Raw genomic sequence first — 72,089 nt, 5'->3', positions numbered from 1 at the left:
GATCAGATTTTTGCTGGGTTTTTGTATTGTGGAGAAAGTAAATTACAAAGGTACGCCAACAATTTGTTCTCAATTGTCGCCCTCCACTTGTTTGTTAAAATGCCTTCATCTATTTTGCAAAGTCATGAGATGAGAAACTACACATGGAACCTTTTGCCGCCCTCTCTCAGAACTCTTCGTCTGATTATAATGCATACAAAAAAGCTTGGGATTCCACCAAAACCGCCAGATTCCAAAGTGACAACTAATGAATTGCGGCGGCCAGTGGAAATCCGTCTGCGTCCTCTATTGCTTGCAGAAAACTTGCGTCACACGCTCATATCTCCGCCCTCCTGTGCAATTCCAATTCCGTTTAACTCATTGGGTTTTCCTGTTTCCAATTCATTCCTAGCATCAGGTGAAACATTCTCTGTGATTGTTTTTACTTTCAAAAACTACAGGAACACACTTACTTTTTTCCACTCATCACACTTGACTCTCCCTCCTGTGTTTGTTATCAAAAAACAACAATACAAGTTAGGTAAGGGGAGTGCGACAGAGACTCTCTATGGTCAAGTTTTTGGACAGATTCAATTGTTGGGTGTTTATATGCAACGTTCGCGGATAATTTTAATTGTGACGAGTTTATTTCTATTGCCGATATATATTTTTGCTGCTACGGTTTTGAAACTTCTTGGCCAACAGAAAGATATGATTGATCTTGCTAGAAGTTTTGCATTTTTAGTAATTCCTCAATTTCTTTCACTTTACTTCAATTTTCCAACACAGAAGTTCCTTCAATCTCAAATAATTGCTGTTGATTCCATCACTATATGCATGAAATACAATGGATGGGAAGGCATGATCTTCATCCTGTCTTCGGAAATAAGGATGAAGATATTTATAGGAGCTGCTAGAGGATTGTATTTTTTGCATACTGCAGAAAAGTCTGTTATTTATAGGGACTTTAAATCCTCCAACATTTTGCTTGATGGGGATGTCAATGGTAATTCACATGTAACCAAAAGGATCATGGGGACTTATGGTTATGCAGCCCTTGAGTACATGGCTATAAGTCATCTTTATGTGAAAAGTGATATGTATGGATTTGGTGTTGTTCTTTTAGAAATGTTAACAGGTCTACTGCAGAAATGTTATGCAGCCCCAAATAGGCTAGCAAATGAGATGAATTTGGTGGATTTCACAAAGGGATCTCTACATGACAAAAAGAAGCTCAAAAAGATAATGGATCCAATATTGGATCAACAATATCCATTAGGAGCAGCATTTCTTATCACACAACTTATACTCCAATGTTTAGAAGCTGAACCAAAAAAAAAAAGTCTTCTATGGAACAAATAGTGTTATAAGTCCTATTGAATTCCTATTGTTAGTTAATGTAGCATTTTAGAACCTTGAGGACAAGGTTCAAGTGAATCCCGCGGCAATGATAGAAGAGTATTATAGTATTCATTAGTATTATTTATTAGGATTATTATTAATATTATTATTATTGGGCTCTAATTGTATATGGGCTATTAGTTTTATTATCCACAATGGATGTTATATAATGTAGTGTCTTTGACACATTTGAGGTATCAAAGAAATGGAAAAGTCTTTATTTTATTACTTTATTTTACTTATCTCTTTTATTTCTCCTAGTTTTTCTCTAGTTTGTTAGGGTTTAGATTCAGCTTCCTAACACTTTCCAATCATCTAATCTAAGTATTCAAACCATATAAATTGGTTTGATTTTATTCTATATGCCAAATCTAATTTTTGTTTCAATTCTTTATTAGTAATATTATCTAAAATAATTTGTACCAAAAAAGTCTTATCTTAAATAATGTACTACATAGTACTCAATATCCATACAATATTTTTCTTTTTCATATTTTATATATATATATATATATATATATATATATATATATATATATAATTAGACTTTTTTCTATTGTAAACCAATAACATCTATTAAATTACTATGTTAAATAAGGTGGTTTGGGGTCTTCTTCAAGAATTGTGATTTTTTATGGGTATAAGTTTTGAAGTATAAGTATATCAGCGAATAAGCGTTTTTTATCATGAAAGTTTTCTATGTTTTTAAATATGACTTTGAATTTAGATTAGGAAATGAGAACTCCTCTTTCTAGTTTTTCAATTGGTCTGGGTTAGAGAAAATAACTAAGCATGTTCTGTGTGTGAATATACACGATTTAGAAATACGTGTGAACAATGGTTACTTGAATGAGAATTGAAACTTCGATTTATTATATACTAGTATTCCTCTGGTTGTTTATGACCGCCTAAAAATGCTCCTCATTTAATTGAATTATATGGTGTCTGATCGGTTGACTTGGAAAGATAATTTTGATGGTATATATACATCTCAGGATGGTTATAATTAACTCAGCAGACTTGAATTTGTTCGGAATACAACATACACTAATTCTTGGAAGTGGGTGTGACATATACCTGTTCCCGAGAAGGTGAAATTTTTTCTCTGGACAACTTTACATAAGCCCTTTCCTACGAGATCGATGTTGTGTCATCGTGGTATACTCTAGATGAATCTTTGTCCGAGATGCAATCAGGACGCTGAGACGACTTTACACTGCCTAAGAGAATGTGAATTTTCTACTTGTTTTTGGAAATCTATTGGCTTTCAGGACCCATTATTCTTTCAAGTGAATAGTTTATATGATTGAATTAGACATGGCATCGATGATGACTATCTTTTTGGTTACTTCCTGGTGGTTATGGCTCGCTAAGAACAAACTATGTTTTGCGAATGAAGTGACATCTTCCTATACTTTGAATCTTATCACAGTGAGTTATGTTAATTTGTTAGCTAAATGTTTTCTCAAGCATAATTTATCTCATCCAGCGAGAACGATTACATAGAATGCACAAAAAGGTAGTAATATAATTTTCAGTTTTGATTGCAGTAGCATCGGTAATTTTGGCGTCTTGGATTTTAGTGGATTTATTTGAAATGTTGATGGTGCTTGATTTCACAATTTTACCAGTAATCTTGGTTATTCTATCCTTCATGCCGAGCTGATGGCACCATATCATGGTTTTCGTATGGTCTGAGAACTTGGTATCAAAGACATATGTTCCTAAAGAAATTTTGATTCATAAAGAAATCTTGATTAATACAAGTTGATAAATTATTCCACTAAATAATGTCATCATAACTAAAAGCAATGTTATAAAAACTGTCCCCACAAATATTTCCTTTACTATTGGAAAAAACTCAAGTTTCATATTGATTAAAGATAGAGCCTACAAAAAGTTTATATAGAGTGACACTCCTCACCTTACAAGACGGTTTTGTAAGAATGAATTAGGTCAAACTCTAATTCTATCATGGTATCACGAGTCTATTGATTCGGGCCATCCACTGCTTATATGTGTACCAAGTCTAATAGTGATGGGTGCAAGGCAGTGTATTGGAAAAAACAAGTCTCACTTATTGAAAGCTCGGGCCATCCATCGTTTATATGCGCACACCAAGCTTAATAGTGTTGGACGTGAGGGAGGTGCGTTAGGAAAAATGCAAGTCTCACATAGGTTAAAGGTAGAGCATACAAAGAGTTTATTAAGAATGACACCCATAACCTTACAAGTCGGATTTATAAGGAGGAATTATGACAAACTATAATTCTATCATTCATTATATAGTATATACATGAGAGACTTTATAATAAAAGTCATGTTAACTAAAAGGATAAGCCATCTAGTTTGAAACTTTTAAAGGACACTCATTGGGATAATTTTTTTTGATAAACAAGTAAAGTCTTATTATAATCAAATGTTAAACCATCATTTATCACGACCATCCTAAATAGATATAACGATAATCACCATTTTTATGCAGAGAGAGTTAGAGATATCAAGATATTTAGAAGAAAAAAACTTTCATAAAAGGGTCTCTAAAAAACTTTCCCCCAATACTCTAGGGTTTGGTGGTTTCTCCTCACCTCCATGATGGTCTTCTCCCTCCACCGCTATGGTGGCCACATCCCTCTCTTTCGAGAGCACTTTCCTCTCCATCCATTTTCCTTCTCATGTCCTCATGACTAAGCTTCTCACTGGAATCTCCCTCTCTCCACCACTACCAACCGTCAAGTTTCCTTTTATTCTTTTGGGGCCGCCACTGGAACCACCACCAAGAAATGACAAGTTAGTTGTGGATTTTTTGAACATCTCAACGCGACAACGGTGGAAGCATCTCTTTTTACAGTAGTTACTCCTACACCCTTGCTGCCCATAAATTTTTGTCCACATCTGAAGCCGCCATGGTTATAGAGTATGAAAATCCTAATATGGATGTTTGATTTCGTTTTCTTGATTTCCGTTTTGTGTTTTTGTGTTTTTGTGTTTTAGTAGTAAATGATGCACTCTTGGTGTTTGACAAAATGACTCAAAAGATTTTTGTGGCTTGTAGTATGGTTATGTGTGCCTATTGGGATTTTATAGTGATTAAAGAAGTTTATGAGTTCAACACACATTTCATAACTATCTCTAGTCATCTATTAGTTTGTGAACACTCAAATATGTTGGTCAATTTTGAGACCAGAGAATGTTGAATTGTGCAAACACAAGTCAAATAAATCATCCTTAATTGGATTCAGAAAAAGACTATGGATTCTCACTTCCACAGTGTCATTGTTGGTGTTTGCAAGAGAGTGGATTGATGGATGATATGTTGTTGCTTTTGGTTTAGTTGTGCCTTAACTTTTGAAGATTCTATGTATAATATGTTATGACTATGTAGCGTTTTCTCTTAGAATTGCTTTTAGACTATGTATGAGGTATGTTCTATTTCAATTGTTTCGTAACATTTGTAATCACTGCTTGTTTACATATAGTTTTCGTCTGATGTAAAAGGAATCTACATTCTTTAAGATTGGTTTGGATTGATAGAGGTCCGAAAGAGCAAAGCGATATGAAATGAAATGAAGTGGTATTTCATTATTCGAATCATTAAAAATTTGATGCATCAGAGCAAGCATAATGAAGTTGTATGAATTACATTCCATTCAATCATTTATCACCATGTTTCTTCCATTCGATTTAAGCAGAATAAAAAAATTTATCTTGTTCCGTTCAAAATTCTCAAATGATAGAATGAAATTTTCATTGTATTTAACTAGCGAATAAAATCACTTATTAATTTTCACACATTTTAAATAATATTATTTCTATAAAATGAATTTTTACAAAACCAACTAAAAAAAATCACAAATTAGTAAAAAAAAACTTATACACAAAATCAACTTTTCAATGTTCACAAAATTATTCTTTTAACCCTTTCATTTATTTCTTTTTATTCATAAAATAACAAAGTGATAGTTGGAAAAAAAGAACTTTTAAAAGATCTCAAGCATCATTCTCTTCATCACTTGTCACTTTTCACAACTCACACCCTCGTGCTCTGTCTCTCACTCTGTTTTCATCAATGGAAAACCCAACAACCGATTATCGCCAATTCTTCATTGAAGACACCGACTTCTACAATCGCATTGTTCTCGGCTTCTTCCTCCCAAACTACTTCTGGGTCCCCCTCCCTCGCTTCATCCAGACATGGCTTCGCAATTACATTGGCGGCGTTCTTCTTTACTTCATCTCTGGTTTCTTATGGTGCTTCGTTATTTACGTTTGGAAACGCAACGTTTTTCTCCCAAAAGGTTATTTTTTTATCGTTTCTGTTGTCTTTTCGGCTTAATTTGAAATGGGGGTTGCTTAATTTTTTGTATTGGTTTGTTGTGAAATGGGTTTTGCTTGCTCTGTAGTTTTCACAATTTTTTTTTTTTAGGAAAAGATTTTTTTTTTGTGTGTGTGTTCTTGTTCTTGATTTAGTGTGTAATTGGTTGATTGATTTTAGGTTTAATATTGTGGGGTGGAAAATTGAAGTTCAAAGTTTGATTAGATTTCAGTTGTTGACTTTTTTGTTTATCAACAGTTGAGGTGATAGTTCTACAAAATCACTTTTTTCCATCTCACTTTTAATCGGAATCAATTCTAGTCACTGCAGAACCAAACACACTTAGATTTATAAAATAATATTCTTTTGGATCTGTATTTTGAATTTTGATCTTTTATAACCATTGTTTGCTTGGAGTTGGTTACTGAATTGACTTTACCAGATAGCCTTTAGAATTGATTCTAGATGTATAAAATTGATTTTGATTTTGACATGTTTATGTGTTAACAAGTAAAATTGATTTTTCCTTTGTATTAGATAGATTTATAACTTGAAGGTGAGATTCAACTCATTTTTGTCTGGATATATCCAAACATGTCATAAATCAACTCTACATATGATTCGTGAGAAATCAGTATTCGTCACCGTGAAACCTAACCCACGCCTTGGAAGCATGGTTTTGTTTTACAGTTGATATATTGAAATCTATTCTTGCAGATGCGATTCCGTCACGTAAAGCGATGCTCTTGCAAATATCAGTTGCTATGAAAGCAATGCCTTGGTACTGTATGCTTCCGACTTTTTCAGAGTACCTGACAGAAATTGGGTGGACAAAGTCCTTTCCTAGATTCGATAATGTTGGCTGGGTTGAATACATTGGTTATCTAGCAATTTATATGGTTATTGTAGAGTTTGGTATATATTGGATGCACAGAGAGTTGCATGACATAAAACCGCTTTACAAATATCTTCACGCGACTCATCACATCTACAATAAACAGAATACGCTCTCCCCATTTGCTGGTGAGTATGTTACATATTCGATATTTCAACACCACAATCATAGTCATGTAGTATTGAAAATGTATATGCTGTGTTAGGTGATTCTGATTTTAAGGATTAGAGCTTGGCTAGAATGCTAAATGTGTTAACCAAGTGTTTCCTTAGTTTGTCTGTCGCATTAAAACTATAAATGCTGTTGTCAGGGAGTCTAGTTCTAGACTCAACACTGGTATCCGATTCCGAGCTCATGGTTCAATTAAAAAGAACCAGCTCCTTGTGTTGAAAGTCTTCCTTACAATAATGGTCAGGCGGCATGTCCCGTTGATGCAACAACAACAGCAACAATGGTGCAAGTGTATGTGGATGAAAAAAACTTCCACTTTGAGGGGAAACATATCCAGATGAATCATGAATGGACAAAATCACTTGATGGTGAGATTATTGTGTGGCAAGTATGAGTTAGAAGTTTCACATTGTTTGAAAAAAGTGAAGGTTGAATAGTATAAAAGTGCGAGGACTCATAAACTCAACGCCTCAAAGTTTTTAGTGAAGATGTGATGTCAGTTGCTCTTGGTCCAATGTGAATAATCCCCTTGGTTCCCCTCATGACCCAAACAGAGGGTCACTCCTATTGTAGTATAAAATGATAGTTGAGTCTTGTTGTTCAAGTTGTTTAAAGTAGTTGAACCATGATTCGGAAATCTTGCCGGTTCAATATCTGGTTCAGTTTTTAAAGCATTGCTTTCGTCTCTAAGATATTTAATGATGAACTGACTAGTTTTTCGTCAAATATATATCAGGTTTGGCTTTTCATCCTCTTGATGGAATACTTCAAGCATTACCACACAGTCTAGCTTTGTTTATTGTTCCAGTCCATTTCATCGCACATTTAGCGCTCTTATTCATCGAAGGTGTTTGGACTGCAAATATTCACGACTGCATTCATGGAAAATTGTGGCCTGTTATGGGAGCTGGTTACCACACCATTCATCACACTACATACCGACATAACTACGGTCATTACACCATATGGATGGATTGGATGTTTGGTACTCTTCGCGACCCAGAGGAAGACCAAGGCAAAGCGATGTGATTAGTCTGCATGATGAAATCCTGTCTCGTCTCGGTTTTGTTGGTTGAAAGTTATCTTGACTGGATTGATTGTTGTTGAAATGTGGTTCATTGCATGTAAAGCATAAAACAATGTGTTTTTCAATGTATGTTTCTTGTGTGTTTCATCAAAAGGTTGATGCTATTAGAAAGTAGAGATAGGGTTGATGTGACTCAATTGTTACTTTGTATACTTCATTCTATTTTTTGTGCTTATTTTCTTTCTCAAATTGTTTGGCAACACATGAATAACAGAATCAGATATCCAATTATGTTGACAACATTTTCACATTCTAAACATAAACAAAACCAAATGTCAAATCCAATGTTGTTAATCACAAATAGAGGACCGGTTAAATTCCGCTTTGAAATAGTGCTATATCGTTTTATTGCTACATTGATAAAAGAGAATTTATATTCGAGTTCACTCGTTTTTGTGATTAACTAACTTGTTTTTGTGATCTAGAATAAGTTTAAGAGTTAAAGATTTAGAGCAGTGATCATAGCACAAATATAAACAAAGGGAACTTGCATGCAATAACATAATAAGATTCAATTTTCAGTCCCAAAAAACCATAATAAGCAATATATCAAATTAACAAGAAAAGAAATTCATGTGTCTATATAAAACAAAACCAAATGAAACAATATTAAATTAAAAAGCTAGAATAAATATTCAAAGTATTAAAAGCTACTTCCTTCCATCCATATAGTTGAAGATATGATGACCTTGAAGAAAATCCATATCATAAAATCCATTAAGTTGGTATCCATGAGGTAGGTTTTGATGATTCTGATGAGGAAGAGTATGCATAGCAATAGGATATGATTGCGTAGCATTTCCATTGTAATAGTATGGTAACATGTTTTCATTATTTTCAACAGCTTCATTATTCTTCATCGTACCGATACTTGGTTCATAAGTAACATTAGCATTAACTTGATTGCTCCAATTCGTACAATTAGCATCAATTTGCTTATATGGATAAGGTTGCGTATATCTACTCTCCACAGGCTCGACCTGATATGAGCAACCTTGTGCGTTGGTAAGCATAGAAGAAGACTGCGAGCTTTGCCCGATTTGAAATGGAAAAAACCCTAAAGAGTTTAGGTTTTTATCATTAATATTCATCAATGGAGGAGGGTAAATTTGTGGTTGAGGCATGTTGTTTTGCATGAGATTGTAGTAGTTACTTGAATTTGAAGCAATGTAAGGAGCATTCATAAGTTGATCAACCTTGTGTGATTCTTGAGCTATTGCTTTTTCCTTAAAATCTCCTTTTAGCATATTCATCTTTTGATTACAAGCATCAAGCTTAGCATCCAATATTCTAGCAAGTAGCCTCAAATCTTCCCCTCCAATAGAATCGAAAGATGGATCCCAAGTTGGATACATGAGCTTTAACTTATCTTTGCGCACTTTGGAAACCTCAAATTCAATTTTTTTCACTCTCTCTTTGTAATACTCATGAACATCATAGATCTTAGGACGTCTATCGCTCGTAGTATTATAGTACTTTTCAAGTATTCTTTCTACCTCTTTCGTGTCTCTAGGCCATGTTTCAGGTTCAACATATCCTTGACCTTCAAAGTTTGGAGCATAGAGAATTACACAAATATCAACATCACAAAGAATGGAAAATTCATTCACTTTTTTCAACAATCCATTCTTTCTCTTATGGAAGGTTGTCTTTCTTGCTTTCTCATTTTGAATGAGTTCCATAGTTATTCTTCCACGGCCCATTTTCTACAAACAAATTACAAAATCATGCATCCATAACCTAATATAGTATATTTGATTGAAAAAAAACATAGTATAGTATATCTATACAAATAACATATCTTAATAACAAAAAAACTAAATAAAATATTTACAATTATATATTAGTGAAGTGTAATAAAACAATTTTAAAATTTTAATAATAGACATCAAATTTATCATATTCATGGTGCACAAAAAATATCAATAAACAGATTTATGAATTAACACAAACACTATTGATCGTGCTTAACAAAAAAATTCCAATATATGGATCAAATTTTCCCTACCACATTCAAAATTTAAAATAAACGCAAGTGATTGAATAAAAAATAAAAGAATAATAGAATGAAGATTCATAATATGAGCAAGAATATAGATATGAATTTAAGAAAACTTACCTCTATGCACCTTACAATTCTCTCTTTCTGTTCTTTTAGTGTATGAATGAATCTTAGGGGAATTGGAACTCTAATATAGAGTCGCTCAATTCTCTCCTTTTACTTTTTTTTTTGTGTGTGTATTAATGTTATGTATTTAGAGAATTTTTATGATGCAAGTGAAAAGGGAAGGTATAGATAGAAAATAAAATAATTGAATATAAATCAATCAACAATTAAGCTAATTTATCATATACAAATAATATCTTTCCTTTTTGAAAGTTATTTTCTATTTTTGTTTTATATAGGTTTAGGGTCAATTATTATTACTTTACCAAATAATAGGAGACAAAACAAGTGTTTGTTTAAATTATAAACTGTAAATTTTTTTAATAATATTTTTATAAATTTAGGGTAAATATATTTAATAATAATTTATCAAATAAATATTTTTAGTAATATTTAAATTATAATATTTTTAACGTGATTATCAAATAAATAATACTTTAAAATTATATTATTTTTAATAATATTTTTTAATTATAAATTTATTTTTTTTAACTATATAATATATTAAAAATTAATGTTATAGAATAAAAATAATCAATTATGTTTAAAACCTGCGAAATAGCATTCATTTTTACGTGCTTTTTCAAGTTTTTTATTTGGTATAAAATTTAATTTAAATTCATTGATATTGATTGATATTTGAACCCTTCTCTATACACCTCAATCAAAAGTATGTTAATAATTCAATTAAATAAATAAATAAAAATGAATCTAACAAATACTATTATTTAGTTTTTTAATTAAAAATAAAATAGAGTAAAATTTTCACGACAAAACTTAAGTTTAAAAGCTTTATCTAGTCAACAAGTAACTAATCAATTTTAATTTATAAGTAATTATAATTTGACGATTACAATTTATTGAAAATATATAATTTATTGATTAAACTAAATTAAATTCATTATATATCATAGTACAATGAATATCTAAATAAATTTAAATTGCTAATAACTTAATTTTAATTATAAAAAATATTAAAAATTACGTTGCACTATATAAGCAAGCAACAAAGCAAAAGAATGGTAAGCACTAAAAGATAGTCCAGTTTTACTTCATTTAGATACCTTCATTTACTTCATCTATCACAATATTTTCTTAAAATTGTAAAATATCTTGATTGAGTACCATAGAATTTTCAAAAAAATTCTATATTAACTTAATTGAATATCACAAAACTTATATAGATTAAATAAAAGTTTAATTGAATAGTAAAATACTTTTTCATTATAAAGTGTCTATTAAAATTCTTTAAAATAAATTCCTTAAAACTACAATATTGAAAATGCTCTAACACAGTGAAGAAGTAGAAGAACAAGGTCTAAATATGACTTAATATTTGTAATATGATCATTTTTATGACACCTATTTAAGTGAAAAGTCTATTTCAATATCACAAAATTTTTTATTTGAAAATAGGTTTCACATAAAGTGGCAAGACTCACACATGTTTCAACCAATAAAAAAGAGAGTGAGAGAGTGTTAAAAAGAAAGTGTTCTTAGTATTTTTCATAGTACAAAATATTTAGTCACATTTGAACTTTGAACTTTGAGTTTTATTGTACATAAAACTTATCAGAACTTAACATTTTTTTTTGTCATAAATTGACGGAAGAGACCAAATTAAATAATTGAAGTAAAGTTAAAAGATTAATTTGTAACTTTTAAAAAAAAAAAACTAAAGCAGAACATTAAATTTAAAGTACTTGGGACTAAATATGCCAAAAAAAAATTGCTTGAGAAAAATAAGAAAAGAAAAAACAAACTCACATTTAATTTTTCTTATTCTTGGTTGTGTTTCCTAGCCCCCCTTTCTTGTTTCCACTTCTTGCAAAATTTTGTTCCAAATATAATTTTTCTACACTATATATTCTACCATATATAAAGAAATTAATGTTAAAAAAGGGAGAAAAATTAATCTTCTCATTCAAATTATAGTGTGAGGAAATTGAGTTTGTTATTGGATTTAATTGATTAATCTTTTCAATAATTCAATATATGATTATGATTATAAATATAATTTTATTCAAAATATTAGATCTTAAAATTTTCAATTTTATTATAATTACTTTTAAAATCACATGTCCAAGAATGATTGAAATGTGATGAGAATATAAAACTTTACACCAAGAATATGCATGGCAATTAAAGTTATATAAATTTAACCATTAATGAGAGAACAAGTCATTATAATCATTAGATTTTAATTAATTCAAATGATTGAATTATTATTTAGTTAAAAAGGTCACAATAAATTTATCCGGAGAATATATTTTAGAATCTAATTCATTAATATGACATCATGATATTTGATTTGATTTATATGTAAAATGTATTACTCCGCTAGTGTAAAACTATTAATTTTTCTAAGAAATTAATCTATATTTAATCTCACGTAGGCATTTTAAAAATAGTTTATAAAAGCGACATTATTATGTGATGTGATTTGATTGAATGTAGGAGTAAATTTACCACCATTCAAGGTGGACCCAACCAATTTAGAGCTTAAATTAAAATTTGAATGGAAAGCTCATCAAAACTAAAAATAACAAAACTCCATTTATTTTAAATCAAAAAATAGTTTGTATAATATTACAAAACACAAAAAAAAAATTTAAATGTATTTAAAAGATTGATTAATTTTTTAATAAATAAAACTTTAACTAAGAAATAGGGGTGTTTGTGACGCCCTTTCGAAGATTTTAAAGAAAAAAAATCATCTAATAAAAGAAAAAATTATTTGCAATTCGGTTTAATACCATCAAATTCAATTTTGTGATTAATTTAAAAATTTTAATGATAGTATATTAGGTGAGTAGGGTGAAAATAGGTCAGACCGGCATACAAGGGCTTATATAGCCTAACCTACTTAAGGTCACGTCAGACTTAGACCTTTTTAAAAGCCTATTTAATTAAATAGGTCAGCATTATTAAAAAAACCTATGAAATCTTATAGGTCGGTGTGTATATATATATATATATATATATATATATATATATATATATATATATATATATATATATATATATATATATATATATATATATATATATATATATATATATATATATATATATATATATATATATATATATATATATATATATATATATAGAAAAAAAAGGCTAAATAGGTCACCCTATATATGTATATATAGGTCGGACTATAAGGTTTCTTAAGCAATATGGATTAATTGAAAACCTTAATGAAAAACAAATTTTTAAACATGCTTTTAGGACAAGTCAGACTTTTAAAAAGGTCAGGCTATGCCAAAAAAAAGAGCCTATAATAGGGCATAAGTCAGGTTCAGGCCTTTCAAGTTTATCATATGTCAGACTCAGGTCTTCTAAAGTCTAGCCTAGCCTATTTCCACCCCTATGGATGAGTGTCAAATCTGCGGCATTTTTTCAAGTGTATTTGAAACAGGGATGTACTATACTACTTATATCACCAGAGTGGGCGAATCATTATACAATCCAATTTGAGACTTTGTCGGACCAATTTATTGAAAGTAGAGTTGTCAATATGGGTTACCCGGCCCTAAACGGGCCGGCCCTGGTGGGCCCTGAGCTTTTTAGGGCTGGGCCAAAAAGGCCCGGTATAATATGGGCTCGAGGTTTACTACCCGAGCCCGGCCTTATATGGGCTTCGGGCTACCCGGTCCTAAATGGGTTTTTTTATTTAAAAAAATAATAAATAAAAATTCATAATATTTATTATAAATAAAATTTTAAATTATGCTATTTTAAATATAATACATTTTAAGTACTATATTATCTCTTATAAATACTATAATGTGTTTCTAAATACAATATATGTCTAAATTCTATAAAATAATACTTGAATATTTATTATAAGAGAAAACTAATATAATGCGATGAAAAAATGTTGATTATATTAATGTATAATATTTAAAAGAGAAAGATTGAATAAAACAGAGATAAAATTTAGTGAAGTGAGAAAAATCGATATGCTATTTTGGAATAAGATAATATAAATATTAATATATTGTTTTAAAATTTATAATTATGCGGACGTAATGGACTACCCACGACCCATATGGGTTAGCCCTAATGGGTAGCGGGCTTTTCAGGGCTGGGCTAAAAAAGCCTTGAAAAATATGGGTCTAATTTTAAGGCCCAATCCCTATGATTTTTCGGGCCTGGTGGGCCAGCCCATATTGGCTAGCCCATTTTGACAACTCTAATTGAAAGGATGCAAGAGTACACCAAATTAAACAACATTGAAAATAGAAAAAAAATAAGGAAAAATCAAAGGGGTACTACCTGTAGATTTGGAAGGCGACAATTATTTTAGATCATTTAAGTAGTTATTTATCATTTTATTGTATATGACATTTTGTTAATGTATTATGCATTTTGTAGTTTGTCCAAAAATGTCAACTTCATATACAATTACATGCCTCGTTTCCGTTCTCTTTTTGTTTTTTAATACCTGAGAACTTTTTGGAGATGCATCTCCGGAATAAATAAGGGTGATTCCGGAGTTACATATCCGGTACATTCTCTGTCAACGGATAGAATTTGTGTGGTCCATAATATTATCCCACTACTATAAATAAGCTCACTTGACATATTGTTTCATACCAAAACAGCAAATGTCATATGAAAATCATTTGGCATGTTGGAAATGTTAACTTTACCAGCAATACACCATTAAGAGAATTTAAAATCACCGAGTACACCCCTCTTGAAGATCTGGAATATACAATGCAAACCCTTATACCATATGGTGACAATCGCAAAATTGTGAAAACCGAGTGTCACTCACCATCCATTGACAAAGAAGGGAAGCTTGAGTTCAGCAACCATGAGTTGTGTTGAAGTATGTCGTAGAAGCTTCGTTGATGAAAAGAAAGAAAACATGTTTTGAGATTTCCATAAATCAAAAAGTCAAAAGATAGTCTAGTTTGAGAATGATCCATTCATTAATGTTATAATATTTCATATTAATTTGGAGATCATATAAATTAGGGTTAAAGGTCTTTTACCCCCTGTCATATAGGCGTGTTTTGATTTTCCCCCCTTAAAATTTTTTTTGTAACAGACCTCCCAAAATATATTACCATCATTAAAGACCCTGTTCTATTTTTTTTGTTTAAAATATGCATAGGTGGACGATAAAAAAATGCTGATTGTGCATACGCTGCACACGTGACATTTATTTTATTTTTTTATAATTCCACGTGGAATTTTGTAATTTTTTAAAAAATTTTTTTAACGTTTTTTTATAAATTTTTTAATTTTTTAAAATTTTAATTTTTTTATTTAATTTTTTAAAATTTGTATATTTAATTTTTCTTTTTATTTTATATATATTATTTAATATAACAATACTTAAATTAAATGATATATAAATAGATGATGTGTAAAATAGAATTTGATTGTTTGTGTGTGTCTATATATATATATATATATATATATATATATATATATATATATATATATATATATATATATATATATATATATATATATATATATATATATATATATATATAACAATTTGATGGTACATATATTTCTTTTGATGTGTAAAATATAACAATACTTATATGTGTTTCTTTTATATTTTTTTAAATAAAAAACTATGTTTTTTTAAGCCTCTTGATACTTCTTATCTCTTCGCCGCGTTCGTACTCCCCTTCCAAAAACCTCAGGAGAGTCCTCTTCAGTTGGGCCATGGAATTGATATTCCAAAACATTACCGGCATGGGAGGTTTCACTGCAGAGTATATGACATGCCCGCTCCTTCTGGGGTAATCTGGTTCATAGTCGAGACGTTTCTTTGGTGGTGGGGACTCTGATTTCCGGTGTGATCCGTCTGGCCTAATGCGAGCTTTCATTGTTGTGTTTGTGTTTGGTGTATGGGGTTTGTGTTTATGGGTATGCATTCAACCTTAGGAACCCCTAATTTATAATAGTTTTGGGTAGAAAAAGAGTATTATTGCGTACTGTTTACAAGCACGTCTAAATTGAATGATAAATACAAGCACACTGATCAATGCCTGACTTGACGTGACTAGACGAAAGCATGCGTATTTGACTGTCCAAAATACAGACTGACAATATGGATCATTAAGACAGTTTCATTACAAGACAAATACATGAGTAGTTGATTTAATTAAAGATAGTACAAATACATAACTAGTTGATTTAATAAAAGATAATACAACAATAAAATTTTGATTTTTCCTTTTACTTTATTATATATATATATATATATATATATATATATACCATCAAATTCTATTTTACACATCATCTATTTATATCTATTTATATGTCATTTATATTAAATAAAAATATATATATATATATATATATATATAATAAAAAGAAATATTAAATATACAAATTTTAAAAAAAATTAAAAAAAAATAAAAAAAATTCCGAAATTCCACGTGGAATTATAAGAAAAATAAAAAATAAAATAAATGCCACGTGTGCAGCATATGCACAGTCAACGTTTTTTTATTGTCCACGTAGGTATTTTTTGCACAAAAAAATGGAACAGGATCTTTAATGATGGTAATATATTTTGTGAGGTCTGTTACAAAAAAAAAATTAAGGGGGGAAAATCAAAACACGCCTATATGGCAGGGGGGTAAAAGGCCTTTAACCCTATAAGTTAATATAAAATGATATTTATAATATTTTAAAAGATATTATAAGATATATATATTTATAATAGTCACAAAGATATTATAAGATATGTATTTATAACAGTCTAAGAGATATTATAATATTATAATAATATATTTTATTCTAACAATTAAGGAGATATTTTTTGGGATTTGTTATGGATTTGTTGGATTTTGGCTATTATAAATATATATATATATATATATATATATATATATATATATATATATATATATATATATATATATCTTCTGTTATTATATTGTGACAATCTTAGAGCTTATAGCAACAATGGAGAATAAGGATTTAAGGAATTCAAAGGAAAAATTTAGAAAGGCATAGGTTTTTGGGAAACCTTTGGAGTTATCTAAGGTAGGGGTGCTCGCGGTGCGTATTGGGCGGTTTTGACGAAAAAAATCATCCGAATCGCAAGAGAAAAAATAGTGCAGTTTGGTTTGGTTCGGTTGACTTTTAAAAAAAATCCGAACCAAACCAAACCAAACTAATGCGGTTTGGTTCGGTTCGGTTGGTTCGGTTTTTTACAAATATTTTATTGAGCCATACATACACATATATACGACAACATAATTTTATATTTAGACATTCATACACTCACAAATAACAACAAAACTCGTCATATTTTGACAACAATTTTCCATGTAATATGTAAAAATTAAATTAGACAAAAGTGGAATATTAAACATAAAATAATAACATAAAACAATATAAAATTATTATAATGAAACAAAAAAATAGAAGAGGCGAAAAATTAGTGAAGGTGAAAAAGAAAAAGAAAAAGTGTTGAGAGATTAGAGAAGAAGATGCGCGATAAAAATGAAACTGAAATACGAAACATTTACATAAAAATGAGAAGGTGAAAAAGAAAGAATATAGGAGAGTAAAGATTATAGAAGAAGAGGGAAGATGTATGTGGCAAAGAAGGTGAAATAATGTTATTAGAGATTTGAGAAGATCGGGACTGAAATTATATGTGTAAGGATGAGAAAATTGTTCGTATTCATAAGACTAATGTATAATAGGTTTAATTTTGGGTTGAATGTGAGTTAAGTAAAATTTAGGTTGTAACATAATGCGGTTTGATTCGGTTTGGTTCGGTTTACAAAATACAAACCGCAAACCGAACCGAACCGTGCGGTTTTGTTAAAAAATGACCCAAACTAATCCGAACCAAATGCGGTTTTTTGCGGTTTCGGTTTGGTTTGGTTTGGTTTGCGGTTTTCTATTGGGTTGGTTTGGTTTTGAGCACCCCTAATCTAAGGGGATTGGAAAATACTTCTAAACACATTGGGGTTGAGTGATTCTTATATTGAGAGTTGAAGAGGTTGGGAAACACTTGGGTAGAAAAAAGAGTTTATTCTTTGAGAATCTTGAAGGCTATTTTCTTGTAACTCATCTGTAATATCTTGTAACAACTTTCTGAGTTAGTGAATTGGAGAGTTGCTCTCTCCCCCAGGCCCCAGAGTATATCGTTTAATTGAACTGGGTAAACAAATCTTCGTCTTTTTCTCGCCTTATTCTATTATATTATCTATTTACGGATTATAATTATTATAAACCATTTATTTTGGTTACTACTATTCTTTGCCTCACAAATTAATATTGAATTTTGTCGTAATTCACAACAAGCTGAAGACGGGCGCTAATTTACGGGCCATGTGGTCAACCTTCTTCCATTTAGAATCAAAAGTCCCGATCGAGCTGAATGTGACTATTTTGAGTTCGGTCGATGTAATGTCTTGCCATGAACGAAATGGGTGTGAACGTTGATTCATTTGATACCATAGTACCACATCATGATCTAAGTGTACTTATGAAATTAGCAATTGATCCTCATCAGGTATATTATGATAATCAAAAAATTGCTCCGCCTTGAAAATCTAGTTTCAATACATTTTCCCCATCAAATCACGAAAAATCAAGTTCCATGGATCTGACCTGAAATGAATTGTTCGAGTTCAACTCACCATGGGAAAAATCTGTTGCAGGTGATTGTTTTTCAAGAGTGATTCAATAGCTTCATGTAACAGGGTGAACTGTTCCGCGTTGGTCACTTATGCACATCAAAAGTTAGCTTGCATCTCCGACTAGATTTAATCTATCGCTTCGGTGTTGCATTGAATGTTATTTTGAAGCTCTTTAATATAGGGATGTGTCTCCCATGGTATAAATGACAGCACCAAATGTAATATACTTTTACGGTAACAATAAAAAAGAGGTAATTATTATAATATTATTAGTGGAAAGGAGAATTATCACTTCTAAAGAAGGATCAGGTACAATGAAGCAAATGGGAATAACATAATTTTAGAGAGAGAGAGAGGCTAATGGGATTCCTGAAGTGCGTACACACTAATAACATTAAAGGTATCTTGTTCCACAACAAATTTTAATGCTAAGAGTATATTTCCTACTCTTTTACTAGGGGTGTATTGGAGTCAGTTTGGGTTGAATTTAGTCAAAACCATAATCCAACCATACATGACATACTGGTCCCATACATGATATACTGGTTTGGGTGAGGTAAAATAAACCACCCATGATATCATTTGACCGATTTGGGTAAAATCCCAAATTTGTGGATTGGACTGGGTTGGGTAGTGGGCTTCCCAATTTTCTCTCTTTCTTATATAATCATTAATGATGTGTCACATTTTTTTCATAATAAATTGTTTAACATATTACCGCTATTGTTTTAAACACAAATATCTAAATGCACGATAAAATTCTTCATAAACATATTTGCAAAAATCAAAGTTACATTACTGTAATACATATAATTGCATAAAATACTTGCAACTTACAAGAATTAGCATCACATAATCAAAGTGTGGCATCCTAAATAAGTTAAAATCATTACTTACAAAATTAAATATGTTCAAAGGTCAAAATTGAAGCAACCAAAATTAAAAACATCAAAGTTATCACTTATATAATTACAAAAAAGAGTCACTCAATAATCCATGGGTTATGTGGGTTGGGTGTGAGTTTACCCATAACCCAATTATTTTGAATGGATTTTCATTTTTGAAAACCGTATTCATCCAATAACCCGGCCCAACCCACTTTTTTGGGTTGATTTGGATGGGTTTTATTGGGTTTTTTGGATTTACCCAACCCATGTACACCCCTACTTTTCACATCCACAATATCTTTCTTTCACTCCTTATCCATAATAATCCCCACTCTATTTCTTGATTTAATTTTTTTGGTGTACCAAAGATTAAATCCCGAGTTGTCTAATTCTTTCACTTTTTCACCTATCTATTTAATTTCTTATAGGCACAAAAAATTGATCTTCCTCCTAACTATAACGTGAACTATTTCCATATATTTTTTAGTAAGTGTGACAATATTCCATTATCCAAAGCGAATCATCCTCTCATTAACTAGATTCTTTACCCACACCAATTTACAAAAATGTAGGAACCCTTACTTATTTTTCACTACATCCAAGCGGTGATATAGCAACCCTCACTCTTTTGACACCGTTCTCAATCCGTACATCACGTTGCTTACAGACAACGGCCTAACATTCACATTATTTCATAGTAGATCCATGTCATAGAGATTCGACTATGTTGGTTGTCGAAAGCCTAACACGACCATCTCCTTTTACCCAGACTTAGGACCGTCTATATATAGAAAAGCTAATCTAGGTAGGATTACTATATATATGTGTGTGATGTTGCTATCATAATATATTTTGGCCATGCGCTATTTGTGGGGTCCATCCATTGCCACATAGCCAACACACATTTGACAAAATAGAAGGTTACATGTGAAGACAAGTATGATGTACACTTGTTATGGTGCATGTGTTGCAAAGGACACTTTCTATGTTGCATGTCTTGCAAAGAACACTTGGTGTTTTACATGAAAGGAAAAGAACAAGTGTCTTCATGCATGTAAGACCCTTTTGGCTTGCTTCTCCTATAAATAGGACCAAGAGCAAGCATTCAAAACACATATAAAAACACAAGAGAAACTAGAAGCAAGAGACATAGAGCCTTGCTCAAGAGAGAAAGTTGTTTCTTAGAGAGTTTTCTTGTGAGAGAAATAGTGAGTCAATTTGTGAGAGTGTTTCTTACAAATTGAGAGATGCATTGTAGAGAGTTCCACCTAAGAGTGAAGTTGTTGTATTCTCATTATCATTATAGTGGAATTTTTAAGAGTCCTAAGGGTCCCGTGGTTTTTCCTTTCTCACATTGAGAAGGTTTTCTATGCTAAAATTCTTTTGTGTCATTGCGCTTTTATTTTTCACATTTCCGTTAGTGCCTATTTTTGAGCTAACGGAGGAGGAAAATTATGGAGGTTAATTCCCAACAATGGTATCAGAGCACTGTGTGAGCTTTGAGATACCACGGTGTTGTACTTATAATACAGTTCTTAGTATGCTATGTGGTTGCAACATTGTTTGATCTTCCATGTTAGGAAAGAAATATTATAGTTGAAATTAAATTGTAGTATTGCAAAAGTGTGTCTTAGTAAGTTCTGGCTAAGGAAAGACTTGGTATTTAAGCGTGTCAATATTGACCTTTCTCTCTTTCCTGAGAATTTTCTAGTTTCACTATTCATAAACTACAATGACTTTTCCAGTGTACGACACTATTTACAAAACTCATGGTTGAAGGAACTACTTTCCCGTGTTCTCAAGATGGAGGGTTTTATCAGTTACGATGGAGATATGTTCAAGCTGACTGCTGATAATTATACTTATTGGAAGCTGATGATGGAAGACCACCTATATTGCAAAGATTTGCATGAGCCAATTTTTGAAAAGGATAACTCCACGGAGAAGAAAGATAAAGAGTGGGAGCTCCAAAATCGGAAGGCAGTTGCCATGATTAGAAAATACATAGATAGAAGTTTATTCGAGAATGTATCAACTTATACCAATGCGTATGAGTTATGGACCAAAGTTGAATCCTTGATTCAAAAGAAGATGTCGAGAAACAAAGCTCACATTGTTAGACAATATGTGAAATTGGAGTACTCAGATGGCCAAAATATGATCGAGGATTTGAATACCTTCAAAGGTATTGTGAATCAACTGATAAAATCCGACATGAAGATAGATGATGAGTTACAAATTCTTCTACTCCTAACTTCTCTACCTGGGAGTTGGGATACTCTAGTCGTCACTGTTAGTAACTCTGCTCCAGACAGAAAACTTGTCATGGATTCTATTACAGATTACTTTCTAAATAAAGAGTCAAGACGGAGGGAAAGAGGCTTCAACAACCAGTTCGAAGCCAACATTATTGATAATAGAGGAAGGGGTGAGAATCGTGAAATAGGAGGTCGTGGGAGATCACAAACTAGATCCAAGTCTCGCACAAGACTAAATTGTTATTATTGTGGCAAGCCTGGCCATAGAAGACCTTAGTGTAGATTCTTGAAGAGAGATCAACATGTTGGAACAGTCCATCCAGATTCGATAAACCCAAATAAGAATAAGGAAGATGGAACAACAATTACAGTAGTATCGAATGACGAGAATATTTTCCTTATCGGAGATGAAAATGATCTAAATGTTGCATTCGATGATTGTACTTGGATAATAGACACAGGAGCATCTTTCCATGTTACACCCCACGAAGAACTATTCTCATCATACCAAAGAGGAAATTTTGGTACGGTGAAGATGGGAAATCATGTCATAAGCAAGGTTGTTGGCATTGGTGAAGTGACTATGATCACAGAAAATGACAATAAGCCCGTGTTGAAGGAAGTAAGACATGTACCAGAAATGCATCTAAATCTTATCTCAGTAGGAAACTTGCATGACCTGGGGATGATAAACCAGTTAGGTGGTGGTAGATGGAAACTTAGCAAATGGAGTATGACAATTGATCGTGGCAAAAAGGAAGGCTCCCTGTACATCATGCAAGGAAAGATAAACAAGGTAGAGACTAATGTTTCTCAAGATGCAACCAAAGAATTATGGCACAAACGACTTGGCCACATGAGCGATAAAGGTATAGAGATTCTTGCTAAAGATCACCTCTCAAATATCAAAGGACAACCACTTGAATCCTGTGAAGACTGTCTAGCAGGAAAACAACACAGAGTATCTTTTCAAAGATTATATGATGTAAGAAGACGAAAGAAAATAGTAGATTTTGTTCACTCAGATGTTTGCTCCACATCTTAAAGGTCTCTTGGTAGTGCACAATACTTTGTTACCTTCATTGACGATCACTCTAGAAAGGTGTGGGTGTATCCATTGAAAAAGAAAGATCAAGTTCTACAAGCTTTCAAGGAGTTTCACGCCTCTGTAGAACGAACATCTGGAAGAAAGTTAAAATGCTTAAGAAGTGACAATGGAGGTGAATACCTAGGCCCGTTTAAAGCATATTGTAAAGCTCATGGGATAAGACATAAGAAGACACCTCCTATAAAGCTCATGGGATAAGACACGATAAGACACCTCCAAAGACTCCCCAAATGAATGGAATAGCAGAAAAGATGAACAGAACAATTGCAGAGAAATTCAGAAGCATGCTTTCTCATGCAAAACTTTCCAAACCATTTTGGGGTGAAACGGTGAGAACTGCAATGGATTTGATAAACTTGTCTCCTTCAAGGCCATTAAATGGAGAGATACTGGATGTCGTATGGTATGGAAAGAAAGCCTCTTACGGTCAATTGAGAGTATTCAGGTGTAGGGGATTTATCCATATTCTCAAAGATGAAAGAGAAAAACTTGATGCTAAGACGAAGGAGTGCATATACATTGGTTCTCCAGAGATGAACTTGGATTCAGACTATGGAATTCTGCAAACAAGAATATTGTTTAAAGCAGAGATGTGGTATTTTATGAAGATAAAATAATCCATGATATTCAATCTAAGAAGCCAAAGACCATTATAGTACAAAACTCAGGGGGAGATTCCTCAACAAAATATTGAACCTGGTCAGACAATACAACCCAATTATGTGGAGCAACCTGACCAAATAGAACAAGGTCAGGAAATATTGGAAGAGAAAATGATAAAGACTAATCAGAGGGACCAAGAAACTCAAGAAAGAAGATCCATGCGAGTAAGACAACCATCAAAAAGATATTCCCCAGATGAGTATGTCACTCTCAAGTCTCACCGATGAAGGAGAACCTTAAAGCTTCATGGAAGCCATTGAGATGGATGACAGTAACAAATGGATGCAAGCCATGCAAGAAGAATTACAATCATTGAAGGAGAACCAGACGTATGACTTGGTGAATTTACCAAATGGAATAAGGGCTTTGAAAAACAAGTGGGTGTTCAAACTCAAATCTAAATAGAACAACCCAACCCCATATACAAAGCATGAATTATCGTGAAGGGGTGTCATCAAAAGAAAGGGATAGATTTCGAAGATATATTCTTGCTAGTAGTGAAGATGACATCCATAAGAGCAATCCTTGGTATAGTTTCAATGCTAGACTTGAATATAGAGCAACTTTATGTTAAAACAACATTCTTATATGGAGATTTAGAGGAAGAAATATACATGGAGCAACCCGAAGGATTTGTAGAACCAGGCAAAGAACACCTTGTGTGTCGCTTGATGAAAAGTCTATATGGGTTAAAGAAAGCTCTAAGGCAATGGTATAAGAAGTTTGAACTCTTCATGACCAAACATAAATTTGAAAAGACATCTGAAGACCACTGTGTGTTTGTGAATAAATATGATAATGGTGAGCCCATCATACTTTTGTTGTATGTTAATGATATGCTCATTGTTGGGAAAGACAAAACAAAGCTAGCTGCTCTGAAGAAGGCATTGAGAAAATCTTTTGCCATGAAAGAGTTAGGTGCGGTAAAGAAGATTCTTGGAATGAAGATCATTCGAGATCGTCCTAAAAGAATGTTGTAGATGTCACAAGAAGATTATATCAAGAAATTTCTTGAGAGGTTCAACATGCATAATGCTAAACATGTGCATGTACCACTATCTGGTCACTTGAAACTCAGTAAGACACAATGTCCAAGCAATGAAGAAGAAAAAGAAGAAATGAGCAAGGTACCCTATTCTTCAGTTGTGGGTAGCCTTATGTACGCAATGGTTTGTACAAGACCAGCCATTGCTTATGTTGTAGGAGTTGTGAGTAGATTCCTGTTGAATCCAAGAAAAGAGCACTGGAATGCTATGAAATGGATATTGAGGTATCTAAAAGGAACTGCTAAGCAGTGTTTGTGCTTTGGAAATGAAAAGCAATTACTCATTGGGTATGTAGATGCAGATATGGCAGGATATGTATATTCAAGAAAATCTACTTTTGGGTATTTATTTACTTGTGCAGGGGAGCTGTCTCATGGTAATCACGATTACAAAAGTGCATTTCCTTGAGTACCACAGAAGCTGAATACATCGAAATCACTGAAGGTTGTAAAGAGATCCTGTGAATGAAGAAGTTCATGCAAGAGTTAGGCCAGAATCAAGAAATTTATGTTCTCTATTGCGATAGTTTGAGCGCAATTCATTTTAGCAAGAACTCGACATATCACTCAAGGTCAAAACATATTGATGTGATATATCACTGAATTCGTGATGTGTTGGAGAGTAAACTATTGAAAGTAGAAAAAGTTCATGCTAATGAGAATGTAGAGTTTTGCAAACATGTTGCTGGATTGGCAGCAACCCCAAACTAATCAAGGTCATTCCCCATGGCTAGATGGGAAGAAATGTGGGGTCCAACCATTGCCACATAGCCAACACACATTTGAAAAAATAGAAGTTTGCATGTAAAGACAAGTATGATGTACACTTGTTATGGTGCATGTGTTGCAAAGGACACTTGCTATGTTGCATGTCTTGCAAAGAACACTTGGTGTTTTGCATAAAAGGCAAATAAGTAACAAGTGTCATCATGCATGTAAGACCCTTTTGGCTTGCTTCTCCTATAAATAGGACCAAGAGCAAGCATTCAAAACACATATAAAAACACAAGAGAAACTAGAAGCAAGAGACATAGAGCCTTGCTCAAGAGAGAAAGTTGTTTCTTAGAGAGTTTTCTTGTGAGAGAAATAGTGAGTCAATTTGTGAGAGTGTTTCTTACAAATTGAGAGATACATTGTAAAGTTCCTCCTAAGGGTGAAGTTGTTGTATTTTCATTATCATTATAGTGAAAGTTTTAAGAGGCCTAAGGGTCCCATGGTTTTTCCTTTCTCACATTGAGAAGGTTTTCCATGCTAAAATTCTTTTGTGTCATTGCGCTTTTATTTTCCACGTTTCTGCTAGTGCCTATTTTTGAGTTCATGGAGGAGGAAAATTATGGAGGTTATTTCCTAACACTATTCCCGTTTGCAATTTGCAAATCTAAAAATATTAGACGATTCGTACACAAGAGTTTTGAGGTAGGATCTGCTAGAGTTCTAGCTAAAAAAGCATTGAGTATTAGCTCTGAAGCAACTGTAATAATATTAAGAAATTGCTTAACACAATCTAAGAATTGCTTCCCCACCTTTGAAAAACAAAAACAAAAACACTTTTAGAATTCAGAAAAGCATCTCCGGACGCATCTCATGCACACATAGCTCATTTGTTTTTTAGTCACACTCCAATTTTATGACTAAATTTATTTCAAAAATATATTTTTAAAATGTTCAAAAATGCATTTCCAAAACCTAGTTAAGTCAACAACACATATTACTCTACATAAACTTTATCGTTGAAGTATATTAGTCAATTGAGTGAATTAATGCGAGTAAGAGAATTTACTTCAATCACCATTATTTTCAAACAAAGATGCCAAGAACTTCAATGCAGTGTTGTTTATTCAATCAAGACATTGCAAACTCGAGTACTCCACTCAACAATTAAAATCAATAGTTAATATTAACTCACAAGATTCAGTACCCCACTCAACAGTTAAAATCAATAGTTAATATTAACTCACAAGATCCAGCCTCACTTCATAAGTGATCAACTCTTGTTCACTTCTAAACTTGGGATAGTGATAAATGAATTGCTTCTTAATTTTTCTAAAACCACTCAAAATTGTCAGCTGTTTTCTACAAAGATGAATGTGAGTTTTAAGAATCAAACATTGGATTCTTATATCATTGCAATCTCTTATACACAAGAACATCCTATTTGCATTACTCAACTAACTCCATTTTTTAATTCATTTTATTGGAATGTATTAGGAACCCGAATTCGAGATATAGAAATTAATGTAAAAATACAAAATAAAGAAAAAATGGATTTAAAACGCACAAATATAAAAATAGTGTATTATTTCTGAAAAAGAAAAGTAAATGCAAGAGGATGAATATCCTAATGCCCCCAGAGAAAAACTCGTACAAAGGCATGAAGCCAACTGTCCATAACAAACTATAATTTTCCATGATAATCTCAACCTCCTTCATCTCACTCTATATAATATATACTACTAAGAGGCATAACAAACTTGCCAACTAAGCAGTCTACCCTATTCATTATTAACCAAATAACCTCACCACATTCTTTATTACAATAATAGCATTTTTCCTATATTTCACCACACTATTACAACAATAGTCCTTTTCATATATCTCTATTAGAATGTTTTAAATTGTTGATTGATATTCCCAACACATGTAAATACTCAATACACAGTACTCGGGTCTCTATTAGAATGTTTTAAATTGTTGATTGATATTCCCAACACATGTAAATACTCAATACACGTGTCTGCAATTCCCTAATATTAGAAGGTTTCAAAAATGTATTTTCAGAAATACTATAAAAATTCATTCAAAATAAATCTAGTCATAAATTGAGATGTGACTCAAATAAATAAATTGTGTATGCATGAGACAGCGTCTAGAAATGCATTTCTAAAATCAGAAGTGCATTTATTTATTTCCATAGAATACTTTCCTACCTGTTAAAGTGAGATTAACAATTCCCTAATATTATATATTATATGTGCCTTACAATATAAAGAATATGATGATGCGTATCCTATCAAGTCTATTGAACTTTATGCATATCAAGACTGAGAAGAGGTGCATCTTAAAAGTCTTCGTATCAAATGGCATTACCTAGAAGATAAGCTTTTTGTTTTCAAAAAAGATTTTTTTTAAAGAATTTGGAATATTTCCAACATTAAAAGAGACAAAAGGCTACTCTGGTAATCTTGCATTTTATCTTACTCTATGTTTTCTATCTGTTAATGAAGATAAAGATTGAACTCAAAATGAAAGCAATATCTGAAACACATGAAATATATCAAAAGAAAATACATTAATGATTTCATTTACTACATCAAGATGTTGATTTTACAGGCCATAAAAATGCATAAAAATGCACATGTTACTTTGAATCATTTAAAGTACAGAAAACTCAATCAACATATTCACCTTAGAACAGACATCATTACCTAATGGGTAGAGAATTTGCCTTTCATTGCAATCAGAGGATCCCGCATTCTTCATGCAGACGGAGACATTAGTGGTCGTACGATCAAAGATAACTAAAAAAAATACATAGTTTAACTTTAATTTTATAATTCAAAATATCAACTTAAAATTTGAACGTTATGATCTTGACCAAACATCCACGACATCCCAGCCGCATGAATGCAGAGAATCCCGACTATTGGACAGTCAGATCCGTGGAATAGTGGATAGGAGCGGATAAGTTATCCTGGACACAGTTCATGTGAGAGACTACCAAACTAACCCCTTTCTTCGCCTAAATCTATCAACATGATCTGTGCTCATTCGAGACTTTTCTGGTTTGTCAGGTTTTTTAGACTTTTTAAGCCGGCTATCTAAACTGTTTCTAGAAGCTTCGGGAATTTCTGTACTCAATTCAGAAGTACTAGAAGTTCCAGTTTCTGATTCTTTGCTAGCTTTGTTGCCTTGATTCTCAGTTTCTACATTATCCTTTTCAGAACCATTTGCAGTAGTTGCTTTAGGTTTTCCAACTGTCTGTACAAATTTCTTTAGGTGTTTAATGAACTCGGGGTAAAGCTCAAGATTACAATGTCCACCGCCACTTACCCACAAGGGTTCGTACTTTACCTTGCAAAGTTCCCACAGCTGTTTTCCATGGGACACGTCTACAACTTCATCTGCTGTACCCTGATCTTGGATAAAATGAAAACATTACTACAATCTATGAAATTCTGAGCGGATTAATAACAGATTACATATTTGGGGGAGGGAGAGCGATACTTACATGGATAACCAAAACAGGGCATTTGACCATACCAACTTTATCAATATTCTGAAAGAAGTAAAAAACCAACCACATAAGTCGCGGTGTATTGAATGAAGCGTGTTGAAATACAATCAGTAAGGAAACTCTACCTTGTAAATATCAAACCAATATGTTCGTTTTACAGGGTATAGTACTCTCAGCCCTGACAAAATTGGACTATGCAACACAACGGCTCTCAATTCTGATATCCTTGAAGCAAGATCAAGTGTGGGACCACTACCAACAGATTGACCATACAATATCAATTGTTCATCTTTTACCCCGTATTGCTCCTTCAGGCATTTATAGGCAGCTTCAATATCTGCGTATGTATTATATTCAGATGGCTGTTTCAAAAGAAAAAAGGATGACTGTCAACATACAAGCAATGTCACTCTGAAAGAACCATCAAGAACATGATAGTATTAAAAAAAGAAAAATAGTTTCTTTATTAGATGGAGATTAAAGTCATCAGCTTATATACTAGCATGCAACCGAGATCCTTGCAAGTTCCACGATTTTGGGGTTCATGTTCAGCCAAAATTATGAATTCAATTGGCAACCTGCAAGTGTACTTGCCCATTAACTAGACAAAATTCAAATAGATGAACTACATAACCTCAACACAAAATTAGGATAGATTGACTTTCTAAGCCTAAGGCTAGGACTTAGAGCACGATTCAATCAAAGACAGCTCACGGATGACAAAGCTAGAAAGCCTATTTACTGAAGCCTGGTTCAAAATGACTAATCGTGTGAACGAGCTATTTGTGGCCCAAAAATGCTTTTAGGGTTTGAAATGGTTGCTTTGATTTTTGTCTCATACTGAGATTTCAAGCTGGGTATCAAGCCTTTGACAAAGGCTCTGATTTGAATCTGAAAAGTAGTTTCGTGTGGAATGTTCTTTACAGTTCTAACAAACTTAATAACCAATTGTTGGACATTGCAACCTTTTAAAACTTTGCAAAGTAGTGCTTTGCTATTACTTGCATGACTTGTAGCCATGTAATCCACAATCTTGAATACAAGATTATAACAGGGTCTTTTGAAGGGAAGAAAAACCTCATTCAACTATGTCTAAACAGAACATAGCAATTTTGTTTAGAAAAAACTAGATCAAACTTGATTGAGAGAGTTCAAGAGAAATTCTAAATACAGGGCAACACTTTCGGCTGATGACTTAAGTATGTGTGTGTTCAGATGATTGTTTGGTAAATGTGATTTTGAATGAATTTACGTTTGGTTAAAATTGAATTTGAAGTTAAATAATTTCGGTTTGGTTTGTTTAAATCTAAAAGTAAGTCGGATATATAATCTAGTAAAAAGTTTTCGTGTTAATGCAAATGTTTACTTCAAATCACTTCAATTGAAACTAAGGGTTGGAGGGAAAATCAATTCTGTTGACAGGTACCAAACAATTGTATTTTTACTAAAATTTTGTTTAAGACAAGGCAAACTCAATCCTGATACTCTCCAGTCTCCACCATAAAACCAAACACGCACTTAAGTTCTTTGAACTCTGCAAATTTGGGCAAATCATGTATAGAAGATAATTGATAAATTACTAAAACATTTTCTGGGAAATATAGCATTTTCCATATTCCAATTGCTCTACCTCTTATCTCATCGCATATTAATCCCTCTCCAGCTTCCTCTCTGCCTTCACTTTCCACTTCTTCCCCTTCTCCATCTCTACCTGAACTCATGTTTCTCAGCACGCCTGATTCAATTCTCCCATATAACCACCTCCCTCCCGTTCCAATATTATTTTAGATAGTCCCCATATTTCCTAGTCTACCAATCTCATGTATATATGCGCTACAAATCTAGAATTTTTCTATCTCGTTTCACAAGAGATTTTCTCAGAAATGGTAAAACTAATACAGTTCACATCATTCTTGCACTGGCTTCGCCATACCTCTTCAGTGGCCAGTTCAAGTACTAGATGTGAATAACACCCCCTACATGGGCTACATAGACTAATACATCTATCTATACGCACAGCTAGCAACTTCCAGACTTTGAATCCACTGATACATCAATATTTTACAAGCTTCAGAAAGCTTTATATGGACTGAAACAGGCCCTTGTGACATTTGACAGGCTCCCCAAAGCCTTTCTTGGTTTACTTTTCACTCAAGTAAATGGGATCCTTACCAATATCCCAGTCTACATTGATGACACTCCCTCATGTCCCAATCATAAGAGACAAAACCACAAAACATCAAAACCAATGAAATAATTTATACTTTTTGAATCTAATTACATATAATATACCCTACTGATAAATTGTGAGACATTAACTGCACCCACTAATATTGAAAAGACAAACATTTTAAATCATGGTAAAAATATAACTTAATTTAAACAATAAATACACCTTAGGTTGTAACTTTTTCTTATAAATGGAACCAAAAAAATCCTCTGAAAATTCTCCTATAGTTAGAACCAGAGAGAGTGTCATATAACAGGCACTAATTCAGCCTTAATTGAGCAACTAATTGTTAAGCTAAATGATCTCTTTAGTCTTAATTGAGCAACTTGGGTTCTTAATAACATTCTTGGCATAGAGGTAAAAAAAACCTGCCTACCGGCTATCTTTAACTCACCAGAACTAAATACATTTGGGATTTGCTCACTGAAGTCAATATGGCTTATGCCAATTGCATTTCAACACCTATGGTAGGTGGTTGCAAGTTCAAAAAATTTGGCAACAGCTACATAGTGAACAAGTGTCTATAGATCAGTTCTGCAGCCTGATTAAAAAACTCTGAAATCATGGATAATGCAGGTTCCAGAGGTTGGTGCATAAAATGTTTATCCAATTAAAGAGATCATGTCAAGGGGTTAAATGTATTAGGACCTAGTAAATCATACATCAATTACATGGATATAACTTGAACTGATTTCAAGTTCAACTGCATAGGAAAACGACCGTAGAGATTCTAACCCTAGCTGCATTAACATATTGAGATTCTTAATTTTTGTAGATTTAATCTGTTTCTAATTTACTTAAAAATTATTTGTTACCTTCTCCATTCATAAATTAGTAATTACAATTTTAAGTTCAAAAATAAATAATGTTTGATTGTTGGCACTTAGCATAGTCCTCCTTCGGAATGATACTTTACTTCTTGCTTTATTTCTTAGATGACTAGTCTAGTACACTAGTCAAAGGACGAACAACAGTTAAATGAAAGAAGCCTGTTCGTAGTTAACGAATAATGAAGAATCCAACAAATAAAAGAATTACTTCTAGTCTCTTTCTTGGTATTCTTTTCCTGCATATTTTTCAGTTTGCTTAATTCCCTCTAAATCTTTTGATACCATGGCCCAATGGATTTGATGACTTAACCATTGGGCCCAAGTCATACACCTCACACACTTACAGCTTCTAGAAGGCTGTGGAAGCTGAGGGAATAATAATTAGTTTGGATAATCCCTAAAGTGTAGGGAATATTCTGTTATAAAAGGAAGGGGAGGGAAATGAGTAATTCAATTAGAAAGATTGTTAGGAGAGATACTCTCTGATTTAAGAGCAATTTTGCTCTGGTATAAAAGTTTTCGGAACTCTGGTTAGTCTTCTGTTTCATGCACCATTGTGAGAGCCCTAAGCTCCGCCAATTGCAATAAATAATACAGTGTTCCCCATAATTTTCTGGCCTCTATCAGCTTCCAAGGGCAAACACTATTTCAGGTAAAGATAAGATGCGTGTAGGAAGAAACTTGGACCGATATGAATTTGCTAAACATGAAATGTAGAAGTTTGACTAAAGGAACATCTTAGTATTAATAGAGATGTAGACTTAGAGGCTGAAAAGTTAAACAACTAACCTTCCCTGTCGACTGTCCATAACCAGAATAATCATAACTGAAGAAAGAAAATAAGTTATTAATATATAATATAATTCAACAAAAAGATATAAAGTAGAAGATTTTGAAAGAGAACATGAGAATATTTCATATTTTACACAAATGAGAATAGGAAAAGCATTATTACTTTAAGATTGACACTTATTACTTTATTACTCCCAGTCACAATTTTATGTCACTAAACATAAATCTTTTTGAAGAAACTAAAAAAGGAAACTGATATCTTGGAACTGCAAATTTGCAATAATCTAATGGTACAACAATATTAAGCAAAAAAAAAAAAAAAAATCCATCACACCATGTTCGCTCGAGCATAAAACATAGTCGATCTATATAGACAATATAACGCAGAAGCTTGATTCACTCATCATCAGGTACTGCTTCAAAAATAGTTGCAGGAAGATAGATAACAACATGTAAGCATTTATTCACTCAATCTTTTCTATAAAAAAATTATTATGCTATAATTCATCTAAACAGGAAAAGAATGAATCATGTGTATGATGTGATGTATCTTAGGAAATCAAATTTGGTATCACTGTAGCAGACATCTTCAATAAAAAGTTAGATCCTTTCCTCTTTTAACACCGATACCATCATTAATATTAGGAAACTATAATTTACCTAGAAATGATTGAAACCTACCTTAAAGCATTTACTCCATGATCACAAGTTCAAAACCACCACAAAAAGCATCTTTACCAAATTCAAGCAAAAAGTATTTTGATTAAAAAAACAAAGAGAATCAATCAAAAACAACAACAAAAAACACCATCTTCACTTTAGAAAGATCCAAAAGAAGGGTTGCATCCATTGCAGATCTACTATAAGCAATCTTATCTTAAAAAGATACCAAATCCATAATCTCCTAATCACACAATATTAACTTTCATCAAATCTCTATTCTCTTTAATACATTAATTAATTAATCAATGAAACTAAAAAAGGAAAATCAATTAATGAACAAAAACAGCATATTCCCATTCCAATATCATAGTAGTTAATCACCCAATTATTGCAAAAAAACAATAACATCTATCATAATCCTGAGATAATTAATATTTGACTTTAATCATAATAATTAACCATCATATAGCTAAAAAAAAAAACCATAAAAATCTCAAATAGCACAGCATAAGAAATCAAAAAGTTAAAAATAGGAAAAGGAAAAAGGAAAGTACCCCATGACATTAAGGCGAAGTCGATTACTCAATTCAACAAAGAGTTCAAACATTTGACCTAAATCCGCGGCATTTCCATGAGAGTAAAGCATGGTGCATGTAGGTCTATGGTACTTAACATACACCGCCGCGATTTCGTTTCCTCTCCTTGTCTTAAGCTTCACTATATCCACGTTCTCCTTCATCGGAACCTCCGGAATCGAGAGCTTCGTCGCCGGAGAATCATTTCCAGTGGAAGTTTCAGAAACGGTAATTGTGTACGACGGTGGTTGCGGCGGGAAGAAAGCGAACTTAGCAGCAATCGAGGACGTTACTCCGCCCATGGTTGCTTTGATTCATAAAGACGGCGGTGACGACGGTGGTGGCGGCGTGGCGGCGGTAAGATTTCAGATTTGGAAAGAAAGAAAGAGCGGCGCGTGGAGTTTTTGTTTGTTGTGTTGCTGTAATAATTCAAAGTTTTTTTCTTAAATTCAAATTGAAACAGAAAAGAGAAAGAAAGAAAGAAGAAGAAGAAGAAGAAGAAGAAGAAGAAGGAAAAGAAGAAGAAAGAGACTATTCAATTATGTGTTGTATTTGTCGACTTTTGCTTCTTGCTTTATTTTTTAAATTTTAATTATTGATTTTTTATTGTATGATGATGAGGGGAAACAATGATAATAATTTAGATATGTGGATGTACTATTGGTAAATTAAATTCTAGTGTATATTTTTTTCAAAGTTACAGATTTACTCAAGAAAAAAATAGAAAAATAAGGATATAAATTTGATTTTTAAATAAAAGAAAGATTTTATTTGATATATATATATATATATATATATATATATATATATATATATATATATATATATATATATTTACACTTGTCATGTCATATTAATTTTTTAAAATTAAAATTATATTTTAATTAGATACATAATTGTGATTAATTAAATTAAAAATATTTTACACTGTCATTATTAATTCTGGAGAAATAATGTATACAGAGTCATCATAAACATTAAATTCTTATATCTGTTTGACTTTTTTTTATTATTTTCCAATGATTGTGACGTATTCATAGTATAAATATTTTTACACCAATTAATCTCTATAAAGAAAAACAAAATACTATAATATAATTTAGATAAAAACATTTGTATTAAATAGATTTTCTACTCTTTGACCAAACAGATATAGATCATCATATTAAAAATTAAAATTTGCCTTTTAAAATTTTTAAAATAATTCAATCATTTTTTTTTCATTTTAATGGACGGTCTAATCTGATTTATAAATAATAATTTAAAAATAGAAAGTCATGTGAATCAAATTGAAGTTTAGTTGAACTAATTTTGCAAATATAATTTAAAATAATTATTTACCATTGATGAATTTGTGAAAATCATATATTTTAATTTTTAAATTAATTTTATGTAGATTTAACTGATATGATTTTATCATAATATGGGTATAAATTTATCATTAAAATATACATTAGTTATTTTAAATTTTGACTTCATCTCTCTTGAGCTTCTAGAAATATTTTGATCAATTTCAATGAGAAATAAAAGGTCGGATCACAAATCGCCATGTTTCACAAATCAATAAATTCTTACGTTTTCAAATATAGCCATTGTTTAATAATATCAATAGTATGATTTAAGACTTTTCTCTTTCCATTATATATTATTTTTGAAATGGATATATGGCATTGTATCTTCACAGAATGGTATAGATGTGTTTTGGTTGTTAAAATTTGTCTATTTGATTATGCAATAATGTACAATACAATCAAGTTGGCTTATCATGTTTCAAACGATGATGTTACTAGTGCTCATAATCAAGTAGGCTTCTACTTTTACTTATATTTCCTGGCTTGATAATTGAAGATGGCAACAAAATTTGGCTTCTATTGATTGGCAATAGAGTTGGCAAAGAAATTTCAACCGATGTTAAAACAAATCTAACAAGCAGCAAGACCTTTTATATTGATTCTAATGGACTCGAATTCATTGAACGGGTATGTCAAACAATTTTTGTGATTATTTTTTAGATATAGTTTTTCAATGATACCAAATACGATGAAGTTTTAACTGGTACAGGGATGCATACTTTTAAAGGTTTGAGACTTTAGAAAAAACTGGAACTTAGAAGTAAATTAACTTGTTGCAGAAAATTATTACCCTGTATGGAGTATATTGAATCATGTGTGTCACAATATTTCACGTGTGTTATGTTGAATCATGCGCATTAACGAAATACCGAAACATATATTCTTTTTTCAAATCAATCTTGGAATTTACCTAAAACATATTTGTGTATCATAGAAGGAGAAAAACAAGCTTGTATTAGGGAAAACCTCCAAGTTACTAAATAAGACTCTGAACATCTATCCAAGGGCGATATCTGAGTAGGACCGATGTTGATTGTGGTAAGTATCTCAAACTCGAATGAGATAAAGGGAAATATTACCCATAAGTCTTAGATCACGGGGGTATACATATAAAAGAAATTATCCTCCGAGTCTTTAGGGGAGGCCATGCACACTCTCTCGTCCTTGGATCAATGATGTAAGATGGCATCCTCCTCATCTCTGATTATGGATAAATTCAAACCTTCACATAAGGCATCAACATTCCCTGATTACTTGGAAGAAGTAGACTTCGTCAAAAAATTTGTGGTGTCTGATAAAGTAGAAGGGAAAGGGAGTCACAATCACTCAAATTTTGGCTATCAAAGTTTAAAGTGCTTTCATAACTCCTAAACACCCTTGTTTCTAACAGCCTTTAGTCAATTGATCAATCCACTCGCTCAATATTCTTTGTACAATACAAATACATATAAGCTCAAACTTTATCGTTTGATGGTTCTATCACCTTACCGCTCTCATCTAATTTCCTAATAATCACTATGATTGAAAAGGAAAAATATGAAGAGAAGGAAAATGGTGTATACACGTGGGCCAGCCGAACAAAGAATCCTGAATATGGAGAAGACGAACAACTTGTTCAGATGAATGAGCAATTGAAAACGTGCTCGAAAATGAAGTTGAACTACCCTTTTTCTAGAAGCGTATGCTGTGAAGAATGGGCGATAATGGCCTCTTTAGTCACGCCAATGGTTGCTCTCCACGTTCCTCAGCCGTTTTACTTTCCCTAGGAAGTTATATCATTACGGGCATTTAATAATGGGTGTGCTAGTGAGATTGACATTTGAGGGACTCGCCCCTAAATTATGCTTTAGGGATAAGCCTTAAGCTCTATTTGATGGATTTTCCCTAAGCCCTATTTGAGGGAATCTCCTCTAACTCTTCTTAAAGGACTCGCCCCTAAACTCTTCGTGAGAGACTCGTCTCCAAGCTCTTATCGAGAGACTCACCCATAGCTTTGTGCGAGGAACTTTCATGGGTTCGACCCAATTACGAGGACCTAAAATACTCAGTTTAAAACACTCTGTCATTTTCAAGGCGTCGTGCTTTAGGGATTGCATATTAGAATAATTTTACTAGGCAAGCGCTCTAAGCGGTCCTAGTCACCTAAATTTGCTTGGGTTGCCCGATCCGATTTATATTTTTCGTACACTTAATGAGTATAGATGATTATGTGCCCAAGCAGTATTTGGCTAGAGACAGATTCAATGAAGGAAAACTTCATCCCCATGATTCAAGGGAGAACCAATCCTCCTTTTGCCACGTTCTTCAACTCTTTAACCCAAGTCCAATGAGCTTCCTATAGATACATCATCCATGAAATAAAACAGGTTCTTCAATTTTTCTTATAAAAAACCATATAACGAGTTTCTGGCAACTGTACATGAGCTAGCCATAAACACATCCAAATACCCTAAGACCACAAACAACCATACACAATAAGGATTGTCCTCATTGTACTTTTTTAGCAAGTTCATAAGTCCTCCACCACAAGGGTATGAGTGAGATTTAATTTTATAAGAAATTGGCCAAGAAGGAACCAAGGACCAATAGATCATAGCTACCAGATCTCCATAAAAAATTATGGCCTCTAATCTAAAATCATATTTCAAGATGTGGCAATCCTTCCACCTTTCAAATTTGGAGATCACATAAAACCACTCTCATTATAGAATCCTAAGGGTGCAGGGAAATTTGACCCTTACAAATAAGTACCCAAAGAAGTGAGAAGAATAATTTTAGATAGCATAACTGCCTTAGTCAGCTCCTCTGTCGCCACCCTTATTATATCTAAGCATCATAAATGCCATTTATGACTAACAAGAGGCAATCTTTGAATCAAGTGATGTTTAGGACATTCCTATAACACCAATAAATGAAATGTACTAATACTTTGATAAATTGGCTAGGAATACATATGAAAGTTGTAAACCAAGAATAATACTTTTACTATTCACTAGTTGGACTCTACTAGTACTTATAAATAAAGACAATTTCTTTATCCACCCTATACCTTCATAGGAACTCGCGGCGAAAATTTCTTAAATGTTCTTATATTTCAGAAGTGCATCTTTGAATACATTTTTTTTTTAAAAAGAGTTATTTCGGAAGTGCATATCCGAAAATATCTTTTTTTAGAATGTGATTTTGGAGATGAACTTCCGAAGACATTTTTTTTAGGAAATAGATGTTTTCAGAGATGCATATATGAAATATTTTAATTTTTGGTCTAGAAATTTTTTGGATACGCATATCCGAAAAAACTCAATAATTATTAAAAAATTAAAATCAAGATGAATCAATAATCAATTGTATTAATTAAAATATATTATTAAATATATATCATTATAATCAAGATATAATAATAACATAAGCCTAATAAATATTTAAATCAACACCTTATTCTTATATATAAAATTAATAATAATAATAATAATAATAATAATAATAATAATAAAGATATTTATTTACCATTTTTTATGATACATAAAAAAATTATTTCATAAACTAATTTTCAAAAATAATTTTATAGTTAAAAAAATTCATTTTATAAACAAAATTTCCAAACAAAATTTAAAGTTAAAAATTATTTTACTAACTTATATAATTGAAAAGTATTTTTATTATATTTCATAAATACATTTTAAATTATATAAAATTAAATATATAATTTATTCACTAAATAAAGATAAATCTTCTTGTAATTTTTTTAAACTAAGTGAAAAATAATTTTTTATCATAATTAATTATTAAAATAATTTTTATATTTTATATTTTTATTTATTATTTTAAAAAACTAGGTAATTCGGAATTTATATTAAAATATGAATAAAGTAGTAAATAATTTTATTCTTACTTGAATTTTTTTATTTTAAATTTTTGTTGAATAATTATTAATATATTTATTTTTTATATAATTGTTGTGTATTTGTTATAATTTTAGTAATTAATATGAAATTTATCAAAAAATAATTAAATTTTTTATGAATTTTATTTTTTAATTTATAATTGAAAATAGAATAGAAATATCAACAATATAATTATCATTATTACTATTCATAACTTATAAATTATATCAATTTTATAATATCTGAATTAGTCAATATTCTAATTTTTTTAATTTTTTAGAATTTTTTCAAATATGCATATCCGAAAAAACCTCTCACCATTTCTTGCGGTTTTTTCGGAACTGCATATCCGAATTAATCAAAATTTTAATTTTTTTTGGTGTTTTCAGATATGCATATCCGAATTAATCAAAATCTCAATTTTTTTGGAGATACATCTCTGAAATGTATTTTGAAATTTCCAGCAGGGTTCTCAACCTAAAAGGGTGGATAAAGAAATTTTCTAAATATAAATAAAAGAGAAGCTTTATAAGCTACTTATTTTTCTTCTTCGATCTTGTGAGGATAGATTGAAATTAGGACACCTTTGGCTTACTTTTGAATATGACTTACCCAAATATATTGCAAATATACTTTAGGAAATACACATTCTATTTGGCACCCCTACAAACTATTATAAAATCATCAACGTGCATAATGTGAGACATAACATTAGTACCTCTTAGAGATTTGATCAAAGATAAAGTTGCATGAGCCATACACTTTGAGATTAGTATCCTCAGATCCTCCGCAACAATGAAAAATATAAGAGGTGGCAAAGGATATCCATGTCCCACCCTTCTCGTGCAATAAAATAAATCATGTGCCTTACCATTGTCCCAGATAAAACACTTAGAAGACTTGAGAATGATATCAATCTAATTGAGTAATTTCTGAACAAAACCAAATGTGCTTTAGAAGAAAAATATAATTGATAGAACCAAAAACTTTCCTAATATTAATTTTAAGGGAAATGTTACCCTAGAAGATCTTTGATTCAAAATATTAATTGCTTCACAAGAAAGGTAAATGCAATCCTTAATATGTGTACCGTGAATAAAGCCTCTTTTGTGAGGTCAGATTATGTTTGACATGATATTGGCAAGTCTACATGTAAAAACTTTATAAATAATTTTGAGTTTGAAGTTAGAAATCACATTAAGATGATAAAGTTTTGTTGTGGCAATGTTAGAAGTTTTAGAAATAGGAGTCACAAGGGTTAGAATTGAAATTAAGTATGTAACAAAACAAATTGCAAAACAATATTGAAAACATGCTTTCTCATTATATCCTCAAAAAATTGAAAGAAAAAAACCTCCAAATCCATCAATAAAGTCAGCGTAAAGACTGCATTTTTCACTTACCCAAAATCAAGAATTTGGTTAGAGCATTTCACTCACACTAGTGTTCACCATGAAAGCAACCATACTATCAAGGCTAGCCTACTATCAATCAAATCATTATCCTCAAAATTGTTTCTAGTGGTAAAAATGGATCCAAAATAATTTACAAACTTATTTTCAATCCTAGAAATAATTTACACCTGTCATTTTATGAAAAAAAAAATTAGTATTTCTATCAAACTGTGTGGTGTATAATTTTGGATTTTTGTTGTCAAAATTAGTTTTCAAACTTGAGAGTCAGATTAAGATCCAACTAAGCATTCTTCTCTTGAACCTGTTAATGATGCTTTAAAACCTAAGGTGATGAAGTGAAAGAAATCATATTTCGAGATTGCGCAAATCAGAAATCAACATCGAAGTCGATGAAGATGGCATATACGCGAAGAATGATGGTGGAGGAGATGTGTAAGATTGGAAACGAAACTGAACCTGCTTGAGGCTGGCTGTAGAGATAACACAACGGCGTAGAGTGAGGTTGTCGGTGGAGTCGAGACAAAGTGAGGTTGGTGTGAAGTCAATGTGGCGGGAGACTGGGGACAGAGCAAGTGGGAATACTGGTTTAATGTTTGGAGAGAGTTTTAGTTTGTTGGAGCTTAGGTCTGAATTTTTTAATTCACGTGTATTAGACTTCGTTGTTTTTTTATTCATTTGTTTAAGGGTTATGTTCTTGGTTTGTTATGGATCTATTAGGTTTCAAAAATTATAAATATGTATCTCTTGTATGTTTTCTATCTCAACCTTCAGAACTTTAGAGTTGAAGACAAAAAGAATGAGTTGGGAATTCTAGTGGCAATCTTAGAAATGTAATGGCAAATTTATAAGAGTGTGTTCTTGGAATTCGGGAAACCCTTAGAGATAGCTAAGGGGGATTTGAAAACTTCTAAACACTCTAGGCTTGCGTGATTCATACATATATCGAGGGTTGGAGTTGCGAAACACTTTTGTAGAAAATATGGTTTTTTCTATGGGAGCTTGGTGGCTATTTTCTTGTAACTCATTTGTAATGTTTTGTAACAATTGTTGGAAGTATAGTGAATCAAAGAGTTATTCTCTTAAAGAGTGGATCGTTTGATCGATTTGGGTAAACAGGTTATTGTGTTTATTATCTTTACTGTATCTTCTTTTGCCAAGTTAAATTAGTGTTTATTACACATAGAGTTAGTTTTGCTAAAGACCATTTATTTTGATTGTCATTGTTATTTGTCACCACACATCAATTTATTTTTGCTACTGTCTCAGCTCCTATCGCCATGACCCGCAGGGAGTTAGATGAGGTCTTTGCATACTAGAGCATCACATGGTCCCTGAGGAGGCACGTGCGTCGCTAGAAGAGCACGACTAGAGCTGTCCGATGGATACATCTCTTGGTACTACAGAGTCTCACACCCATACATGCTTCTAGCTGTAGAGGGAGGTCCATCCGGACCAGCCCACGAGGAGATTCTCCTTGCGCATCAGGCTCAGTTGGACCACACTTATGATCTTCTTCCTCTGTGTCGTCAGATAGTTGACACGGGCCTCAGAGCCATTGTAGAGGGTTTATTCTCTGAGGGGACTGCTTATAGGTGTGTGCTGAATGATATGATCACGCTGGCAGAGAGTGCATTTTTGTACCGTTGACATCGTGCCAGGACCCGTGGGACACTTGACGGTAGGGGTAGAGTCAGCATAGCCTTGATGGACGCGGAGGCAGAGGTAGAGGAGATGCGCAGGATGATACTAGACATACTCAGTAGTGATATTTGATGATGTATTTATATTTCATTTTTTTATGTATTTGATGATGTACTCAACGCTTTGACCGACATTATTTATATCTTGTATTTTTATTGGTCTACCTACCGTTGTCTTTAAAATGCATTACTGAATCTGAAAAATGTATATCTTTAAAAATGGAGTTTCTGAATGACATGAATTCAAAAAATAGCAGACTGTTCCATAGATGCACCTATGGAACACTCTATTTTCACCACATTTTGTAGATGCATCTACGGAAGTATTGCTAAACTGGAAATAAGGTGAAATTAAGTGTGCTTTCTTTTGTTTTATACGCTTCCGTATATGTATCTACGGAAGGAATCAAATTTGTTCAAAATATGGAGTGCTTCCGGATGTGCATCTACAGAAATTATGGGCAAAAATGGAATTTTGTGTGGTGTTTAAGAGATCCATGAAATTGGTAGAGAAACTTTCAAGGAAGAATATGATGTAGAAGTTTTTATTTGAGAAAAAAAAGGTTAATTCAATCTATAAAAAAAATTAAAAATTAATTAATTATATTCAACTCAAGTGTGCCACGTCATCTATAGCAAAATATAATTTTGGTGTAGCTTATTTTTCTTCCATTTCTACCCTTATTTTTTGTGTGTGTAATTTACATAATAATTTCCATTAAAACTACTATTAGTAACTTCCACATAACTATATACTATTAACTTCTACATGATATATTATTTTAAAATCAAATTTAAATAAAAAATATTGTTTATATTTTTTCGGTTATGCATTAAAAAAGCGAACATACAGACACATGAGTATCCGTCTGGACGCTAGTTAATAATAAGGCATATTTTTTTAATTTAATATTTGTTTAATAAAGAGTCAAAAATAAGTTTAATTTTCAACAATTAGAAAATAGTTATTGATTTTCAAATCTGATCCAATTTTTTTAAAATTTCATAAGAATGGCTAATAAAATGTAAAAATACTTTTTATCAAATAAATAATTTAATTTTTTTTTGTTAATCCTTCAAATAATTTTAAAAAAATAAATAAAGAGAACTCAATTAAAGTATTAAAATTATTTTAAAAAATTCAATCACTTCAGCCAAACACATTTTAATATCAAAATGAATCATATGGTGCAGCAATTGCCAGACCATTAATTCAAAGTTCAAAGATTCATTTATATTAAATATCATAACCTTATAGCTGTAGGTAACTAAGATATATGAGAGTTGTAAATTTCAAAATATAATTTTAATAATAAAATATGCAGTTAAAATAATTGTGATTGAGGAGCAAGACTCTAAACTATAGAAAAATCTTTATAATAATTGGGATGTGAGACAGTGACTAAAGTAGATAACATGGGCCTATAAATCTAGAGGAAAAAGAGGTGTGATAGGATAATGGTGGAGGAAGTAAGCGAGAAAGAAATAGATGTATTGGGAAGCATGTGAGGTGTTTTGAGTTTTGCCAAGGAATGATTAAATCATAGATTGAGACCTCAACTTAAGTCGGTATGTTGGGTTATCAAAGCTAAGATAGACATAAAAATTACATTGTAAATGCTAAGTACAACACAACAAATGTTAGGTTACATCATAAAGATTTGACTCATACTTCCTATATCTCTTATTGAGTGTTTTTAAGGTACACACACTTCTTTCTTAAAACAAATCATGGAGTACAACATTTTGTAATAAGACATTGCTAACAAGTGTCTATTAGCTCTTTGTTAACGAACTAAAAATAGAAAGAAGATAAAAGATTTTGTGTTGCAAAAACAAATTTTAGATTTTTAAGATATTAAATACTCCCTTGAAATTAATTTTGTAGGATTGATAATGTTTATGTGTCTTGTGATTGTAGAAGTAAACAAGATTTAAGGAGTAATTGGAATAGAGAAGAGAGAGGAGGGATATCTAGATACACCTTAAGGTCCAAATTATTGACTATAAGAGGTACACCTTAAGGTCCAAGTTATTGACTATAAGAGGTAAATGAATGTATTTTATATTTAAAAGATTGTGTAAGTGAGTTTGATGTTTGTTTTTCCTTTTACAAGTGGATTCTAGGATTTCGAGGACCTATAACTTTCTTGTACAATATAGCTATATGAATGGACGGGTGTTAAAGTATTATTTGTTCTATTGTATGACGAACTTCCTTCACTCACTCACTTTGATTAGGTGTTCCTTAGGGCAAGACCGTGTGTGTTCTCGATATTCCATGATCAATTTCGCTTGGGCATTTTATTCGCCATGTTCGTTGATCTCTTGGTCTTGATTGTATAGTCTCTAATGTTAGAGATCAAATGTTGTAGTTCTTGGTCATGGACCTATATTCTTGTTGGGCCATTTAAAACATATATGTTAGCCCATGCGAGAACAATAGTCTACCAAGCCTGGTCCGGCGAAGCCAAAACATGGCTTGTAATCTCGGTCACTTTATAGCATCCCTTTGGTCTTCTTTAGTTTGAGGTTCATTCTTGATTTTTAGGTATTCTTCTTTTTCCCTGCCAAAGATTCGTAGGACTCCATGAGTCTTTGTTGTTTCTTATGTGTCTTTTAAAATGCATAAAATGATATCCTACTAGTATGTATAGTAGGATCACCTCATAGGAAGCATAACTGCCATTATTACTTCGATGACATTAGCTTTGGTGATGTGGTGCTTGTTTACTAGTTTATACATGATCCACTGTCGCACACAGGTAAAAAACGAGTAATTAAAATTTGTAGATGGGGAAGCGACACTCGAGTCGTATCGCAAGGACTCTTGAATGATTTAACCAATTGATTGTTACAAAAGGGGTTTTCGATTTCGATTAAGAATACATTCAATTAAGATTATAAAACTTGAATACGAATGAGAATAACAGGTTAATCTACTGATTCGACTTCCAACTTATCATTGATTATTACAATTCCAATTCCCTAAGGGGTTCCAATTCTTATTCAATTGCAACATTGATGAAACTTGTGTCGCCAATACTACATGAATTTTGTTCCTATTCACCGAATTAAGCAAACAGTTTACCGAATTAAGCAAACAGTTACAGATTGCACGAATTAATGAAAAAACTATGTTAAACGCGATTAATTTAAGGAACATACATCACACAAATTTAATCCAATCTATTCTATAAGAAATGATTTAAGCAAACAGAATTTCATAGAACAAATTAGAAAGGAACAAAATTAAATTGAAAATAATAATAACCTCAAAGTTTTGTGGAATTTGAATTCAGCTAATTAGTCATTAGGATTAGTTCTCCATGAAAAAATGTAAAAAAAAAAAAAACTCCATTTTCTCCTCCAAATTCAGCATGACTACAATAGCACTATGTTTTCACTTAAGTACTACAAGAGATAATCGGGCTTAAAGAGCAACTGACCCGATAAATACAAAAACAGGCCAAAAAATGTATTTTCTTAAGTCTGGAACTTAAACTATTTTTTGACTCTTCTACACTTTAAATCAGCTTTTAACTTGAACATGAAAGTTTTAGCTTATCCTATCAACTTTCTAAAAAATATTAGAACGCGTCAATCTGATTCCCGTATCTCAAGTTATGGTCTGCACAATGAGAAATTATCAATTAACTGTTTAAGCTGGAAATAAAATACGAAAAATAAAATAAAGGCAAAAATAAAATAAATATAAAAACATACTAAAATAGTAAAAATAATAAAATAGACTATAGAAATACCTAAGTACAATAGTAGAAGAATGTGCATCAAAATACACTGATCAATACGCGACCCTTGGGATGTAATGTTTTATGATCGTCGGATCTTTTCCTCTTCATCTTCTAGTCTCTGAGAAAAATTTACCTAAGTATACTGGAATGAACCATTTTCTTACTTTTCGCTTTCGCTTTGAGTTAATTTCTACTCTCGCTCTTCATGCATCTCTACCCCCATTTGATTTTCTCGTTGATAATAATTTAAGGAAGTTGCTTATGTTTTAATGTTACCATTAGACCAACGACGTTTTTGCGTTTATTCCTTTCACATGAGAGGGAGTGGGGGCAGGTGAGATTGCCTTCATAGAACTCGTTATAATCTCGTGTAACCTTGTACCATGCATCATGTTATCAAATAACTTTATTATGACCATAGTTGCATACAAGTAAATGACATAAAAGTAAATAGCATAAAAATAAATGGCATAAAAGTAAATTGCATAAAAGTAAGGTTAGTACAATAATAATGTTAGTGTTAATGTTATAGTTAATGATCCGGTTCCGGATAAACTTAGCATTATGTTAAGCAATCGTAGATGTACTTATATAGAAGTAACATCTACGAGGTTGATCAATAACAATTTATGTACCATACTTGTTAGAGAATTGATAGAGATCATTATCCTAAAACAAGTAGCACAAGTCAAAACCAAAACAAAAAGGATCAAGCACAAGGCAAGGCGATTGGTCCATTACTTCAATTAGTTTTTTCATAATACCTTGAGACAAACTTATCATCAATCCAAAGTACCTCAAGTGATCAAATGATCACTAGAAGATAGATTTGAAATGATGAAAGTTCATCAAGCATCAATCTAAACCTAAATGAACAAGATGAATCCATAATCATCCATTTGATCAAGACAAAAGAGAGAAGGAGATGAAGAGAGAAGTAATCAAATTGAATCACAATATTGATCTAAGTTATCATCAAGATCAATCACCTCTCTCGATGGGGGGTAAACCGAAACACGCTCATATTACAGGGGGATAAATTACTATTAACCCTTAAATGTAAGCTAAGTTAGCAAAGGTTTAGGCATATCGTAATCATCAAGACCGACAACTGCTTGTTTTGTACAAGTCTTACCTACTACTGTAGGTCATTCTGCTTGATTTATAAAAGACAAACAATTGAGCTTTGTAACTAATTTTCATGAACTAAAATTCTATTATGATGAAAATAAAAACATGCACATTACTTTATAATACCAGCGATCTGATGTTCCATTTCCTTCAGTGATGGATGTTTAGATTCCTCTAGCTGACACATTAGTTGTATCTTTGACATCCTGGTACATATCACATGCTCAATTATCCACGCATGGCAAACCTCATCAACAAAGTCTCTCCAAAGGGACTCAATTATGTCTTTCTGGAGGGACTAAACGATGTCTCGCCTGAGGGACTAAAGGATGTCTCATCTGAGGGACTAAACAATGTCTCACTTGAGGGACTCAATTATGTCTCGCCTGAAGGATTCAAACAATGTATCTCATAAGGAACTTAACAGTGTCTTGACCGAGGCACTTAACAATGTATTGCTTGAGAGGCTCAATAATATATTGCTTAAGGCACTCAAAAAAGTCTTGCTCGAAGGACCAAATTAAAACTCATCACAAGAGTGGCGAACAATCCTCCTTGAGGGATGGGGGCAAGTGTAATGACCAGTCTCCTCTAAAAGGTTTGAAGGTGAAGAGTTGAAGAACTTCACCCTCTGCGAACCCTCGTTCTTGAGGGACTATATAATGGAACAATTAAGGAAGACCTTGGGGACGGGGGAGAGAGAAGTAAGTTTTGTCCTTCCCGAGTCGCCCCTGTAATAGTTCGGGTGCCCTTCACATGGTTCGATCGCTCCTAATCCGAATCAGTCTCCCAACTTCCCATTTATCCATCCATAAAACACGTTTGTGGATGAAATATGTAATGGGTCAATAGTTACTACCTAGGAAGTCGTGGGGTCTTACTATCTCTCATGGATTTCGGGATATTAACTATCCACTCCCTTGAGAATCATGGGGGAGGGGAGGGGAAGGGAAGAATTGGTTCGATCTATCTAAGGTCTTTGGAAGGCTATAAATGCACCTGAACTTCAGTGTTGAATGATCAATCTCCGATACACAAAGAAACCAATATACAAAGCTTTTCACTTGGTCGTGTGTGAGCTTGCTCTATCCCTTGACAAACCCATTAAGGGTTGTAATGCTCATTGTACTTTTATCTAGTACAAATATTAAGTCCACATTCCAATCCCAATCCATTCTAAAACCAATTTCACCAAGACACCAACATACCGCTTCACATAATGGTAAATCAATTTATCCCAAAGGTGTATTTTAAATCTAAAAATTGTTTTTCTGCTACCTCACACAAAACAACAACAAGCATAACATACATTAAAGACCATAACTTAGTAATAAAATAACTACAAACATAACAAAAATTGGGGACCGCAACTTAGTAATAAAATAACCATAAGCATAACACTTTAAAGACCACATGCATGAGTTTTAGAAATCGGGACAACAACTAACCTCATTACAAATTTTAGACATTTGGGACCACGAGACATACAAGACAAAACATACGGGAAACTTCACTATTGAATCAAAATATGCAAAACTAATACCATACATAACCAAATACCTAGAGACATGGGACAAGTTTGACATTTTTAAACTCAAACAAAGAAAATGAAAAGAGTTTTTGAGGACAACGAACACATACATTATCGAGAAATTGAGACCGCAAACACGAAGACAAACACGTGTGTTGTTGTAGACTTGATGGTTTGGCAATTTAGGAAGAAAATGCAAGAATGATTTAGGGTTTCAAAATCGGAGAAAATGATGCAACGATGAGGTAAATTTGTAAATTGATATTATTAATTAATTTTTGTTATTTATAATATTAATAAGTTATTATTAATAATGAAATATATATGTTTTTTTAATATCATTAATAATAATATTAATAAGTAAATGTGTGATTTTTTTAACACTGATAAATGGACGATAATGTGAATTTTTTTATCAATAACTAAGTATTGAAATTAAAATACATCAATAACCATGTTTTGAAAAAAAATACACAAATAATCAGGTTTCATAAATGAAAAAAAGCGTGCACGCCAGTTCATTTGACGCACGCACTTAAATTAATAAGGATGCACCAGTCCATTTGGTGTATGCACTGCATGAAAGCCAAGTCAAATGGCGCATTCATGCATGCATTAGAAGGATGCGTCAGTTGAGATGACACATGGGTGTATCTGTTTTTTCTATAAATAATTTTCCATTCCTCCACCATTCTTCACACATCTACTCTTTTTCTCTCAATTTTTTTCCTCACGACATCTGAAATAATTTTCAAAAGGGATGTGCATGTTGTTTTTTCGGCTATCAAAACCCAGATTAAAATGAAATTTTATAACATCCAAGATGGCGAAGTCATTAGAAGAATTCAGAGACTTGTACTTTTTATGGATGCGCTTTCTTGTTCCAAGCATGGGGTTGGTGGAGAATGGAGTCCCTTTCTCCATCAAGAACAACACCTTCATGTCCCCTATGCGACAAAGTAAGTATATAACACTTTTTCAATTTTCTCACTTTATGCTAAATAGTTGTAAATAATTTGTATTATCTCTGTTTGCTCTAGGTTTTGTGTACAAGGGATGAATTACAACAAGAATCCTAAATGAAATGTGAGCCTCTAAAGCAATCTTTTTGATCACATTGGAACAGATGATGTATTACCACTAAATTATGCATCTTATAAATAATTTATTTTTAAAGTTATCTTTTTAAAATAATTTTTTCTATGTAGTTTTTTTGGAGACCATATCTGAGATTGAACCATCAACCCAACCCCGAGGATGCAGCAATTTGGACTGCAAAAACTGCGATCATCCGATTCAACATTATGAAGATGCACCATAGTGACCGGGTCAAAATGCAATTCGACATGCATCGGGAAATCCCAATCAACCCATTGTGTTTGTCACCATGGCATCTCCTTAGAGTCGACGCCCAATGTGCTTATGTCAATTAGAAAGAATACGCTTTAGAATGGTGCCGAATATGGAAGAGACGTGAACGTTATGTCCTACAATTTCCTGTTGCACCCGAGAACTAAATAATGCGACACACAGATGAATATATGAGTTGGTACAAATCGGTTACTACGCCTCAAATTTTTGTGTCTGACCCGAGGTAATTGGTCGACCCACACACTCAAGCTACGTCGTCATAAAATACACAACAACATTACCGACAAACATACACCCCTAACAACAAACCCAACGCACTTCCACCACTCAACCAACACAACAACGACATCGATCCACTATCAGCCAACCACATCACCATGACCAATACCAAGACTAACACATGCCACATATTCAAACTCAATATCAATAATATATACCATACAACCAACAACCCCATGTGGGTCCATCCACTACTCACCTTATCCCCGACCTATGCGAACATGCAAAATATTCCCAAACCAACCCAACATACATGCAACCATCCTATCAGCGTAGCACCCAACACACATATGCCACTAAACTCCACAAAACCAATTTCTTTTTTACCCCACTTACTCAAACGACCAGTGTTACCGACCACCAATCGAGCCCAAACCTCCACCAACACGATCAAACTTTGAGAACATGGGTAACCGACATTTCGAAAGTGGGTATTATGGATATGCTGACCTGACGGGTTTCACGGACCCAGATCGCATTGACTTTGCGGGGCCCTCGACCCAACCGCAATAGGAAATTCATAACGAACATGTTACTAAGAGAGGACGGGAACAGAGAAATTAGGTCTTGCTGTAATTTACATTCCCACTATGTAATCGTTTACTTACATTAATATTATTAATTTTTTTAGTTTTATTTTTAAATATTTTTTATTATTTAAAAAAAATAGATACACCATGCACCATCTCAATTGACGCATCTCCTAATGCATGCATGCATGTGCCATTTGACTTGGCTTGCATGCAGTGTATGCATGCATGTGCCATTTGTCTTTGCTTGCATGCAATGCATGCATCAAATGGATTGATGCGTCCTTATTAATTTAAGTGCATGCATCAAATGAACTGACATGCATGCTTTTTCCATTTTTAAAACTTGATTATTTATGTAATTTTTTGTAAAATATGGTTATTGATGTATTTTAATTTCAATCTTGGTTATTGGTAAAAAAAAATCTGATAGTGTTGTGTATTTTAATTTGAATCTAACAATTTATCATTTATCATGTGTATGATATTTTAATTAATAATACTTTGTTTGTGTATAATAATTATTTTAAAATCACAAATAAATAAAAGAAAAAATAATTAATCACTTTATCTAAATATAAGTATAATAAAAAACTTTTTTTTTTCATAGGAAAAGTAGTCTAATAATTGAGATACATATTTCTTAATAGTAAAAAAAAAAATTAAAATTATGAATTAAGTAAATACAAAAGGAATTTTTTTTTTTAAGACAACTTTTCTACCCATCACAAAAAATTGGGTACTGTACATTCCACCCATATGATTGTATCATTTAATTTTATCTTATTTAATTTATTATTAAATAGTATATTTTTTAGTTATTTCCAAAGTATTTTACACTAAGGGTAACACTACCCTCAGTGTAAGATACTTTTGGGTAGATAATAATTCAATTTTTTTGATAGATAGGAGGATAATAATTCAATTTTTTTTGATAGATAGGAGGGCTTAAGCCCAAAGAAAGAAAAACTGCAACAAAACAAAACTACCCTAACAATGAAAAAGTGAAATTTAAAAACGTTTATTTTTATTAAATTTTTTATTAATCGAGAACAATGGCATAAAACAGCGTTTAGAAAAAGCCATGCTATGAAACAAACAACACCCTTTTATAAATTACTTTTTATTTTTCCTATGCGTTGGGAATAACTTTTCATTATTCTCTCGCTCGCTATCTTCAAATCCTTCCATTTCCATGAACCTTCTCCTTTCGCTTCAACAAACGATTAGGTAGTAAGAATCACACCTTACCGTTCATTTTCTGTTTGCATTCCCCTGTTTTATTTGGATCCGGTTGCATTTTATCTGCAAATTTTTCGTTTTGATTTTTCCCTTTTTGACTGTGGTGTGCGATTTTTATTTTATTTTATTTTATTATTTTTCTAGTTTTTTAGCGGAGATTTTTCATGATAGCGTTCAAAGTTGGTGTGGTTTGTGTTTGTTTTGATTGTGTGGTTATAGAACAAGTGGTTTTGGCATGATTCGTGAATTTCATGTATTTGTGTTGTGTAGTTGTTATATGCTTATGTAGCATCAAAACTTCTGATTGAAGTTGCGTGACACTGATGATAACACTGTAATGTAACGTGAAGTTACATTTCTTCTCGTATATTTTTGAAAATCATTATTGGCGTCTATGTATCAGTGTTACTAGTGTCGTGTCCAGTGTTCTGTTAGTGTCTGTTCTTTTGTAGTGTATGAGTTGAACAAGGTACTAGTTTGTGCGTGTTGTTGAAGATTTGAAGGGATATAAAGATATCTAGAGATTGCTGTTCTAGAGTATTTTCCTTGAATGAGGAGAGGATTAGTGAGTTTATAGCGGGATAAAAGATTCTGTTCTCACTGTTTTTATTAGTCTTTGAGTAGTGCTTCAGTTTATTTATCTAGTCGTTGCATTTGTTTCATCTGTCGATTACATATTTTTGTGCATAGTGCGTGTTTATAGACAGAAACACCGTATTTATTATTCGTAGTGGTGTCAATCGGGGATCATGGAAAAATGCAAGTTGTTCAAATTTCGTTACGCCGTGGTGCAATAGCCAGTGCTGCTAATTGACAACATATTTTACTCAGAGTAGTCAATCCTGGATAGCGGGCAGAGCGGTCGACCCTATAAATGAGATAGCGGGATAGATCCTGCCAATTGTGTTTTAAGTCTATTAGCGCCTTTCGTGTGTGCACGTGACTTCGAGAAATTATTCGAATTTGTGTCTGAGAGATTGATTGAATTTCACTGTGACTAGAGTGGGAATGTTTTTTCAGGAGTTGAATAACTTGCTTATCCAACTTTAAAAGTTGGTATTGGATCAAAGAATAAGAACAACAACTTATCTGCAATCAGGTTGTTTGATTATAGATGTAATTGAAAGTTTTTCACGTCCTTTGAATTTTTAAATTTCTGATGCAAACTCTCTTAAACAATGATTTATGCTAATAGTTGAAGGTGAAAGGCGCCCACAAGGCATTAGTAGGTTTTAGGGCCTATTTGAGAAAACTTATGGAAGCAACTTATGAATTCAATCTGGGCTGTAGCTTTTTTACTGGCTATCTTGCTAATTCGTATATTTTATCCAGTTAACTTAATATTTTTCTTCAAATTTTCGCAGGTTTTACTAAGGTTTAGCCTGTACTTGAAGCATATTACGTAGTTTTGCTTCGAGAGAATGGGTTATATCGGGTCTCATGGTGTTGCAGCTCTGCATAGATACAAATATAGTGGTGTAGATCATTCCTATGTGGCAAAATATATACTACAACCCTTCTGGACTCGCTTTGTTCATTTTTTTCCCCTATGGATGCCGTGAGTACTTTTTTTCTTTTCAAACTAAGTTGTTATTCTTTTTGCTATAACTTAATTATTTTATATTAAAATAGATGTTTTGCATTTTCTGACTCTTACCACACACAAACATTTGTGGAGACAATACTACTATTTACTCTTCTGTTGATACAATAGTTTCATTATTCGGCAATCTTATTTTTTAATTTCTTAATTTACTAACTTATACCTTTTTCTGTTGTTTTTAATCCTCATTATTGGGCGTTTTGGCATTCTTTGATATTTTGCAGTCCAAACATGGTACTCATTTGCTTCCTTTATTTTTGTAGTATCATTTTTTATTGTTACTCTTGTTATGGTCATAATCTATATTTCCTTGGCACTGATATTTCTTAAATTGTTTGGTTCCAGATAACGCTGATGGGCTTTATGTTCTTATTATTGTCTGCAACGCTTGGCTATGTGAGTGGAATCCAAGTCCATTAGTTTTCCTGATTCATAAATTGGAAAACACAATAGTGATAGTTTTCTAATGCCTCATATTAATTTTCATTTTTCCATATGATATATGATATGAATTGAAATCTGCAATTTTTTGAAACAAATATAAGAAATAAATCTTCAAGGTTGCTGGTTAAGTTCATGGTTTATTGAGATTTTCTTTAGTGGAAGTGTTCAGTACATAGCTGCGAAAGGGAATTTGGATATAGTGAATGGCTTTGTTGAAACAGTAATTTTTTGATCGATTATACTGAAATCTATTTATTTATTCAGGTATACTCACCTCATTTGGACTCACCTCCTCCAAGATGGGTTCATTTTGCACATGGGCTACTTTTGTTTTTGTACCAGGTTTGTTAAATTATCATATTATGGTACCAATCTCTTTATGGTAACCAATTCTGGTAAATTTAATTTCTGAATATATTTTTGATCTTTGAAAAAGAAGTCTTTTGACATTAATTCTTATTTATTTATTCTTTTATTTTTAGTTCCTACAGTTAAAGAAATAGCGTGCAGTGCTTTAGCCTTTTTTTTTGTTGCGCAAGACTCCCACTATCTGGAAATCACATTGGACTCTATCTGAGTCAATCTGAAGCTTTTTCAGCGCCTATTTTTAATTCTCACCAAGGACTTAAATCATGCTTTTAACACCTAAAACACACTATTTATGTTAAGCATTCTTTTGATTATTGTTTCCTTTATGTATGTGTGTTTACTTATATGTAGACATTTGATGCTGTTGATGGGAAGCAAGCTAGACGGACAAATTCTTCAAGTCCATTGGGGGAGCTGTTTGATCATGGTCATTTTCCTTCACCATGTTTTACATTCTATTAATTTTCATCACGTATACCTGTATGTCATTAATAGAGATATTTTCAACTATATTGCAGGGTGTGATGCACTTGCTTGTACAGTATGTCTCTTTTAGCTTTTTGGCTATTGTTTTCAAACCATTAAAAGCAAATAAAGACAGTCATCTATTAGAACTACTTTTCAGTTTGAAGCACTGGCTTTTGGGAGCACATCCATGTGTGGAAGAAGTACTTTCTGGTGGTGGTTAATATCTGCAATTACATTTTATCTTGCAACCTGGGAGCAGTAAGTTATCACGATCAATTAATATTTAGTACAATTAATCTTTTTCCAATAACAATAGTTTTAAGCTATTATTACAAAAGTAGCTTATATGATAAGCGCTTAATTAAGGTGTGTATCTAAATAGGGTCTGATTATTTCATGTTGCACTCTGTGGAGCATAGGAATTTTTTTAACTATCCTTTCTATCAAATAAAGGATGGTTCTAACTTAGTTGGAGCAATCACTACGAAAAATGATCATCTGTTTTTGTCTTGTTTATAGTGTCGTATTTGAGTGAAATGTATCTGATTCTCTATCATGCATCTATTGCACCGGCAATTTGGCATGATTATATACTTTAATACCATAATCTATGTATACTTTTAGACATTATTGTGATATTGATTTTCTTTTAAATGTTGTTGTGGATGCAGCTATTTCACCAATACACTTATACTGCCTGTTGTAAATGGACCTACAGAGGGTCTTATGATAATATACTTTGCTCACTTTTTCACTGCTTTCGTCGGTACGTCCTTTCTTTGAGTTTTTGTTATTATGTTATACATGCTTAAAATCTAATGCATATTGTTACTAACTATTTTTCCACAGGTGCTGAGTGGTGGGCCCAGCAATTTGGAAAGTCTTTGCCTTTTTTGAATTGGTTGCCGGTTCTTGCTGGTAAGATTCTCCATCTTTATGTTGTGTTCTTCCTATATTTGGTACAAAGCCTTACATTTCTCTTTTCTCTAATACTATTTCCAATAATTGTTATACCTGTACCGAGTTTCATATCTCGAAAGTGTTTTTTTGGCATGTGCAGACAATTTTTTGTTCATTTAATTTTTTATTACATGAGAAATATTAAATTTATTGTACAATTCCTCATTTTCTACCGAACTCTTGATTTTCTATGGTTTTCATTTTTATTTATAAAATAAAATGCTACAATTTTTTCTCACTCTAGTTACTGTTTTTGAAGTTTTGTTTAGGAAGCATTGAAACTATTTTTTTGTTTTCATTGTTTTCTATGCATAACTTTGAAAAAAGGAAAGAGTGAGCAAAGTAGTAGTATATTTGTAATTAAAAGTGAAAATAATAATTAAAAACAACTTTTTTCCATAACCTTGAAAGAATAAGATGAAGGCTGTGAGTTTTGGATAACATATTTAGTGTTTCTTATACTTTTCCAGTATGAGTTGGGCCACACAACCTTTAAGGGATATAGTATAGCTTAACTTGAAAGCAATTATTGGTATATTTGTACGTAGTTAATCTTACTGTTGTGTAAGTTCTTGATGAATTGCTGCTTGATTTTAATATTTTCTTTCTGGATTTCAGATGTCCCAACATTCACAGCTATATTGTGTTTGATGATAACTTTTGGTGTTATACCCACAGTCGCGTTCAAGTATGTATAGCTAAAATTATTGATCTTTAATCTTTTACTAGCATGCACATGCACACTATTTTCCAACTCTTAAACCAGAGATAATTTCTTTTATCTTGACTTTTGATTACCTCCTTCGTTTAATGTTTAGTGTCATATTAGAAAAATATAAAAATTCAAAAAAAAGTCTTTATATTTTTAATGTAAAATTAATTATTATATTCCAATTCTACCCTCAAATTACTACTACGTGCATCACTCTTAAGTCCATCACAGTCTACTATGCATTTATGACAATGGTTAGTACGGATAATTTTCTAAAATAGTTACACTTTTCATTTTTTTACGACTTGTATGTGTGATAAAACCTAAAATGACACTTAATATGGGATGAAAGAAGTACTGCATATGCTATTAGCATTTAATGGACCCAAATTTTGGATCTAAGTTAACATCTGCAAAATGCCACACCATTAGGGCACAAGTTAAAGAACTCAAATAGATATTCATCTCAAAAGACATGCATTCAAATCATTTAAGTTTTAAAAGTTGTATTTTCCAATATAAAAATTTTACTTTTGTATTCCTTAACACGTACCCTTAGGGCACAACTTAATAGTCTTTAGAGTACCTTAGGCGATCTTGTATGATTATTTCCTGATTTCATTAACTTTCTTTACTTGTTTCCGTAATTGTACTGCATATGATTGTAGTATCACACTATAATACATCATATCAATTATATGTCCTATTATTGAGTCTATATTCCCCATTTCATTCGATTTCTCTTTCCCTTTCCTAAAATCAATAGTTTCAAAATTTCTTCTTCTCTATACTAAATATAAAGGCAAAACATGAGTTTGGTGTAGCCTATTTTTGTTCCAATTATTCCCTTTTCAGTTGTTTTTAATCTCAACATCTCTTTTCCTAACGGTTCTATATGGCAGTTTGCATATCTTTTTTACTCCATTTTTTATTATTTTATAAATAATTAAAATTAAATAAAAAATAAACACACAAATAATACCGTTTTTATTTTCACCCACATACCCATTAAAAAAAGCGGACAGACAGGCACGCGAGTGCCCGTCTGGACGCTAGTATAGATTAATACAATTCTTTGTGAAAGTATCTTGCTAAAGTATTCTAAAATGTTGTACTCTTTGTTTGTGTACTTTTTTAGCCCAAAATTTTCTTGCCTTGTCAAATTATCGCACTATTCTCCATGACTGTGCTCAGCCTTAGTTCTAATCTCAGAGTTGTGGGGGTTTTCAACTATTATTTTGGTATTTGAAGCTTCCAAATGTAGTTTGGACCTTGTTGTACTTGATTGCTTAAGAAATTTCTGTCTAGTGGATGGTCATGCTAGCCTTCTCATTGACGACTCCGACTTTTGGATCATGTTTTTATAGAGTCCACTATACACATGTGTGCATGTGTGTTATTTTCTGTTTTTAAGGGTTTATTTATAAGAAGCTTAAAGCCTTATAAGTTTTAGCTTGAGGACAAATGTTTAAAATTAGGAAAACTAATAAATAGTAGATTGCTATCTTTGTTGCTTCTTAGAATCTTTTCAAGTATCATAAATGATATCTTAATAAGTTTCTACATTTTTTGGATAAAGTCAGAATTGGGGCTGCCATATGTCAGATTTTTGGCTCTACGCCATGGTTTGCTATCCGCCATCGATAGACTGCTTGTTAGTCAGTTTGGTCTTCAAATGTGTTTTTCTTTAATTAGTTTGGTTCTTGAATGTGTCTTTCATTAGTCAGTTTGACATACTTCATTCTTATTGTTATATTCATTTAGTGATATTTTTTGTATGTGTAGACAACTATATCTTAAATGACCCTTGTTTCATTTACTGTTTTCTAAGTTATTTGATGAAGGTCTTTTCAAATGTCAAAATTATTATCTATTGGTTCCGTGCAGTGTTATTAATGTTTCTAAGGTTGTGAAGTCAAGAAATGGAAGTGTAGCTCTTGCATTGGCAATGGTAACTACTTTTCATATTGGAATTCATCCATATAATCTGGTTGCTTTATTGATAATTCTTTTTTTTTGTGTGTGCAGCTTTACCCATTTGTTGTCCTTGTCGGAGGAGTGCTTTTGTGGTATAGCTCAACTCAAGACGCGTCATTTTTGTTTGGAAGATATGCACATTCCATTATTCTTGTGTGTATTATACTATTAGCTGAAATCTTGAGTGATTTGGTGCAGGGATTATTTGTCACCATCTGATATCATAGCCAATTATCCACATTTAGTTGTTATGGGAACAGGACTTACTTTTGGATATCTTGTGGTAAGATAGCTATGTCTTGAATCCGTAAAACTGTTGGTTTTTGTAAGATAGCTTCTAGTGTTGAGGTAGGCTAAGACCCTGTTTGGATAAACAATTTTATTAAATATTTATTGCATAGAAGCTTTTTATATAAGTTTGTATTTATAAAGTATTTCTATGACTTAATATAAAATAAAGTCAAATGGTCATCATAAACTATATCATGAAGAGCTTATGGAAATAAGCTGAAACAGATCCTTAATCAATTTCTTAGCTAAATTGTAGTTTCTTTATTCCTTGAGCATACACTCTAAACTCCTTATATTATGACTTTTACTGAGGGAAGGTTAATTTTGCAGGGAAGGATGATTTTGTCTCACTTATGTGATGAGCCAAAAGGCTTGAAAACTGGAATGTGCATGGTATTAAGCTGTTTTATTTGAATATTACTCTCAATTTTCTAAGATGCATTATTTTATCATATTTGATTATTGTCCCTCAATAATTCGATATCATAGGGCAAATAATTTCATACATTTTCCGCAATCTTCTTCACTTCTATTCAAGTGATTAATTATTTATGTTTGTTACACAAAGATAATTGATGTAAGCATTATTCATTTTACACAGTCTCTCATGTATCTCCCACTCGCGATTGCTAACGCACTTGCATCAAAGCTAAACGATGGGTATGTACTATGTACTGTGACTTTGCATTCTCAGTTTCTCTGATTGACATGGTTTAATGTTGATTAATTTGTTACTGTTACCCCTATCTTATTTGAATTTGTTTGATATATTTTCGGCAGGGTTCCTATAGTTAATGAGAGACTAGTTCTTCTTGGTTACTTTGTATTTACAGGTACACCTACCTTTTTCTGTTTTGCAAGAAAAGGCAATACTTATCTTACTCAACTCTTTAAAATTGGAGTTAAATTTTGTTTTTGGTTTATAATTGAGATGGAAAACTTATATATTTTATAACTTTTATTTCTCTTGCTTGATAATTCTGTTTCTGCAAATACAGCATCACTTTACTTGCATTTCGCGACGTCTGTCATTCGTGAAATTACCAATGCACTGGGAATATATTGCTTCAGGTAAGTTAACTAGCATTATATTAGTTTATTCGTTGGTGTCTTTAGTTTATTATCGGACACGTCGACACCGGTAATTATTTGAACAAATGAATAACACTAGACACGCTTTCGTTCAAAGGTGAGTGCTACAGGGTGGATTACTATTTTGTTTTAGGTCTTTATTAAGAACTGTCTTCTGACTCAAAGTGTCTTACCTTTTGTAAAAATTGCAGGATAACTAGGAAGGAAGCTTGAATCTATCCATGATTTGATTTAGGTATATTGGCCTTTTATAATTCATTGCTTGAGTTTTTGGATTCTTTATTTCTAAATTGTCAATTTCAATTTATAATGGATTCACTTTTGTGTGAATCAAAAGTGATCCTAGACATGTAATTCACAAATTTTTGTGATTTCAGCTTGCAAGTGAAGAAAACTACTGGCAAGGTTTATGTCAATACTAATTTTGCTGCATGGATTTTTTCAATATGTATTGATTCTTAGATAGGCTAGGAGATCTATTTATGGAAACTTAACTGTTCCACCATTATGAATATTAATGTTAGTTTCAAGTATTGATTCTATGAATACTCTTTTGGATAGATTTTTTTAATGTAATTTTTCATTTTGCTTCCTTAAGCTCATAGGAGTGAATAGTGATATTGCCTTCTTTTGGAGCTTTTAGGGTTTTCTTCAATATTTTTTAGTTGAATTTTACATTTTTATTATAGTTAAAATACTCTCTTTGTTTTGATTCACTATAAATTTACCAATTATAAAATGTGGGATTATATAATACAAATTTAAGGGAGATTTTCATTTTTTTTTGTGTTTGGATTAAAGATTTTAATGAAAAAAAGTAATATTAAGAGAATTTAAAATAATTTAGTTAAAATCTATCATTTGCATAAAAAATAATTTGAAGTATTTGGTCTGGATTAAATTTAAAAAATTTCAAATGATATTTGTAATATATTTAATTTTAATGTCAACTTGATTCTCATTTTTTGGAAATTTTAAATTGACATAAAGAATTTCAAAAGAATTGCAACTTGGTTCATGGTTTTTTGTTTCAATGACAAGTAGATATATATTAATAAAATAAAACAGCTGAGCTAACAGCTTATATAGTTATATGTTTAAAATTTTAAATTTTACTAAATTTTTTAAAATTTATAAAAATAATCTAAAAAATTTAACAATAAATTATTTATCCCAACAAAATAATTTAAAAATTAAAAAAACTGAATTGAAATATTTGAATTATCTATAGTTTTAAGTTTTCTAAAATTTCTTCTAACCAAGCGCAATGATAATTCTGTGGTTCAACTATTCTTTAGAAAATTTATTAAAACTATTTCCAGAAAATCTATAATAATTATCGCATTTTACAATATTAAATAAAAAATTAAAATTTGAAATTTAGATGTTTTAAAACCGATGAAAACTCAAAACCAAATGGCAATTAATTTTATCTTAGAATGAAATGAGTTTTTGCCTCAATCTCTCTAATTTATTTATGTTGAATTATTATTATGATTGTATCTCCAATTCTTTTGTCATTTTATTGATTTATTATATATTATTCTTTTTATTTAGTTTACTTTTTTGTTTCGTCATACAGAGGTAGTTCTAATTTAATTTGCCACTATATTCTATGTATTCACAGATAGAAAATGTTTCAAAAAAACAAGAAAAAGAAATGTGTTTTCAAGGATAAAATTGTGCAGTCTCACCAAAATTGATAACTATTTTTTGAGTTAACCTTATATTATGATACAAATTGTATATAGTTTCAAATGGCCCTCTCTAACCATTTTGGCAATGATAGTGAAGACTTCATTCCCATTCTAGTAAGAAAAACAGAATACAACATGTGGAGCAAGAACATGAAACATCCACTATTCAACAATACCTGAAAATCAAAACAACATATGATGTTTCAATGTCTCAAGAAATGTAAATCAATAGAAAGAAAGACCCTCTTAGAGAACATACCAAGGTTCCAAATAGGGTATATATGAAGTTCATTGAAGGAATAGAATTTACACCGGCCGCAACGAGCACAAATGTAAGAGAAGCATGAATGTTAATTGTGATCTACAAGAAGAAAATGAAAACGAATGTCAGCAGTTTTGTTGTATAAGTACATGTTTGGATTGATGGAGAGTTTGGCAAGATCACACTGGCGACGGGATTTTAGTGTTGATTTTGTTATGATCGCGGTGGCACACTGATTATGTCAAAGTCGTTGACAATCCAAACATGAACCAAGATGAATGAAAATTTGGGAGATAAAATTGTGGAATGTTACCAAAGCTAGTATATTTTCCCTTATCAAGAAAGACGTAATCAAGACGAAGCCAACTGCGCCGAGTGATCTTACCTGTAAAACATGACTAAGGTTACATTACGGAAAATTTGCTAAATTTTTTGATTAAAATAGGTTTAAGTTTGATGCAAAAGGTGACAAATATTACGATTGTGCACACAAAAATTGACTGGCTCCAACTGGCTTCCAACCTGATAAGATGCAGAAAGACAGTTACAAAATCAATTCATTTAACATCAATTTTTATGGTTGCAGAACTAAGCGCACACTTAGCTTATTTCAACTTAAAATAATCAATAGTTCACAATTTCTATCTTTGCAAGAATAAGAAAACATTTTGCAATCTTGCTATAGAAATGTGCATACTATTAAAAGTTGTGCATAAAGAAATATATTTCATACCTCCATAGAGTGCCCATTGTGTAACCGACTATACCATGCTTAAGCTGCACGAAAGAAATATTCACAAAATCAAGTAATTTATAGGAAGTTTTGCTACGGAATACAAACTAGGCACAAATATTTACCACAGAAGGAAGAAGAAGAGAGTTTATTCTTTTTCATCAACAAAATTATTGAGTATAAAGACATTAATAAAAATAACCAACAACTAGACGGGAAACAAATAATCAAGAGTCTTATAGTCGCCTAGCTCAGAAAATCGATGAAGTTAAAAGGTAAGCTCACCAGATAGGTTAGAGCTTTGACTGGACCAGATAGGACAAACAAAAGTATAGTTGTTGCAACCTACAACAAGAACAAAAAAAATTCTGATAATGAAACAATAACTATTCAAGAATTATCTATTGCATTCAGTGAAGCAATTAGCAAGTCTAACCAGAGTTTTCCTTCCAGCGTCAATACCCCATCTCATTGAGGATATCACTATCGGCAGCGAGAAGAAACAACTGAAGTAATTCTGCATCCAGATAGCAAAAGAAAAAGGCAAATAGTGAGGTCGAAAAATGTGAAACACCTAAAACATGAAATGATTATTGTCTATCACTATCACCCATTTTTGTTCTTACCCATTATTCTACTTTTTTTGACAAACTTTGCACACAAACAAATATTCAATTTTAGTTAGAGGCAACCGATTTTCAATCCTAAAATAAAACCCACAGCAAGCAACCCGTGGAGTCACATATTCAGTGAAATCAAAACTATAGTTCTAAATTACAATCCACAACTGCAGTTGTAGCTGCAATATGAACAGTAATTTTTTGGTTTCCGCAGCAACATCACAATTGTAAATGCAGCTGCATTTGTCAAGGTTTGCAGCGTAATTTCGATCACAAATTAAAACCATAATCAACACTGTCCGTGTGAGATCAGATGGTTTGTATGATAAAACTAAACAAGTCAGTTTCAACAATTCAAATTTCATCAAAGGTCAAGATTGCAACATCGGTTAGCTTTATAATAACAACAACAACCAAGCCTTATCCCACTAAGTGGGGTTGACTATATGGATCAATAACTTCTCTTATAATTTTTCTAGGTCTTCCTCTGCCTCTAATTGTTTGACTTCTCTCCATCCGATCTATTCTCCTTATCACGGAATCTAACAGGTCTTCTCTCTACACACCAAAACCACCTAAGTCTATTTTCCACCGTCTTTTTTACCTCATTTCTTCTACACTTACTTTATTCTCGTGTTGATTTTTAACTGCCCAACATTCTATCCCGTACAACTTCTGTCAGCTTTGCCCCCAGCAAACCCACTTCCGAAAACCCATTACTCTACTTTCTTAGCCAAACTTTACTAACAAACAAAGATCAAATTTTTATCAGAGCCACAACCAATATTCAACCAAAAAGAATACAAACCCATTACTCTAATTCCTTAACCAAGCAAGCCTATACAAAAACATAAGAGCAAAATTTTGATTCTAAATAACAAACCTCAATAGCAAGTGAATTGCTAGACAAAACCACATAAAGATGCAATTACTGTTATATCTAATCAATTTCAACCAAAGATAACACAAACCCATCATTCCAAATCCTTAACCAAACAAACCTATACAAAAAAAAAACCCAAATTTTGATTCTTAACAACAAACCTCAATGGCAAGAGAATTGCTCAAGAAATAGACCAAACCAGTGAGTGCAGCAAACATGGAACACTCAACCAGCTGCAGTGTTTTCTGATACACTTCTCCTTTTGGCGATAAGTCCTGAATTTGTTCATCGTTGCTGAAAAGTGGTAATTCAATGTTTGAAACCCTTTGAATGGGGAATGAAAGGGAGGAAGGTTGGGGTTTGAGTTTGAGAGGAAGCTTTTGTGGGGGAGATGGTGGAGGAGAAAGAAAGTGCGGTTGGAGAGAGAAAGTGTGGAGGAGATTTGGTTTGGAAATGGAGAAGAAGGAAGAATGGTGTTGATGAGTTTTCAGTGGAATCATGGAGAACAAGATTTTAAGGTCGTGTTTGGTTCAATCGAAAAATAAGTATCGTAGAATTTTCTGTTTTTTTGTCAAAATATGTAGCGACAAAAAAATATTTTAAAACCATCTTTCAAGGTTTTTATATAAAAAAAAAATACTGAATATTTCATTACACCCCTTAATTTCTTAGGTATTTGACAAAATTTTAATAATGTCCCTAACTTCCATACCGAAAACATTTTTTCTTAAATTTGTTTTTTTTTATATATATTTACGGAACGTGTTAAAAACATAATTATCGTAGATGTACCTATGGAATATTTTGCTATATTTTCAAATCAAATACATTTCACTCAAAAACTCAATGAGCATAAAATTATAGTAAATGAAAGTAATGCAATTTAAAGGCAATAGAAAATAGTATCCAAAAGAATACATCGAATAAATCATCGATCATAATGTCAAATACATAATCAAAGTAACGCATATAGATAAAATCAAAATACAGATATCAAAAAAATCACAGGCATCACTACTGTGTGCCGGACAACTTCCTCCGTCTCTCCTCTGCCTCTGATCTCACCTCTGCGTCCACCATGTCGTTTGCTGGCTACTCTGCCTCTGTCGTCAAGTGCTCCACCTGTCTTGACAGGATGTCGACGGTACAAAGATGCCTGCTCTATCACCCTAATGATATCATCCAATACACGTCTGCCATCAGACCCTTCAGGAAAGAAACCATCGACAATGCTTGTCCGCTCTATGTCAGCTATCTGACGACACCGAGTAAGAACATCGTCAGTATGGTCCATCTGAGACTGATGAGTCCATAAAATCTCCTCGTGGGCTGGTTTGGATGGTGATCCCGGTGTAGTAGGGATCATGTATGGGTAGAGCTATCAAATGGGTTGGCCCGACCCAACCCGCTTTGGCCTGGTGGGACAATGTGTTTAAATGGGCTAGGCCGGCCCGACCCGGTTGCTTAATGGGCTACATAAAATGAGTCAGACCAATTTTTCAAAGGTTTGTGCGGCTCGATGGGCCCAATGGGCCGAGCGCAGCTCTATGTATGAGTGTGACAACCTGGACTACCAGGTGATGTACCCGTCGACGCAACTCCAATCTCTCTCTGATATGGTTGTCCGAGCCTTGGCAGGAACCATGAGATGCTCCTAGTTTGCAAAGACCTCATCTATCTCCTAACGGGTCATTAAGCTAGTAACGGAGACAAGAGGGTCGTGTGGTATCATTTGAACGTACCCGATCTACCGCATGTCGCACTCCGGAAGATAACGAACAATGATGGTCGAAATGGCAGCCAACCATCCAGAATATAGGGCGATGTCATAAAACGGAACAGTCTCACGGTGAGTAGCATAACAGTTGTATCAGACGTCCTCAGCAGCCATGCGATCAAGATAGAGCCTATATGGATCCAGTACCTAATAGAAGGATATAAGATTGTTACCACTAATAGTGAATAGCTGCCTGCGACAATCCTGGTCTTTCACAAGCATCCCTCTCCAAGAAAACAAATCTACCTACGTAGATGCACATACGAAAAACTTCCTTAGATGTATCCATGCAACTACCTAACTTTTCAAAATTTTGGGTTTGTTCCATAGGTGCATCTACAGAATGACCTAACATTTCATATGTTCCGTAGATGCATCTACCAAAGGCTCTGCAACTTCAGAAACGCAAAAATTGAAAAAATCAATTTTCACCCCCTAATCTCATTTCTACACATCAAACACTACCTACATTGTCTCTAAACTATGTTTCTAAAAGTAACTAATGCTTTCTACACCTAAAAACCTACTCAATCTCTATTACGGTAAATACTCTAAAATAACTCAAAAGTTCGAAAACTTACTGATTAAATTGAGTTTTGCAGTTGTTGGAATGTGTTGATCGTTAATGTTGACGTTAGCGGCCAAACTCGAGAGAAAAAATAGCTTTGGTGGAAGTTTGAATTTTGAGTTGAGAGAGTTTGGAAGTTTGAGAAGATTAAAAATGAAGAATGAGGGAGGAGAAGAGTCTGACTTGAATATAACATCAAATGCTTCCGTAGATATATATCTCAGAAAGTCTTTCGTAGGTACATCTACGGATAAAACAACTTTAAGGAAAAATAATAATGCTTCCGGAGGTACATCTCAGAAATAGGAGGCATTTTAGGCAACACACAAACCCATAGGATGGGATAAGAGATTTTCAAAAAATATAGCAGTTAAAAGATAAAAACTTATATTTGATTTGTAGGACTAACAACTCTCAATTTCATACCAACTAAATCTTTAAAATTTTATTTTGCGAACTGGATTTTAGAGAGAAAAATACAATTCTTTTCCCTTTTTAAATTAAAAAATGTATGATTGAGATAGAAGTCAAATTCAACAAATAAGTTAGGTGTAAACATAAAAGCTCAAAAAAGGAGTATAAAGCCAAACTTCTTTTCATTAATTTCAATACAAGGGACATGTAATTAGTACTTCTCATATAGCTTCCACACATAAAAGACAATGAAACAACATTTTGGAAAAGACTAAAAAAACACACAAAGAAACCTACTCTCTCTTATTGATTATGTTTCACAATCATAAAGAGAACTAGAAAAAGCAAAGTTACAATAACAAAAAAAAGCAATGAGCTAGAGATCATGTCATGTCATGAGCTAAATATATGATATCCAAAGCATATACTTGTGCTTGGTTTTATTAATTAGGTCATTACTTGTATCTTCATATGGTTTCATCCAATGCTAAGATGGTGCTAAGATTCATTGGATTCATATATGCCTTAGAGCCAGCCATAATATCATTGACAATAAGCTTGTTGGCCTTTTCAGATGGATGAAATGCATCCCAAAATGCATACTCATCTCTATTGGAACACAAGTTTGAAAGTGGTGTGCATAGACCTATTCCATTGTTTGGTCCTTGTCCACAACATGCTATTTTTGATGTTTTGAAACCATATTGTCCCGGGTTGTTTACGAAATTCAGATGAGTTTTTCCTGTGTTAGCTGCAATGAAAACATCTCTACCAAGTTTCCTGTTGAGTGCTAGTAACATGCTTTCAAGTTGAGGGTTAAACAATGATGAAGCTCTTTGTATCTCAGTTGAACATTCTCCATTTCTTCCGCGTTGAGCGATTTCTGAAGGAACACATCCCATTGGTCCTGTTCCTGTCACAAGAACTCTTCTAGCTCCCAAATCATACAGTTTCTGTAACAACAAACCATATTTAACTTACATGCACTAACACAAACACACACCAGACACGACACTGATACTAACACGTTGACAACAGTAATAATTTTAAGGTGGTGTTACCTGCAAAAGTTTTTTGTACTCAGAAATGAGAAACTTGACATATTGAGGTAATGGATACTGACGAGACCTTGCGGAATAAGGAACCAAATAGTAATTATTTACAAAATCATTACCACCAACAGTGATTAGAACAAGTGCTTGATTCACACGAGCTTTTGCTTGTGATGCTCCAATAAGCGCGCTTAATCTATTTTGATACTCTTGAAAATACTCATATTGTCTATACATTCTTATAATGTTAACCTGCAAAATTGTATGTATATTAATATCAATGTAGATACATAATGAAATTATCAATGAAATAAAGAAAAAAGATATTGATTACAAATTGAATTCCAGTGTCATTGAGTATTCCAATTCCAGCAGAAGCAAAATTAGCTCCAACAAGAAGCTTTGGTCCTCTTAATTCAGGGCTTAAATATGGAAATGTTGCTTCTGCACCAAGTCTCTGACCTGAAACAATAATTCTATTATAGTTAAGATACATAAATCAATAAAGGTTAATTATATATAAAAAAAATGAATGAATATTTGAACTTAACTGATAAGATCAGGAATATTGTAACCATTGGAGAATCTACCAGTTGGTCTGTGAGATGGATAATCGATTCCATACGGCGGAGCATCGGCACGGGCAGTTGTAGCCAAGTAATTGTTATTTCCATTATCAACAAGTGAATCTCCAAACACTAAAAATGTTCTTGGAATTGCTTCAACAAATAATATTCCTCCAAAAACTAAAACAACAAAAGCAAAACTTACTGACAATGAAGAATATGCCATTTCAAAACTATATTTGTTGTTTGTTTAGATATTTTTGGATGTGGAAAATTACCTGTGATTTATGTGTTTATATAATGATGAATTATTTCACAGTTTGATTGTGATTCTACTAACATAGGAGGCTCTTTAATAATTGAAGGTTTATTTCTTTTATGTTTTGTTTCTGTAAATGGTGGCAATATGTTAGAAAGATTAAATGTGATTGGTTGGAATCAATAAATAAGTTTCAACTGCAATGGTAGATCATTATGTTTTTCATGCTACTTAATACATGCAGCTTATAATTGTCAACAAGTTATAGTCTTAGTTAGAGTTTTAGAAGTGTTGATCAAATAATTCAGACTGAAAATAAAGTGTTCAACCAAATCATAAATGATAGGCATGCAAAAGCACTTTTTTCTTCTTTTCTGGTATTCCATTTTGACACTTGTTTTTCAAACTTGATGTTATAATTGATTGCACTGTTATGGTTATATATGTGTATACAATCAATTACACACTTATGAAATATCAATAATGGTCCTAGATGAGTAAAAATAATGGTCCTTATTGTCATTGTATTTCACATGTCTTGAATATAAACAATAAAAATATCATATATCTATATAAAATAAATAACAAAATTAATAATCTTACATTAATATTTAACATGAATAAGTAACTTGAAATATGTAAAATGGAGTGCAGTCTTTTTAAGTAGGATGAGATTTCAATGACAATTGTGGCCTTTAGGATGATGTGGTTGAGGCAGTGACCGTAAATGGTGTTAGGCAAATGTGAGAATGATAATGGTTTCTGTCAGATGCTGATAATAGTAAGAAGAGTGTCAAAAAATGTGACACTCATAAATTTAAATAATACTAATAATTTTATTTTTAATAAAAGATATAAAGGTAGTGATTTTAGGCTCAAGTGTTTAATGTGACTTTATAGTCTAGATTTGTAGGTGCTATTAAAGTTTTATTTCTCTTGACCAATTCTCCATTTCTTTTTAGAGGTAAGAGGACATAGAGATGCGAAAGAGAAAAACTTATTTTGAGGATCTACTAGTTTGGCTGGTGGTAGAGAATGTATAATCTTTCTAATTTAAATACTTTTTTTACATTTTTTTTTAATTTTAAAATTTAAAAATTATTCTTAAGGAGAATTTTAAAGTTAAATTAATCTCTTTATTTTTTACTTAAAAATCATATTCATTTGATATGTCTCCATTAGTTCTATCAATATCTTATATTTGCATGATTCTATATTTACCACCTCCTTGAGAGATGCACTATAATTATAAAGAATGGGGAGAATGTTGATCTACGTGATTGCAAGTATAACTGTCAATTGATTATGATGATGACAATTGTCAAGCAGTCTTTAAAGATGACAAATCTATAAGTCAAACAATTTTTGGATGTTAAGAGTTTTGTGTGACAAAAATCAAATGAGGAGTTTATATCAAGTGTCCAGTAAGTTCCTGATGATGTCATCTAGTCGTAAAAATACCTCAAACATCATCAAGTAAGATAATTCAAAGACTAGATGAAGTGATAATCAATGGTTGAATAAGGCAGAAGATCTTAATGTCTGAAAGAGAGAAAGTGAGAAAGCTCGCTTGGTATTGCGCTTAATGTCCTAAAGCCGTTATTTATGTTGTTACATCTGATTGAAAAATTTAAGTAAGATGTCTTGAACATGTTCTGTGACATCATGACGTGTGTACTGCTCATACGACATTATATGATATCTTCAACATTTGGTTAGAAAATCTATTTCAATTCCAGTACAATTAGAAGATTACTTTTGAAATAAGGTTGTTAATCTAAATCAGTTTGAGTTTTTTTTATTAAACCATATACCATATTAGTTGAAGAAGAGTTAATTGAATATGAATTAATTAAAACATTTGGTTTTGATGGAATTTGCATTGAAGAAAATATTTAAATGAATATGCTTTCAAGGAAAATTTGGTTTAGTTTTATTTAACTCAAGATAGTGCTGAAATTGATCTGAGAAGATATTAAAATTTGGTATCCTTTACTTTTGGACTTCTTATTTATATCAAGTAAAGTCAGTATTGAAATGGTTTAATGAAGATTCATAATCCGCTATATGAAGATACATAGAAAGCAAGATGGCAAGCACGATATCCCAGACATTCTGTTTTGTGTTTGCTTGGAGCATGAAATAAATTGAAGTATATCTCTTCCTTTTAAGATTTGTTTTCGTTTCTGTTCTATCAGAGATATAAGTGAGTTAACATGTGTTTTGATTTCAAAAAGATATATTTTTAGCAAGATTTCTTTTGGTGTTATAATTAGTTCAAGAGTTGTATCAATAAAGGATCTCAATCTTCATAATAAAGATTTGATTGATTTGGATTAAAAGAAGATGTAATCTAAATTGAATAGAGGAATATTGAATTTTTTATAATCAAGAGATTATGATTTATTTTAGATGCGATCAATCAATATTAGAAATCAACATTATTGAAGATTGATCTCATGTGCTTTTTTGAGGATCCGTCGAATTCATGACTAAACCCTATAAGGCTCTGGACCTGGACATTTGTTTTATATAAGGAGACATTCTCCTTTGTGAAGACTAAGAACTTTATAGAAAATATCTATTCTATATGAGAGTTTTAGTTGAGTCATGTATTTGTTTGTACACTCTATTCTTGGACGTCAATTCTAAATTTGCCGAATAAAGTATTGAGTTGTATTAGAGTTTTATCTTACATCTTTGTAATTGAACAAAGACTTAGAAAAGTGCTTGAGTGAAAGTGAGAGGTGCCTTAGATTTTGGGGAGACCTGGTCGAATCTTCATGAGTAGTATTAGGAAAGAGGCATTAGATGAAGTGAGTTCAGATAAGATCAATTGTACTTCTGACTACTAGGAATGGAGTTTTCTCTATAGGGTGTCCTAAATAGAACTCATGGTTAGTATTAGGAAAAGAGGCATTAAACTAGGAGAGTTCAAAGTACACCAATTTGTATCTCTGACTATTAAGAATAAATTTCTTTTTATTGGTTTAACGCCCTCCAGATGTATATGATATTGCATTGAACTGAGTTACTAATTCCTGTGTTATTTATCTTTTTCTTTCATTCTATCTGCCGCGCATTTAACTTGTCATGCACATTGTTACAATATGGTGTATGACATCTTGTCATTCAAAGAACAAAATTTTAATTGGCATCAAAGCAGACACTCTATTCTATTTGAGTGTGTTCCATAGTTCTTAT

At 32.2% G+C, this 72,089-nt stretch overlaps 6 protein-coding genes across 8 annotated transcripts; 2 read left to right on the top strand and 4 right to left on the bottom strand.

Moving 5' to 3' along the window:
- The first annotated feature begins 5,373 nt into the window (after positions 1-5,373).
- Positions 5,374-8,037, top strand: LOC131647428 (delta(7)-sterol-C5(6)-desaturase-like). Its single transcript, XM_058917316.1, has 3 exons — positions 5,374-5,678; positions 6,413-6,718; positions 7,498-8,037. Exons 1-3 carry the CDS (start codon positions 5,450-5,452, stop codon positions 7,788-7,790), a joined length of 828 nt encoding a protein of 275 aa, XP_058773299.1. The 5' UTR covers positions 5,374-5,449; the 3' UTR covers positions 7,791-8,037.
- Positions 8,038-8,498: 461 nt separating this feature from the next.
- On the bottom strand, positions 8,499-9,551 carry LOC131650641 (floral homeotic protein AGAMOUS-like). The gene has a single exon (XM_058920346.1). The coding sequence runs from the start codon at positions 9,549-9,551 to the stop codon at positions 8,499-8,501; it is 1,053 nt and encodes a 350-aa protein (XP_058776329.1).
- An 18,345-nt stretch (positions 9,552-27,896) lies between these two features.
- Positions 27,897-34,507, bottom strand: LOC131652963 (uncharacterized). Its single transcript, XM_058922964.1, has 5 exons — positions 33,928-34,507; positions 32,708-32,744; positions 28,984-29,220; positions 28,853-28,900; positions 27,897-28,755 (listed from the first exon to the last, which is right to left on the bottom strand). The coding sequence occupies exons 1-5, from the start codon at positions 34,248-34,250 to the stop codon at positions 28,339-28,341; spliced, it is 1,062 nt and encodes a 353-aa protein (XP_058778947.1). The 5' UTR covers positions 34,251-34,507; the 3' UTR covers positions 27,897-28,338.
- Positions 34,508-51,969: 17,462 nt separating this feature from the next.
- Positions 51,970-60,600, top strand: LOC131652962 (choline/ethanolaminephosphotransferase 1-like). Of its 3 annotated transcripts, none has more exons than XM_058922961.1 (20): positions 51,971-52,126; positions 53,159-53,237; positions 53,503-53,975; positions 54,087-54,137; positions 54,450-54,527; positions 54,906-54,981; positions 55,073-55,095; positions 55,180-55,280; positions 55,694-55,788; positions 55,872-55,940; positions 56,601-56,670; positions 58,582-58,645; positions 58,723-58,763; positions 58,870-58,954; positions 59,293-59,355; positions 59,564-59,622; positions 59,743-59,795; positions 59,961-60,033; positions 60,246-60,289; positions 60,432-60,600. In XM_058922961.1, the coding sequence occupies exons 3-19, from the start codon at positions 53,973-53,975 to the stop codon at positions 60,265-60,267; spliced, it is 1,026 nt and encodes a 341-aa protein (XP_058778944.1). In that variant the 5' UTR covers positions 51,971-52,126; positions 53,159-53,237; positions 53,503-53,972; the 3' UTR covers positions 60,268-60,289; positions 60,432-60,600. The 3 variants fall into 3 exon arrangements, with proteins under 3 accessions (XP_058778945.1, XP_058778944.1, XP_058778946.1); XM_058922963.1 differs by lacking the exon at positions 51,971-52,126 and having other exon boundaries at positions 52,164-53,237; positions 53,503-53,696; positions 53,966-53,975; XM_058922962.1 differs by lacking the exon at positions 53,159-53,237 and having other exon boundaries at positions 51,970-52,126.
- A 1,091-nt stretch (positions 60,601-61,691) lies between these two features.
- On the bottom strand, positions 61,692-64,819 carry LOC131647427 (uncharacterized). The gene is made up of 8 exons (XM_058917315.1): positions 64,411-64,819; positions 63,183-63,263; positions 63,032-63,091; positions 62,747-62,790; positions 62,493-62,535; positions 62,327-62,398; positions 62,011-62,112; positions 61,692-61,927 (listed from the first exon to the last, which is right to left on the bottom strand). The coding sequence occupies exons 1-8, from the start codon at positions 64,747-64,749 to the stop codon at positions 61,808-61,810; spliced, it is 861 nt and encodes a 286-aa protein (XP_058773298.1). The 5' UTR covers positions 64,750-64,819; the 3' UTR covers positions 61,692-61,807.
- A 2,369-nt stretch (positions 64,820-67,188) lies between these two features.
- On the bottom strand, positions 67,189-68,876 carry LOC131652960 (GDSL esterase/lipase At5g33370-like). The gene is made up of 4 exons (XM_058922958.1): positions 68,612-68,876; positions 68,395-68,522; positions 68,070-68,312; positions 67,189-67,961 (listed from the first exon to the last, which is right to left on the bottom strand). The coding sequence occupies exons 1-4, from the start codon at positions 68,850-68,852 to the stop codon at positions 67,476-67,478; spliced, it is 1,098 nt and encodes a 365-aa protein (XP_058778941.1). The 5' UTR covers positions 68,853-68,876; the 3' UTR covers positions 67,189-67,475.
- Between the last annotated feature and the right edge of the window lie 3,213 nt (positions 68,877-72,089).

This window comes from Vicia villosa, linkage group LG2, assembly GCF_029867415.1.
Source record: "Vicia villosa cultivar HV-30 ecotype Madison, WI linkage group LG2, Vvil1.0, whole genome shotgun sequence".
NCBI classification, from domain to species: Eukaryota; Viridiplantae; Streptophyta; class Magnoliopsida; order Fabales; family Fabaceae; genus Vicia; species Vicia villosa.
The sequence above is the reverse complement of the archived record's forward strand: the minus strand, read 5'-3'. Positions and strand labels throughout refer to the sequence as shown.

Coding starts and splice junctions, on each gene's coding strand:
- LOC131647428 (XM_058917316.1), top strand. CDS start 5,450: ATGGAAAACCCAACAACCGATTATCGCCAATTCTTCATTGAAGACACC. Junction 5,679..6,412: donor CAACGTTTTTCTCCCAAAAG/GTTATTTTTTTA, acceptor CTATTCTTGCAG/ATGCGATTCCGTCACGTAAA. Junction 6,719..7,497: donor TACGCTCTCCCCATTTGCTG/GTGAGTATGTTA, acceptor AATATATATCAG/GTTTGGCTTTTCATCCTCTT.
- LOC131650641 (XM_058920346.1), bottom strand. CDS start 9,551: ATGGGCCGTGGAAGAATAACTATGGAACTCATTCAAAATGAGAAAGCA.
- LOC131652963 (XM_058922964.1), bottom strand. CDS start 34,250: ATGGGCGGAGTAACGTCCTCGATTGCTGCTAAGTTCGCTTTCTTCCCG. Junction 32,745..33,927: donor CTTCGCCTTAATGTCATGGG/GTACTTTCCTTT, acceptor TTCTTTCTTCAG/TTATGATTATTCTGGTTATG. Junction 29,221..32,707: donor ATGGACAGTCGACAGGGAAG/GTTAGTTGTTTA, acceptor CTTTTGAAACAG/CCATCTGAATATAATACATA.
- LOC131652962 (XM_058922963.1), top strand. CDS start 53,560: ATGGGTTATATCGGGTCTCATGGTGTTGCAGCTCTGCATAGATACAAA. Junction 58,955..59,292: donor TTACTTTTGGATATCTTGTG/GTAAGATAGCTA, acceptor TTAATTTTGCAG/GGAAGGATGATTTTGTCTCA. Junction 59,623..59,742: donor GCATCAAAGCTAAACGATGG/GTATGTACTATG, acceptor TATTTTCGGCAG/GGTTCCTATAGTTAATGAGA.
- LOC131647427 (XM_058917315.1), bottom strand. CDS start 64,749: ATGATTCCACTGAAAACTCATCAACACCATTCTTCCTTCTTCTCCATT. Junction 63,092..63,182: donor ACGCTGGAAGGAAAACTCTG/GTTAGACTTGCT, acceptor TTCTTGTTGTAG/GTTGCAACAACTATACTTTT. Junction 62,536..62,746: donor ACAATGGGCACTCTATGGAG/GTATGAAATATA, acceptor GCATCTTATCAG/GTTGGAAGCCAGTTGGAGCC.
- LOC131652960 (XM_058922958.1), bottom strand. CDS start 68,852: ATGGCATATTCTTCATTGTCAGTAAGTTTTGCTTTTGTTGTTTTAGTT. Junction 68,523..68,611: donor CAATATTCCTGATCTTATCA/GTTAAGTTCAAA, acceptor TTATTGTTTCAG/GTCAGAGACTTGGTGCAGAA. Junction 67,962..68,069: donor AGTACAAAAAACTTTTGCAG/GTAACACCACCT, acceptor TTGTTGTTACAG/AAACTGTATGATTTGGGAGC.